Source organism: Cervus elaphus, chromosome 22 (assembly GCF_910594005.1).
Source record: "Cervus elaphus chromosome 22, mCerEla1.1, whole genome shotgun sequence".
NCBI classification, from domain to species: domain Eukaryota; kingdom Metazoa; phylum Chordata; class Mammalia; order Artiodactyla; family Cervidae; genus Cervus; species Cervus elaphus.
The window spans coordinates 70612307-70683121 of NC_057836.1; positions in this window are offsets into that span (position 1 = coordinate 70612307).

Consider the following 70815-nt stretch of genomic DNA (forward strand, 5'->3'; position numbering starts at 1 on the left):
TGGGTCTCCTATCAAGTTTCACGAGGAGTCAGGCATCGTCTCCTTTGGAGGCACTGATCTCCGCGTACCTCTGGAGTTTTCAAAGGATTTGAGGCCTCCTGTCGCGATGAGGTGGGGAACTAGGTCTTTCTCTGCGGTCTCCACAGGGGATTAAGACACCCTTTCGTCTTGGGAGATGCAAGACGAGCCTGCATTCCAGTCACTGCAGGGATATCCGGCCTTATTTCGAGTCAGGGCATCGCGGTGTCCATTCCACTTGAGGCCGCAAACTCAGGGTCCCTCTCACATACCTAGAGCTGAGAGAAGCCTCCTCTTGAGGTGCTTGTGGTAAGGTGGTATTCCTCTGGAGACGAATCCAGGGACTAACCTCTCTTTTCGAGTTGATTTTTGGTCCACAGAGTTCTTTCGTGTTGCTACAGTGACCTCAGGATCCCTCTATCCTTGAAACAGTGTTCTTGGGGTTTCTCTGGAGTGCCATCAAGGAAATCAAGGCTCCTTTCATGTGTGATGTGCAACACGGAATTGCTCTGCACACAGTACAGGGAAATCGGGCCTCATCTCGCATCGAGGGGGAAGTCTCATGGTTTTTCTCGAGTTGCGGCGGGAACCTGGGGTATATTCTCGAGTTACGACGGGGATGGCCCTTCCACCCACGTGTTTGTTCAGCCACGTCAGGACTCCTGCCTAGTTGCGAGGGACAACTCGGGATTCTCCTCGAGGCTTGGCAGGGCAATTGGAACGCCTCTCCAGCTGAGGCGGGAGACCAGCGTCCCTTTCCACGTGCCACAAGAATCCTGGGACTCCTATCAAGTTTCCACGAGGAGTCAGGCATCGTCTCCTTTGGAGGAACTGATCTCCGCGTAACTCTGGAGTTTTCAAAGGATGTGAGGCCTCCGGTCGCGATGAGGTGGGGAACTAGGTCTTTCTCTGTGGTCTCCACAGGGGATTCAGACATCCTTTCATCTTGGGAGATGCAAGACGAGCCTGCCTTCAAGTCACTGCAGGGATATCCAGCCTTATTTCGCGTCAGGGCATCGCGGTGTCCATTCCACTTGAGGCCGCAAACTCAGGGTCCCTCTCACATACCTAGAGCTGAGAGAATCCTCCTCTTGAGGTGCTTGTGGTAAGGTGGTATTCCTCTGGAGTCGAAGCCAGGGACTAACCTCTCATCTCGAGTTGATTTTTGGTCCACGGAGCTCTTTCGTGTTGCTACAGTGACCTCAGGATCCCTCTAGCCTTGAAACAGTGTTCTTGGGGTTTCTCTGGAGTGCCATCAAGGAAATCAAGGCTCCTTTCATGTGTGATGTGCAACACGGAATTGCTCTGCACGCAGTGCAGGGGAATCGGGCCTCATCTCGCGGCGAGGGGGAAGTCTCATGGTTTTTCTCGAGTTGCGGCGGGAACCCGGGGTATATTCTCGAGTTACGACGGGGATGGCCCTTTCACACACGTGTTTCTTCAGCGACGTCAGGACTCCTGCCTAGTTGCGAGGGACAACTCGGGATTCTCCTCGAGGCTTTGCAGGGCAATTGGGACGCCTCTCCAGCTGAGACGGGAGACCAAGGGTCCCTTTCCACGTGCCACAGGAATCCTGGGTCTCCTATCAAGTTTCACGAGGAGTCAGGCATCGTCTCCTTTGGAGGCACTGATCTCCGCATACCTCTGGAGTTTTCAAAGGATTTGAGGCCTCCTGTCGCGATGAGGTGGGGAACTAGGTCTTTCTTTGTGGTCTCCACAGGGGATTCAGACACCCTTTCGTCTTGGGAGATGCAAGACGAGCCTGCATTCAAGTCACTGCACGGATAGCCAGCCTTATTTCGCGTCAGGGCATCGCGGTGTCCATTCCACTTGAGGCCGCAAACTCAGGGTCCCTCTCACATACCTAGAGCTGAGAGAAGCCTCCTCTTGAGGTGCTTGTGGTAAGGTGGTATTCCTCTGGAGTCGAAGCCAGGGACTAACCTCTCATCTCGAGTTGATTTTTGGCCCACGGAGCTCTTTCGTGTTGCTACAGTGACCTCAGGATCCCTCTAGCCTTGAAACAGTGTTCTTGGGGTTTCTCTGGAGTGCCATCAAGGAAATCAAGGCTCCTTTCATGTGTGATGTGCAACACGGAATTGCTCTGCACGCAGTGCAGGGGAATCGGGCCTCATCTCGCGGCGAGGGGGAAGTCTCATGGTTTTTCTCGAGTTGCGGCGGGAACCTGGGGTATATTCTCGAGTTACGACGGGGATGGCCCTTCCACCCAAGTGTTTCTTCAGCGACGTCAGGACTCCTGCCTAGTTGCGAGGGACAACTCTGGATTCTCCTCGAGGCTTGGCAGGGCAATTGGGACGCCTCTCCAGCTGAGGTGGGAGACCAAGTGTCCCTTTCCAAGTGCCACAGGAATCCTGGGACTCCTATCAAGTTTCACGAGGAGTCAGGCATCGTCTCCTTTGGAGGCACTGATCTCCGCGTACCTCTGGAGTTTTCAAAGGATGTGAGGCTATCGGTCGCGATGAGGTGGGGAATTAAGTCTTTCTCTGTGCTTTCCACAGGGGATTCAGACATCCTTTCGTCCTGGGAGATGCAAGACGAGCCTGCAATGAAGTCACTGCAGGGATATCCGGCCTTATTTCGAGTCAGGGCATCGCGGTGTCCATTCCACTTGAGGCCGCAAACTCAGGGTCCCTCTCACATACCGAGACCTGAGAGAAGCCTCCTCTTGAGGTGCTTGTGGTAAGGTGGTATTCCTCTGGAGACGAATCCAGGGACTAACCTCTCTTTTTGAGTTGATTTTTGGTCCACAGAGTTCTTTCGTGTTGCTACAGTTACCTCAGGATCCCTCTATCCTTGAAACAGTGTTCTTGGGGTTTCTCTGGAGTGCCATCAAGGAAATCAAGGCTCCTTTCATGTGTGATGTGCAAGACGGAATTGCTCTGCACGCAGTACAGGGGAATCGGGCCTCATCTCGCATCGAGGGGGAAGTCTCATGGTTTTTCTCGAGTTGCGGCGGGAACCTGGGGTATATTCTCGAGTTCCGACGGGGATGGCCCTTCCACCCACGTGTTTGTTCAGCCACGTCAGGACTCCTGCCTAGTTGCGAGGGACAACTCGGGATTCTCCTCGAGGCTTGGCAGGGCAATTGGAACGCCTCTCCAGCTGAGGCGGGAGACCAAGGGTCCCTTTCCACGTGCCACAAGAATCCTGGGACTCCTATCAAGTTTCACGAGGAGTCAGGCATCGTCTCCTTTAGAGGCACTGATCTCCGCATACCTCTGGAGTTTTCAAAGGATTTGAGGCCGCCTGTCGCGATGAGGTGGGGAACTAGGTCTTTCTCTGTGGTCTCCACAGGGGATTCAGACACCCTTTCGTCTTGGGAGATGCAAGACGAGCCTGCATTCCAGTCACTGCAGGGATATCCGGCCTTATTTCGAGTCAGGGCATCGCGGTGTCCATTCCACTTGAGGCCGCAAACTCAGTGTCCCTCTCACATACCTAGAGCTGAGAGAAGCCTCCTCTTGAGGTGCTTGTGGTAATGTGCTATTCCTCAGGAGTCGAAGCCAGGGACTAACCTCTCATCTCGTGTTGATTCTTGGTCCACGGAGCTCTTTCGTGTTGCTACAGTGACCTCAGGATCCCTCTAGCCTTGAAACAGTGTTCTAGGGGTTTCTCTGGAGTGCCATCAAGGAAATCAAGGCTCCTTTCATGTGTGATGTGCAACACGGAATTGCTCTGCACGCAGTGCAGGGGAATCGGGCCTCATCTCGCGGCGAGGGGGAAGTCTCATGGTTTGTCTCGAGTTGCGGCGGGAACCTGGGGTATATTCTCGAGTTACGACGGGGATGGCCCTTCCACCCACGTGTTTCTTCAGCGACGTCAGGTCTCCTGCCTAGTTGCGAGGGACAACTCGGGATTCTCCTCGAGGCTTTGCAGGGCAATTGGGACGCCTCTAAAGCTGAGACGGGAGACCAAGTGTCCCTTTCCACGTGCCACAGGAATCCTGGGTCTCCTATCAAGTTTCACGAGGAGTCAGGCATCGTCTCCTTTGGAGGCACTGATCTCCGCATACCTCTGGAGTTTTCAAAGGATTTGAGGCCTCCTGTCGCGATGAGGTGGGGAACTAGGTCTTTCTCTGTGGTCTCAACAGGGGATTCAGACACCCTTTCGTCTTGGGAGATGCAAGACGAGCCTGCATTCAAGTCACTGCAGGGATATCCGGCCTTATTTCGAGTCAGGGCATCGCGGTGTCCATTCCACTTGAGGCCACAAATTCAGGGTTCCTCTTACATACCTAGAGCTAAGAGAAGCCTCCTCTTGAGGTGCTTGTGGTAAGGTGGTATTCCTCTGGAGTCGAAGCCCGGGACTAACCTCTCATCTCGAGTTGATTTTTGCTCCACGGAGCTCTTTCGTGTTGCTACAGTGACCTCAGGATCCCTCTAGCCTTGAAACAGTGTTCTTGGGGTTTCTCTGGAGTGCCATGAAGGGAATCAAGGCTCCTTTCTTGTGTGATATGCAACACAGAATTGCTCTGCACGCAGTGCAGGGGAATCGGGCCTCATCTCGCGGCGAGGGGGAAGTCTCATGGTTTTTCTCGAGTTGCGGCGGGAACCTGGGGTATATTCTCGAGTTACGACGGGGATGGCCCTTCCACACACGTGTTTGTTCAGCCTCGTCAGGACTCTTGCCTAGTTGCGAGACACAACTCGGGATTCTCCTCGAGGCTTGGCAAGGCAATTGGGACGCCTCTCCAGCTGAGGCGGGAGACCAAGGGTCCCTTTCCACGTGCCACAGGAATCCTGGGACTCCTATCAAGTTTCACGAGGAGTCAGGCATCGTCTCCTTTGGAGGCACTGATCTCCGCGTACCTCTGGAGTTTTCAAAGGATGTGAGGCCTCCGGTCGCGATGAGGTGGGGAACTAGGTCTTTCTCTGTGGTCTCCACAGGGGATTCAGACATCCTTTCATCTTGGGAGATGCAAGACGAGCCTGCATTCAAGTCACTGCAGGGATATCCGGCCTTATTTTGCGTCAGGGCATCGCGGTGTCCATTCCACTTGAGGCCGCAAACTCAGGGTCCCTCTCACATACCTAGAGCTGAGAGAAGCCTCCTCTTGAGGTGCTTGTGGTAAGGTGGTATTCCTCTGGAGTCGAAGCCAGGGACTAACCTCTCATCTCGAGTTGATTTTTGGCCCACGGAGCTCTTTCGTGTTGCTACAGTGACCTCAGGATCCCTCTAGCCTTGAAACAGTGTTCTTGGGGTTTCTCTGGAGTGCCATGAAGGAAATCAAGGCTCCTTTCATGTGTGATGTGCAACACGGAATTGCTCTGCACGCAGTGCAGGGGAATCGGGCCTCATCTCGCGGCGAGGGGGAAGTCTCATGGTTTTTCTCGAGTTGCGGCGGGAACCTGGGGTATATTCTCGAGTTACGACGGGGATGGCCCTTCCACCCACGTGTTTCTTCAGCGACGTCAGGACTCCTGCCTAGTTGCGAGGGACAACTCTGGATTCTCCTCGAGGCTTGGCAGGGCAATTGGGACGCCTCTCCAGCTGAGGCGGGAGACCATGAGTCCCTTTCCAAGTGCCACAGGAAACCTGGGACTCCTATCAAGTTTCACGAGAAGTCAGGCGTCGTCTCCTTTTGAGGCACTGATCTCCGCGTACCTCTGGAGTTTTCAAAGGATGTGAGGCTATCGGTCGTGATGAGGTGGGGAACTCAGTCTTTCTCTGTGCTTTCCACAGGGGATTCAGACATCCTTTCGTATTGGGAGATGCAAGACGAGCCTGCATTGAAGTCACTGCAGGGATATCCGGCCTTATTTCGAGTCAGGGCATCGCGGTGTCCATTCCACTTGAGGCCGCAAACTCAGGGTCCCTCTCACATACCGAGACCTGAGAGAAGTCTCCTCTTGAGGTGCTTGTGGTAAGGTGGTATTCCTCTGGAGACGAATCCAGGGACTAACCTCTCTTTTCGAGTTGATTTTTGGTCCACAGAGTTTTTTCGTGTTGCTACAGTGACCTCAGGATCCCTCTAGCCTTGAAACAGTGTTCTTGGGGTTTCTCTGGAGTGCCATCAAGGAAATCAAGGCTCCTTTCATGTGTAATGTGCAAGACGGAATTGCTCTGCACACAGTACAGGGGAATCGGGCCTCATCTCGCATCGAGGGGGAAGTCTCATGGTTTTTCTCGAGTTGCGGCGGGAACCTGGGGTATATTCTCGAGTTACGACGGGGATGGCCCTTCCACCCACGTGTTTCTTCAGCGACGCCAGGACTCCTGCCTAGCTGCGAGGGACAACTCGGGATTCTCCTCGAGGCTTTGCAGGGCAATTGGGACGCCTCTCCAGCTGAGTCGGGAGACCAAGTGTCCCTTTCCACGTGCCACAGGAATCCTGGGTCTCCTATCAAGTTTCACGAGGAGTCAGGCATCGTCTCCTTTGGAGGCACTGATCTCCGCATCCCTCTGGAGTTTTCAAAGGATTTGAGGCCTCCTGTCGCGATGAGGTGGGGAACTAGGTCTTTCTCTGTGGTCTCCACAGGGGATTCAGACACCCTTTCGTCTTGGGAGATGCAAGACGAGCCTGCATTCCAGTCACTGCAGGGATATCCGGCCTTATTTCGAGTCAGGGCATCTCGGTGTCCATTCCACTTGAGGCCACAAACTCAGGGTCCCTCTCACATACCTAGAGCTGAGAGAAGCCTCCTCTAGAGGTGCTTGTGGTAAGGTGGTATTCCTCTAGAGTCGAAGCCAGGGACTAACCTCTCATCTCGAGTTGATTTTTGGTCCACAGAGCTCTTTCATGTTGCTACAGTAACCTCAGGATCCCTCTAGCCTTGAAACAGTGTTCTTGGGGTTTCTCTGGAGTGCCATGAAGGAAATCAAGGCTCCTTTCATGTGTGATGTGCAACACAGAATTGCTCTGCACGCAGTGCAGGGGAATCGGGCCTCATCTCGCGGCGAGGGGGAAGTCTCATGGTTTTTCTCGAGTTGCGGCGGGAACCTGGGGTATATTCTCGAGTTACGACGGGGATGGCCCTTCCACACACGTGTTTGTTCAGCCACGTCAGGACTCTTGCCTAGTTGCGATACACAACTCGGGATTCTCCTCGAGGCTTGGCAAGGCAATTGGGACGCCTCTCCAGCTGAGGCGGGAGACCAAGGGTCCCTTTCCACGTGCCACAGGAATCCTGGGACTCCTATCAAGTTTCACGAGGAGTCAGGCATCGTCTCCTTTGGAGGCACTGATCTCCGCGTACCTCAGGAGTTTTCAAAGGATGTGAGGCCTCCGGTCGCGATGAGGTGGGGAACTAGGTCTTTCTCTGTGGTCTCCACAGGGGATTCAGACATCCTTTCATCTTGGGAGATGCAAGACGAGCCTGCCTTCAAGTCACTGCAGGGATATCCAGCCTTATTTCGCGTCAGGGCATCGCGGTGTCCATTCCACTTGAGGCCGCAAACTCAGGGTCCCTCTCACATACCTAGAGCTGAGAGAATCCTCCTCTTGAGGTGCTTGTGGTAAGGTGGTATTCCTCTGGAGTCGAAGACAGGGACTAACCTCTCATCTCGAGTTGATTTTTGGTCCACGGAGCTCTTTCGTGTTGCTACAGTGACCTCAGGATCCCTCTAGCCTTGAAACAGTGTTCTTGGGGTTTCTCTGGAGTGCCATCAAGGAAATCAAGGCTCCTTTCATGTGTGATGTGCAACACGGAATTGCTCTGCACGCAGTGCAGGGGAATCGGGCCTCATCTCGCGGCGAGGGGGAAGTCTCATGGTTTTTCTCGAGTTGCGGCGGGAACCTGGGGTATATTCTCGAGTTACGACGGGGATGGCCCTTCCACACACGTGTTTCTTCAGCGACGTCAGGACTCCTGCCTAGTTGCGAGGGACAACTCGGGATTCTCCTCGAGGCTTTGCAGGGCAATTGGGACGCCTCTCCAGCTGAGACGGGAGACCAAGGGTCCCTTTCCACGTGCCACAGGAATCCTGGGTCTCCTATCAAGTTTCACGAGGAGTCAGGCATCGTCTCCTTTGGAGGCACTGATCTCCGCATATCTCTGGAGTTTTCAAAGGATTTGAGGCCTCCTGTCGCGATGAGGTGGGGAACTAGGTCTTTCTTTGTGGTCTCCACAGGGGATTCAGACACCCTCTCGTCTTGGGAGATGCAAGACGAGCCTGCATTCAAGTCACTGCACGGATAGCCAGCCTTATTTCGCGTCAGGGCATCGCGGTGTCCATTCCACTTGAGGCCGCAAACTCAGGGTCCCTCTCACATACCTAGAGCTGAGAGAAGCCTCCTCTTGAGGTGCTTGTGGTAAGGTGGTATTCCTCTGGAGTCGAAGCCAGGGACTAACCTCTCATCTCGAGTTGATTTTTGGCCCACGGAGCTCTTTCGTGTTGCTACAGTGACCTCAGGATCCCTCTAGCCTTGAAACAGTGTTCTTGGGGTTTCTCTGGAGTGCCATCAAGGAAATCAAGGCTCCTTTCATGTGTGATGTGCAACACGGAATTGCTCTGCACGCAGTGCAGGGGAATCGGGCCTCATCTCGCGGCGAGGGGGAAGTCTCATGGTTTTTCTCGAGTTGCGGCGGGAACCTGGGGTATATTCTCGAGTTACGACGGGGATGGCCCTTCCACCCAAGTGTTTCTTCAGCGACGTCAGGACTCCTGCCTAGTTGCGAGGGACAACTCTGGATTCTCCTCGAGGCTTGGCAGGGCAATTGGGACGCCTCTCCAGCTGAGGTGGGACACCAAGTGTCCCTTTCCAAGTGCCACAGGAATCCTGGGACTCCTATCAAGTTTCACGAGGAGTCAGGCATCGTCTCCTTTGGAGGCACTGATCTCCGCGTACCTCTGGAGTTTTCAAAGGATGTGAGGCTATCGGTCGCGATGAGGTGGGGAATTAAGTCTTTCTCTGTGCTTTCCACAGGGGATTCAGACATCCTTTCGTCCTGGGAGATGCAAGACGAGCCTGCATTGAAGTCACTGCAGGGATATCCGGCCTTATTTCGAGTCAGGGCATCGCGGTGTCCATTCCACTTGAGGCCGCAAACTCAGGGTCCCTCTCACATACCGAGACCTGAGAGAAGCCTCCTCTTGAGGTGCTTGTGGTAAGGTGGTATTCCTCTGGAGACGAATCCAGGGACTAACCTCTCTTTTTGAGTTGATTTTTGGTCCACAGAGTTCTTTCGTGTTGCTACAGTTACCTCAGGATCCCTCTATCCTTGAAACAGTGTTCTTGGGGTTTCTCTGGAGTGCCATCAAGGAAATCAAGGCTCCTTTCATGTGTGATGTGCAAGACGGAATTGCTCTGCACGCAGTACAGGGGAATCGGGCCTCATCTCGCATCGAGGGGGAAGTCTCATGGTTTTTCTCGAGTTGCGGCGGGAACCTGGGGTATATTCTCGTGTTACGACGGGGATGGCCCTTCCACCCACGTGTTTGTTCAGCCACGTCAGGACTCCTGCCTAGTTGCGAGGGACAACTCGGGATTCTCCTCGAGGCTTGGCAGGGCAATTGGAACGCCTCTCCAGCTGAGGCGGGAGACCAAGGGTCCCTTTCCACGTGCCACAAGAATCCTGGGACTCCTATCAAGTTTCACGAGGAGTCAGGCATCGTCTCCTTTGGAGGCACTGATCTCCGCGTACCTCTGGAGTTTTCAAAGGATGTGAGGCCTCCGGTCGCGATGAGGTGGGGAACTAGGTCTTTCTCTGTGGTCTCCACAGGGGATTCAGACATCCTTTCTTCTTGGGAGATGCAAGACGAGCCTGCATTGAAGTCACTGCAGGGATATCCGGCCTTATTTCGAGTCAGGGCATCGCGGTGTCCATTCCTCTTGAGGCCGCAAACTCAGGATCCCTCTCACATACCTAGAGCTGAGAGAAGCCTCCTCTTGAGGTGCTTGTGGTAAGGTGGTATTCCTCAGGAGTGGAAGCCAGGGACTAACCTCTCATCTCGTGTGGATTCTTGGTCCACGGGGCTCTTTCGTGTTGCTACAGTGACCTCAGGATCCCTCTAGCCTTGAAACAGTGTTCTTGGGTTTTCTCTGGAGTGCCATCAAGGAAATCAAGGCTCCTTTCATGTGTGATGTGCAACACGGAATTGCTCTGCACACAGTGCAGGGGAATCGGGCCTCATCTCGCGGCGAGGGGGAAGTCTCATGGTTTTTCTCGAGTTGCGGCGGGAACCTGGGGTATATTCTCGAGTTACGACGGGGATGGCCCTTCCACACACGTGTTTCTTCAGCGACGTCAGGACTCCTGCCTAGTTGCGAGGGACAACTCGGGATTCTCCTCGAGGCTTTGCAGGGCAATTGGGACGCCTCTCCAGCTGAGACGGGAGACCAAGGGTCCCTTTCCACGTGCCACAGGAATCCTGGGTCTCCTATCAAGTTTCACGAGGAGTCAGGCATCGTCTCCTTTGGAGGCACTGATCTCCGCGTACCTCTGGAGTTTTCAAAGGATTTGAGGCCTCCTGTCGCGATGAGGTGGGGAACTAGGTCTTTCTCTGCGGTCTCCACAGGGGATTAAGACACCCTTTCGTCTTGGGAGATGCAAGACGAGCCTGCATTCCAGTCACTGCAGGGATATCCGGCCTTATTTCGAGTCAGGGCATCGCGGTGTCCATTCCACTTGAGGCCGCAAACTCAGGGTCCCTCTCACATACCTAGAGCTGAGAGAAGCCTCCTCTTGAGGTGCTTGTGGTAAGGTGGTATTCCTCTGGAGACGAATCCAGGGACTAACCTCTCTTTTCGAGTTGATTTTTGGTCCACAGAGTTCTTTCGTGTTGCTACAGTGACCTCAGGATCCCTCTATCCTTGAAACAGTGTTCTTGGGGTTTCTCTGGAGTGCCATCAAGGAAATCAAGGCTCCTTTCATGTGTGATGTGCAACACGGAATTGCTCTGCACACAGTACAGGGAAATCGGGCCTCATCTCGCATCGAGGGGGAAGTCTCATGGTTTTTCTCGAGTTGCGGCGGGAACCTGGGGTATATTCTCGAGTTACGACGGGGATGGCCCTTCCACCCACGTGTTTGTTCAGCCACGTCAGGACTCCTGCCTAGTTGCGAGGGACAACTCGGGATTCTCCTCGAGGCTTGGCAGGGCAATTGGAACGCCTCTCCAGCTGAGGCGGGAGACCAGCGTCCCTTTCCACGTGCCACAAGAATCCTGGGACTCCTATCAAGTTTCCACGAGGAGTCAGGCATCGTCTCCTTTGGAGGAACTGATCTCCGCGTAACTCTGGAGTTTTCAAAGGATGTGAGGCCTCCGGTCGCGATGAGGTGGGGAACTAGGTCTTTCTCTGTGGTCTCCACAGGGGATTCAGACATCCTTTCGTCTTGGGAGATGCAAGACGAGCCTGCATTCAAGTCACTGCAGGGATATCCGGCCTTATTTCGAGTCAGGGCATCGCGGTGTCCATTCCACTTGAGGCCGCAAACTCAGGATCCCTCTCACATACCTAGAGCTGAGAGAAGCCTCCTCTTGAGGTGCTTGTGGTAAGGTGGTATTCCTCAGGAGTCGAAGCCAGGGACTAACCTCTCATCTCGTGTTGATTCTTGGTCCACGGAGCTCTTTCGTGTTGCTACAGTGACCTCAGGATCCCTCTAGCCTTGAAACAGTGTTCTTGGGGTTTCTCTGGAGTGCCATCAAGGAAATCAAGGCTCCTTTCATGTGTGATGTGCAACACGGAATTGCTCTGCACGCAGTGCAGGGGAATCGGGCCTCATCTCGCGGCGAGGGGGAAGTCTCATGGTTTTTCTCGAGTTGCGGCGGGAACCTGGGGTATATTCTCGAGTTACGACGGGGATGGCCCTTCCACCCACGTGTTTCTTCAGCGACGCCAGGACTCCTGCCTAGCTGCGAGGGACAACTCGGGATTCTCCTCGAGGCTTTGCAGGGCAATTGGGACGCCTCTCCAGCTGAGTCGGGAGACCAAGTGTCCCTTTCCACGTGCCACAGGAATCCTGGGTCTCCTATCAAGTTTCACGAGGAGTCAGGCATCGTCTCCTTTGGAGGCACTGATCTCCGCATCCCTCTGGAGTTTTCAAAGGATTTGAGGCCTCCTGTCGCGATGAGGTGGGGAACTAGGTCTTTCTCTGTGGTCTCCACAGGGGATTCAGACACCCTTTCGTCTTGGGAGATGCAAGACGAGCCTGCATTCCAGTCACTGCAGGGATATCCGGCCTTATTTCGAGTCAGGGCATCTCGGTGTCCATTCCACTTGAGGCCACAAACTCAGGGTCCCTCTCACATACCTAGAGCTGAGAGAAGCCTCCTCTAGAGGTGCTTGTGGTAAGGTGGTATTCCTCTGGAGTCGAAGCCAGGGACTAACCTCTCATCTCGAGTTGATTTTTGGTCCACAGAGCTCTTTCATGTTGCTACAGTGACCTCAGGATCCCTCTAGCCTTGAAACAGTGTTCTTGGGGTTTCTCTGGAGTGCCATGAAGGAAATCAAGGCTCCTTTCATGTGTGATGTGCAACACAGAATTGCTCTGCACGCAGTGCAGGGGAATCGGGCCTCATCTCGCGGCGAGGGGGAAGTCTCATGGTTTTTCTCGAGTTGCGGCGGGAACCTGGGGTATATTCTCGAGTTACGACGGGGATGGCCCTTCCACACACGTGTTTGTTCAGCCACGTCAGGACTCTTGCCTAGTTGCGATACACAACTCGGGATTCTCCTCGAGGCTTGGCAAGGCAATTGGGACGCCTCTCCAGCTGAGGCGGGAGACCAAGGGTCCCTTTCCACGTGCCACAGGAATCCTGGGACTCCTATCAAGTTTCAAGAGGAGTCAGGCATCGTCTCCTTTGGAGGCACTGATCTCCGCGTACCTCAGGAGTTTTCAAAGGATGTGAGGCCTCCGGTCGCGATGAGGTGGGGAACTAGGTCTTTCTCTGTGGTCTCCACAGGGGATTCAGACATCCTTTCATCTTGGGAGATGCAAGACGAGCCTGCCTTCAAGTCACTGCAGGGATATCCAGCCTTATTTCGCGTCAGGGCATCGCGGTGTCCATTCCACTTGAGGCCGCAAACTCAGGGTCCCTCTCACATACCTAGAGCTGAGAGAATCCTCCTCTTGAGGTGCTTGTGGTAAGGTGGTATTCCTCTGGAGTCGAAGCCAGGGACTAACCTCTCATCTCGAGTTGATTTTTGGTCCACGGAGCTCTTTCGTGTTGCTACAGTGACCTCAGGATCCCTCTAGCCTTGAAACAGTGTTCTTGGGGTTTCTCTGGAGTGCCATCAAGGAAATCAAGGCTCCTTTCATGTGTGATGTGCAACACGGAATTGCTCTGCACGCAGTGCAGGGGAATCGGGCCTCATCTCGCGGCAAGGGGGAAGTCTCATGGTTTTTCTCGAGTTGCGGCGGGAACCTGGGGTATATTCTCGAGTTACGACGGGGATGGCCCTTTCACACACGTGTTTCTTCAGCGACGTCAGGACTCCTGCCTAGTTGCGAGGGACAACTCGGGATTCTCCTCGAGGCTTTGCAGGGCAATTGGGACGCCTCTCCAGCTGAGACGGGAGACCAAGGGTCCCTTTCCACGTGCCACAGGAATCCTGGGTCTCCTATCAAGTTTCACGAGGAGTCAGGCATCGTCTCCTTTGGAGGCACTGATCTCCGCATACCTCTGGAGTTTTCAAAGGATTTGAGGCCTCCTGTCGCGATGAGGTGGGGAACTAGGTCTTTCTTTGTGGTCTCCACAGGGGATTCAGACACCCTTTCGTCTTGGGAGATGCAAGACGAGCCTGCATTCAAGTCACTGCACGGATAGCCAGCCTTATTTCGCGTCAGGGCATCGCGGTGTCCATTCCACTTGAGGCCGCAAACTCAGGGTCCCTCTCACATACCTAGAGCTGAGAGAAGCCTCCTCTTGAGGTGCTTGTGGTAAGGTGGTATTCCTCTGGAGTCGAAGCCAGGGGACTAACCTCTCATCTCGAGTTGATTTTTGGCCCACGGAGCTCTTTCGTGTTGCTACAGTGACCTCAGGATCCCTCTAGCCTTGAAACAGTGTTCTTGGGGTTTCTCTGGAGTGCCATCAAGGAAATCAAGGCTCCTTTCATGTGTGATGTGCAACACGGAATTGCTCTGCACGCAGTGCAGGGGAATCGGGCCTCATCTCGCGGCGAGGGGGAAGTCTCATGGTTTTTCTCGAGTTGCGGCGGGAACCTGGGGTATATTCTCGAGTTACGACGGGGATGGCCCTTCCACCCAAGTGTTTCTTCAGCGACGTCAGGACTCCTGCCTAGTTGCGAGGGACAACTCTGGATTCTCCTCGAGGCTTGGCAGGGCAATTGGGACGCCTCTCCAGCTGAGGTGGGACACCAAGTGTCCCTTTCCAAGTGCCACAGGAATCCTGGGACTCCTATCAAGTTTCACGAGGAGTCAGGCATCGTCTCCTTTGGAGGCACTGATCTCCGCGTACCTCTGGAGTTTTCAAAGGATGTGAGGCTATCGGTCGCGATGAGGTGGGGAATTAAGTCTTTCTCTGTGCTTTCCACAGGGGATTCAGACATCCTTTCGTCCTGGGAGATGCAAGACGAGCCTGCATTGAAGTCACTGCAGGGATATCCGGCCTTATTTCGAGTCAGGGCATCGCGGTGTCCATTCCACTTGAGGCCGCAAACTCAGGGTCCCTCTCACATACCGAGACCTGAGAGAAGCCTCCTCTTGAGGTGCTTGTGGTAAGGTGGTATTCCTCTGGAGACGAATCCAGGGACTAACCTCTCTTTTTGAGTTGATTTTTGGTCCACAGAGTTCTTTCGTGTTGCTACAGTTACCTCAGGATCCCTCTATCCTTGAAACAGTGTTCTTGGGGTTTCTCTGGAGTGCCATCAAGGAAATCAAGGCTCCTTTCATGTGTGATGTGCAAGACGGAATTGCTCTGCACGCAGTACAGGGGAATCGGGCCTCATCTCGCATCGAGGGGGAAGTCTCATGGTTTTTCTCGAGTTGCGGCGGGAACCTGGGGTATATTCTCGTGTTACGACGGGGATGGCCCTTCCACCCACGTGTTTGTTCAGCCACGTCAGGACTCCTGCCTAGTTGCGAGGGACAACTCGGGATTCTCCTCGAGGCTTGGCAGGGCAATTGGAACGCCTCTCCAGCTGAGGCGGGAGACCAAGGGTCCCTTTCCACGTGCCACAAGAATCCTGGGACTCCTATCAAGTTTCACGAGGAGTCAGGCATCGTCTCCTTTGGAGGCACTGATCTCCGCGTACCTCTGGAGTTTTCAAAGGATGTGAGGCCTCCGGTCGCGATGAGGTGGGGAACTAGGTCTTTCTCTGTGGTCTCCACAGGGGATTCAGACATCCTTTCTTCTTGGGAGATGCAAGACGAGCCTGCATTGAAGTCACTGCAGGGATATCCGGCCTTATTTCGAGTCAGGGCATCGCGGTGTCCATTCCTCTTGAGGCCGCAAACTCAGGATCCCTCTCACATACCTAGAGCTGAGAGAAGCCTCCTCTTGAGGTGCTTGTGGTAAGGTGGTATTCCTCAGGAGTGGAAGCCAGGGACTAACCTCTCATCTCGTGTGGATTCTTGGTCCACGGGGCTCTTTCGTGTTGCTACAGTGACCTCAGGATCCCTCTAGCCTTGAAACAGTGTTCTTGGGTTTTCTCTGGAGTGCCATCAAGGAAATCAAGGCTCCTTTCATGTGTGATGTGCAACACGGAATTGCTCTGCACACAGTGCAGGGGAATCGGGCCTCATCTCGCGGCGAGGGGGAAGTCTCATGGTTTTTCTCGAGTTGCGGCGGGAACCTGGGGTATATTCTCGAGTTACGACGGGGATGGCCCTTCCACACACGTGTTTCTTCAGCGACGTCAGGACTCCTGCCTAGTTGCGAGGGACAACTCGGGATTCTCCTCGAGGCTTTGCAGGGCAATTGGGACGCCTCTCCAGCTGAGACGGGAGACCAAGGGTCCCTTTCCACGTGCCACAGGAATCCTGGGTCTCCTATCAAGTTTCACGAGGAGTCAGGCATCGTCTCCTTTGGAGGCACTGATCTCCGCGTACCTCTGGAGTTTTCAAAGGATTTGAGGCCTCCTGTCGCGATGAGGTGGGGAACTAGGTCTTTCTCTGCGGTCTCCACAGGGGATTAAGACACCCTTTCGTCTTGGGAGATGCAAGACGAGCCTGCATTCCAGTCACTGCAGGGATATCCGGCCTTATTTCGAGTCAGGGCATCGCGGTGTCCATTCCACTTGAGGCCGCAAACTCAGGGTCCCTCTCACATACCTAGAGCTGAGAGAAGCCTCCTCTTGAGGTGCTTGTGGTAAGGTGGTATTCCTCTGGAGACGAATCCAGGGACTAACCTCTCTTTTCGAGTTGATTTTTGGTCCACAGAGTTCTTTCGTGTTGCTACAGTGACCTCAGGATCCCTCTATCCTTGAAACAGTGTTCTTGGGGTTTCTCTGGAGTGCCATCAAGGAAATCAAGGCTCCTTTCATGTGTGATGTGCAACACGGAATTGCTCTGCACACAGTACAGGGAAATCGGGCCTCATCTCGCATCGAGGGGGAAGTCTCATGGTTTTTCTCGAGTTGCGGCGGGAACCTGGGGTATATTCTCGAGTTACGACGGGGATGGCCCTTCCACCCACGTGTTTGTTCAGCCACGTCAGGACTCCTGCCTAGTTGCGAGGGACAACTCGGGATTCTCCTCGAGGCTTGGCAGGGCAATTGGAACGCCTCTCCAGCTGAGGCGGGAGACCAGCGTCCCTTTCCACGTGCCACAAGAATCCTGGGACTCCTATCAAGTTTCCACGAGGAGTCAGGCATCGTCTCCTTTGGAGGAACTGATCTCCGCGTAACTCTGGAGTTTTCAAAGGATGTGAGGCCTCCGGTCGCGATGAGGTGGGGAACTAGGTCTTTCTCTGTGGTCTCCACAGGGGATTCAGACATCCTTTCATCTTGGGAGATGCAAGACGAGCCTGCCTTCAAGTCACTGCAGGGATATCCAGCCTTATTTCGCGTCAGGGCATCGCGGTGTCCATTCCACTTGAGGCCGCAAACTCAGGGTCCCTCTCACATACCTAGAGCTGAGAGAATCCTCCTCTTGAGGTGCTTGTGGTAAGGTGGTATTCCTCTGGAGTCGAAGCCAGGGACTAACCTCTCATCTCGAGTTGATTTTTGGTCCACGGAGCTCTTTCGTGTTGCTACAGTGACCTCAGGATCCCTCTAGCCTTGAAACAGTGTTCTTGGGGTTTCTCTGGAGTGCCATCAAGGAAATCAAGGCTCCTTTCATGTGTGATGTGCAACACGGAATTGCTCTGCACGCAGTGCAGGGGAATCGGGCCTCATCTCGCGGCGAGGGGGAAGTCTCATGGTTTTTCTCGAGTTGCGGCGGGAACCTGGGGTATATTCTCGAGTTACGACGGGGATGGCCCTTTCACACACGTGTTTCTTCAGCGACGTCAGGACTCCTGCCTAGTTGCGAGGGACAACTCGGGATTCTCCTCGAGGCTTTGCAGGGCAATTGGGACGCCTCTCCAGCTGAGACGGGAGACCAAGGGTCCCTTTCCACGTGCCACAGGAATCCTGGGTCTCCTATCAAGTTTCACGAGGAGTCAGGCATCGTCTCCTTTGGAGGCACTGATCTCCGCATACCTCTGGAGTTTTCAAAGGATTTGAGGCCTCCTGTCGCGATGAGGTGGGGAACTAGGTCTTTCTTTGTGGTCTCCACAGGGGATTCAGACACCCTTTCGTCTTGGGAGATGCAAGACGAGCCTGCATTCAAGTCACTGCACGGATAGCCAGCCTTATTTCGCGTCAGGGCATCGCGGTGTCCATTCCACTTGAGGCCGCAAACTCAGGGTCCCTCTCACATACCTAGAGCTGAGAGAAGCCTCCTCTTGAGGTGCTTGTGGTAAGGTGGTATTCCTCTGGAGTCGAAGCCAGGGACTAACCTCTCATCTCGAGTTGATTTTTGGCCCACGGAGCTCTTTCGTGTTGCTACAGTGACCTCAGGATCCCTCTAGCCTTGAAACAGTGTTCTTGGGGTTTCTCTGGAGTGCCATCAAGGAAATCAAGGCTCCTTTCATGTGTGATGTGCAACACGGAATTGCTCTGCACGCAGTGCAGGGGAATCGGGCCTCATCTCGCGGCGAGGGGGAAGTCTCATGGTTTTTCTCGAGTTGCGGCGGGAACCTGGGGTATATTCTCGAGTTACGACGGGGATGGCCCTTCCACCCAAGTGTTTCTTCAGCGACGTCAGGACTCCTGCCTAGTTGCGAGGGACAACTCTGGATTCTCCTCGAGGCTTGGCAGGGCAATTGGGACGCCTCTCCAGCTGAGGTGGGAGACCAAGTGTCCCTTTCCAAGTGCCACAGGAATCCTGGGACTCCTATCAAGTTTCACGAGGAGTCAGGCATCGTCTCCTTTGGAGGCACTGATCTCCGCGTACCTCTGGAGTTTTCAAAGGATGTGAGGCTATCGGTCGCGATGAGGTGGGGAATTAAGTCTTTCTCTGTGCTTTCCACAGGGGATTCAGACATCCTTTCGTCCTGGGAGATGCAAGACGAGCCTGCAATGAAGTCACTGCAGGGATATCCGGCCTTATTTCGAGTCAGGGCATCGCGGTGTCCATTCCACTTGAGGCCGCAAACTCAGGGTCCCTCTCACATACCGAGACCTGAGAGAAGCCTCCTCTTGAGGTGCTTGTGGTAAGGTGGTATTCCTCTGGAGACGAATCCAGGGACTAACCTCTCTTTTTGAGTTGATTTTTGGTCCACAGAGTTCTTTCGTGTTGCTACAGTTACCTCAGGATCCCTCTATCCTTGAAACAGTGTTCTTGGGGTTTCTCTGGAGTGCCATCAAGGAAATCAAGGCTCCTTTCATGTGTGATGTGCAAGACGGAATTGCTCTGCACGCAGTACAGGGGAATCGGGCCTCATCTCGCATCGAGGGGGAAGTCTCATGGTTTTTCTCGAGTTGCGGCGGGAACCTGGGGTATATTCTCGAGTTCCGACGGGGATGGCCCTTCCACCCACGTGTTTGTTCAGCCACGTCAGGACTCCTGCCTAGTTGCGAGGGACAACTCGGGATTCTCCTCGAGGCTTGGCAGGGCAATTGGAACGCCTCTCCAGCTGAGGCGGGAGACCAAGGGTCCCTTTCCACGTGCCACAAGAATCCTGGGACTCCTATCAAGTTTCACGAGGAGTCAGGCATCGTCTCCTTTGGAGGCACTGATCTCCGCGTACCTCTGGAGTTTTCAAACGATGTGAGGCCTCCGGTCGCGATGAGGTGGGGAACTAGGTCTTTCTCTGTGGTCTCCACAGGGGATTCAGACATCCTTTCTTCTTGGGAGATGCAAGACGAGCCTGCATTGAAGTCACTGCAGGGATATCCGGCCTTATTTCGAGTCAGGGCATCGCGGTGTCCATTCCTCTTGAGGCCGCAAACTCAGGATCCCTCTCACATACCTAGAGCTGAGAGAAGCCTCCTCTTGAGGTGCTTGTGGTAAGGTGGTATTCCTCAGGAGTCGAAGCCAGGGACTAACCTCTCATCTCGTGTGGATTCTTGGTCCACGGGGCTCTTTCATGTTGCTACAGTGACCTCAGGATCCCTCTAGCCTTGAAACAGTGTTCTTGGGGTTTCTCTGGAGTGCCATCAAGGAAATCAAGGCTCCTTTCATGTGTGATGTGCAACACGGAATTGCTCTGCACACAGTGCAGGGGAATCGGGCCTCATCTCGCGGCGAGGGGGAAGTCTCATGGTTTTTCTCGAGTTGCGGCGGGAACCTGGGATATATTCTCGAGTTACGACGGGGATGGCCCTTCCACACACGTGTTTCTTCAGGGACGTCAGGACTCCTGCCTAGTTGCGAGGGACAACTCGGGATTTTCCTCGAGGCTTTGCAGGGCAATTGGGACGCCTCTCCAGCTGAGACGGGAGACCAAGGGTCCCTTTCCACGTTCCACAGGAATCCTGGGTCTCCTATCAAGTTTCACGAGGAGTCAGGCATCGTCTCCTTTGGAGGCACTGATCTCCGCGTACCTCTGGAGTTTTCAAAGGATTTGAGGCCTCCTGTCGCGATGAGGTGGGGAACTAGGTCTTTCTCTGCGGTCTCCACAGGGGATTAAGACACCCTTTCGTCTTGGGAGATGCAAGACGAGCCTGCATTCCAGTCACTGCAGGGATATCCAGCCTTATTTCGAGTCAGGGCATCGCGGTGTCCATTCCACTTGAGGCCGCAAACTCAGGGTCCCTCTCACATACCTAGAGCTGAGAGAAGCCTCCTCTTGAGGTGCTTGTGGTAAGGTGGTATTCCTCTGGAGTCGAAGCCAGGGACTAACGTCTCATCTCGTGTTGATTTTTGGTCCACGGAGCTCTTTCGTGTTGCTACAGTCACCTCAGGATCCCTCTAGCCTTGAAACAGTGTTCTTGGGGTTTCTCTGGAGTGCCATGAAGGAAATCAAGGCTCCTTTCATGTGTGATGTGCAACACAGAATTACTCTGCACGCAGTGCAGGGGAATCGGGCCTCATCTCGCGGCGAGGGGGAAGTCTCATGGTTTTTCTCGAGTTGCGGCGGGAACCTGGGGTATATTCTCGAGTTACGACGGGGATGGCCCTTCCACACACATGTTTGTTCAGCCACATCAGGACTCTTGCCTAGTTGCGAGACACAACTCAGGATTCTCCTCGAGGCTTGGCAAGGCAATTGGGACGCCTCTCCAGCTGAGACGGGAGACCAAGGGTCCCTTTCCACGTGCCACAGGAATCCTGGGACTCCTATCAAGTTTCACGAGGAGTCAGGCATCGTCTCCTTTGGAGGCACTGATCTCCGCGTACCTCTGGAGTTTTCAAAGGATGTGAGGCCTCCGGTCGCGATGAGGTGGGGAACTAGGTCTTTCTCTGTGGTCTCCACAGGGGATTCAGACATCCTTTCATCTTGGGAGATGCAAGACGAGCCTGCATTCAAGTCACTGCAGGGATATCCAGCCTTATTTCGCGTCAGGGCATCGCGGTGTCCATTCCACTTGAGGCCGCAAACTCAGGGTCCCTCTCACATACCTAGAGCTGAGAGAAGCCTCCTCTTGAGGTGCTTGTGGTAAGGTGGTATTCCTCTGGAGTCGAAGCCAGGGACTAACCTCTCATCTCGAGTTGATTTTTGGCCCACGGAGCTCTTTCGTGTTGCTACAGTGACCTCAGGATCCCTCTAGCCTTGAAACAGTGTTCTTGGGGTTTCTCTGGAGTGCCATCAAGGAAATCAAGGCTCCTTTCATGTGTGATGTGCAACACGGAATTGCTCTGCACGCAGTGCAGGGGAATCGGGCCTCATCTCGCGGCGAGGGGGAAGTCTCATGGTTTTTCTCGAGTTGCGGCGGGAACCTGGGGTATATTCTCGAGTTACGACGGGGATGGCCCTTCCACCCACGTGTTTCTTCAGCGACGTCAGGACTCCTGCCTATTTGCGAGGGACAACTCTGGATTCTCCTCGAGGCTTGGCAGGGCAATTGGGACGCCTCTCCAGCTGAGGTGGGAGACCAAGTGTCCCTTTCCAAGTGCCACAGGAATCCTGGGACTCCTATCAAGTTTCACGAGAAGTCAGGCATCGTCTCCTTTGGAGGCACTGATCTCCACGTACCTCTGGAGTTTTCAAAGGATGTGAGGCTATCGGTCGCGATGAGGTGGGGAATTAAGTCTTTCTCTGTGATTTCCACAGGGGATTCAGACATCCTTTTGTCCTGGGAGATGCAAGACGAGCCTGCATTGAAGTCACTGCAGGGATATCCGGCCTTATTTCGAGTCAGGGCATCGCGGTGTCCATTCCACTTGAGGCCGCAAACTCAGGGTCCCTCTCACATACCGAGACCTGAGAGAAGCCTCCTCTTGAGGTGCTTGTGGTAAGGTGGTATTCCTCTGGAGACGAATCCAGGGACTAACCTCTCTTTTTGAGTTGATTTTTGGTCCACAGAGTTCTTTCGTGTTGCTACAGTTACCTCAGGATCCCTCTATCCTTGAAACAGTGTTCTTGGGGTTTCTCTGGAGTGCCATCAAGGAAATCAAGGCTCCTTTCATGTGTGATGTGCAAGACGGAATTGCTCTGCACGCAGTACAGGGGAATCGGGCCTCATCTCGCATCGAGGGGGAAGTCTCATGGTTTTTCTCGAGTTGCGGCGGGAACCTGGGGTATATTCTCGAGTTCCGACGGGGATGGCCCTTCCACCCACGTGTTTGTTCAGCCACGTCAGGACTCCTGCCTAGTTGCGAGGGACAACTCGGGATTCTCCTCGAGGCTTGGCAGGGCAATTGGAACGCCTCTCCAGCTGAGGCGGGAGACCAAGGGTCCCTTTCCACGTGCCACAAGAATCCTGGGACTCCTATCAAGTTTCACGAGGAGTCAGGCATCGTCTCCTTTGGAGGCACTGATCTCCGCGTACCTCTGGAGTTTTCAAAGGATGTGAGGCCTCCGGTCGCGATGAGGTGGGGAGCTAGGTCTTTCTCTGTGGTCTCCACAGGGGATTCAGACATCCTTTCTTCTTGGGAGATGCAAGACGAGCCTGCATTGAAGTCACTGCAGGGATATCCGGCCTTATTTCGAGTCAGGGCATCGCGGTGTCCATTCCTCTTGAGGCCGCAAACTCAGGATCCCTCTCACATACCTAGAGCTGAGAGAAGCCTCCTCTTGAGGTGCTTGTGGTAAGGTGGTATTCCTCAGGAGTCGAAGCCAGGGACTAACCTCTCATCTCGTGTGGATTCTTGGTCCACGGGGCTCTTTCGTGTTGCTACAGTGACCTCAGGATCCCTCTAGCCTTGAAACAGTGTTCTTGGGGTTTCTCTGGAGTGCCATCAAGGAAATCAAGGCTCCTTTCATGTGTGATGTGCAACACGGAATTGCTCTGCACGCAGTGCAGGGGAATCGGGCCTCATCTCGCGGCGAGGGGGAAGTCTCATGGTTTTTCTCGAGTTGCGGCGGGAACCTGGGGTATATTCTCGAGTTACGACGGGGATGGCCCTTCCACACACGTGTTTCTTCAGCGACGTCAGGACTCCTGCCTAGTTGCGAGGGACAACTCGGGATTCTCCTCGAGGCTTTGCAGGGCAATTGGGACGCCTCTCCAGCTGAGACGGGAGACCAAGGGTCCCTTTCCACGTGCCACAGGAATCCTGGGTCTCCTATCAAGTTTCACGAGGAGTCAGGCATCGTCTCCTTTGGAGGCACTGATCTCCGCATCCCTCTGGAGTTTTCAAAGGATTTGAGGCCTCCTGTCGCGATGAGTTGGGGAACTAGGTCTTTCTCTGTGGTCTCCACAGGGGATTCAGACACCCTTTCGTCTTGGGAGATGCAAGACGAGCCTGCATTCCAGTCACTGCAGGGATATCCGGCCTTATTTCGAGTCAGGGCATCGCGGTGTCCATTCCACTTGAGGCCACAAACTCAGGGTCCCTCTCACATACCTAGAGCTGAGAGAAGCCTCCTCTTGAGGTGCTTGTGGTAAGGTGGTATTCCTCTGGAGTCGAAGCCAGGGACTAACCTCTCATCTCGAGTTGATTTTTGGTCCACGGAGCTCTTTCGTGTTGCTACAGTGACCTCAGGATCCCTCTAGCCTTGAAACAGTGTTCTTGGGGTTTCTCTGGAGTGCCATCAAGGAAATCAAGGCTCCTTTCATGTGTGATGTGCAACACGGAATTGCTCTGCACGCAGTGCAGGGGAATCGGGCCTCATCTCGCGGCGAGGGGGAAGTCTCATGGTTTTTCTCGAGTTGCGGCGGGAACCTGGGGTATATTCTCGAGTTACGACGGGGATGGCCCTTCCACACACGTGTTTGTTCAGCGACGTCAGGACTCCTGCCTAGTTGCGAGGAACAACTCGGGATTCTCCTCGAGGCTTTGTAGGGCAATTGGGACGCCTCTCCAGCTGAGACGGGAGACCAAGGGTCCCTTTCCACGTGCCACAGGAATCCTGGGTCTCCTATCAAGTTTCACGAGGAGTCAGGCATCGTCTCCTTTGGAGGCACTGATCTCCGCATACCTCTGGAGTTTTCAAAGGATTTGAGGCCTCCTGTCGTGATGAGGTGGGGAACTAGGTCTTTCTTTGTGGTCTCCACAGGGAATTCAGACACCCTTTCGTCTTGGGAGATGCAAGACGAGCCTGCATTCAAGTCACTGCAGGGATATCCAGCCTTATTTCGCGTCAGGGCATCGCGGTGTCCATTCCACTTGAGGCCGCAAACTCAGGGTCCCTCTCACATACCTAGAGCTGAGAGAAGCCTCCTCTTGAGGTGCTTGTGGTAAGGTGGTATTCCTCTGGAGTCGAAGCCAGGGACTAACCTCTCATCTCGAGTTGATTTTTGGCCCACGGAGCTCTTTCGTGTTGCTACAGTGACCTCAGGATCCCTCTAGCCTTGAAACAGTGTTCTTGGGGTTTCTCTGGAGTGCCATCAAGTAAATCAAGGCTCCTTTCATGTGTGATGTGCAACACGGAATTGCTCTGCACGCAGTGCAGGGGAATCGGGCCTCATCTCGCGGCGAGGGGGAAGTCTCATGGTTTTTCTCGAGTTGCGGCGGGAACCTGGGGTATATTCTCGAGTTACGACGGGGATGGCCCTTCCACCCACGTGTTTCTTCAGCGACGACAGGACTCCTGCCTATTTGCGAGGGGCAACTCTGGATTCTCCTCGAGGCTTGGCAGGGCAATTGGGACGCCTCTCCAGCTGAGGTGGGAGACCAAGTGTCCCTTTCCAAGTGCCACAGGAATCCTGGGACTCCTATCAAGTTTCACGAGGAGTCAGGCATCGTCTCCTTTGGAGGCACTGATCTCCACGTACCTCTGGAGTTTTCAAAGGATGTGAGGCTATCGGTCGCGATGAGGTGGGGAATTAAGTCTTTCTCTGTGATTTCCACAGGGGATTCAGACATCCTTTTGTCCTGGGAGATGCAAGACGAGCCTGCATTGAAGTCACTGCAGGGATATCCGGCCTTATTTCGAGTCAGGGCATCGCGGTGTCCATTCCACTTGAGGCCGCAAACTCAGAGTCCCTCTCACATACCGAGACCTGAGAGAAGCCTCCTCTTGAGGTGCTTGTGGTAAGGTGGTATTCCTCAGGAGTCGAAGCCAGGGACTAACCTCTCATCTTGTGTGGATTCTTGGTCCACGGGGCTCTTTCGTGTTGCTACAGTGACCTCAGGATCCCTCTAGCCTTGAAACAGTGTTCTTGGGGTTTCTCTGGAGTGCCATCAAGGAAATCAAGGCTCCTTTCATGTGTGATGTGCAACACGGAATTGCTCTGCACGCAGTGCAGGGGAATCGGGCCTCATCTCGCGGCGAGGGGGAAGTCTCATGGTTTTTCTCGAGTTGCGGCGGGAACCTGGGTTATATTCTCGAGTTATGACGGGGATGGCCCTTCCACACACGTGTTTCTTCAGCGACGTCAGGACTCCTGCCTAGTTGCGAGGGACAACTCGGGATTCTCCTCGAGGCTTTGCAGGGCAATTGGGACGCCTCTCCAGCTGAGACGGGAGACCACGGGTCCCTTTCCACGTGCCACAGGAATCCTGGGTCTCCTATCAAGTTTCACGAGGAGTCAGGCATCGTCTCCTTTGGAGGCACTGATCTCCGCGTACCTCTGGAGTTTTCAAAGGATTTGAGGCCTCCTGTCGCGATGAGGTGGGGAACTAGGTCTTTCTCTGCAGTCTCCACAGGGGATTAAGACACCCTTTCGTCTTGGGAGATGCAAGACGAGCCTGCATTCCAGTCACTGCAGGGATATCCGGCCTTATTTCGAGTCAGGGCATCGCGGTGTCCATTCCACTTGAGGCCGCAAACTCAGGGTCCCTCTCACATACCTAGAGCTGAGAGAAGCCTCCTCTTGAGGTGCTTGTGGTAAGGTGGTATTCCTCTGGAGTCGAAGCCAGGGACTAACGTCTCATCTCGTGTTGATTTTTGGTCCACGGAGCTCTTTCGTGTTGCTACAGTCACCTCAGGATCCCTCTAGCCTTGAAACAGTGTTCTTGGGGTTTCTCTGGAGTGCCATGAAGGAAATCAAGGCTCCTTTCATGTGTGATGTGCAACACAGAATTGCTCTGCACGCAGTGCAGGGGAATCGGGCCTCATCTCGCGGCGAGGGGGAAGTCTCATGGTTTTTCTCGAGTTGCGGCGGGAACCTGGGGTATATTCTCGAGTTACGACGGGGATGGCCCTTCCACACACATGTTTGTTCAGCCACATCAGGACTCTTGCCTAGTTGCGAGACACAACTCAGGATTCTCCTCGAGGCTTGGCAAGGCAATTGGGACGCCTCTCCAGCTGAGACGGGAGACCAAGGGTCCCTTTCCACGTGCCACAGGAATCCTGGGACTCCTATCAAGTTTCACGAGGAGTCAGGCATCGTCTCCTTTGGAGGCACTGATCTCCGCGTACCTCTGGAGTTTTCAAAGGATGTGAGGCCTCCGGTCGCGATGAGGTGGGGAACTAGGTCTTTCTCTGTGGTCTCCACAGGGGATTCAGACATCCTTTCATCTTGGGAGATGCAAGACGAGCCTGCATTCAAGTCACTGCAGGGATATCCAGCCTTATTTCGCGTCAGGGCATCGCGGTGTCCACTCCACTTGAGGCCGCAAACTCAGGGTCCCTCTCACATACCTAGAGCTGAGAGAAGCCTCCTCTTGAGGTGCTTGTGGTAAGGTGGTATTCCTCTGGAGTCGAAGCCAGGGACTAACCTCTCATCTCGAGTTGATTTTTGGCCCACGGAGCTCTTTCGTGTTGCTACAGTGACCTCAGGATCCCTCTAGCCTTGAAACAGTGTTCTTGGGGTTTCTCTGGAGTGCCATCAAGGAAATCAAGGCTCCTTTCATGTGTGATGTGCAACACGGAATTGCTCTGCACGCAGTGCAGGGGAATCGGGCCTCATCTCGCGGCGAGGGGGAAGTCTCATGGTTTTTCTCGAGTTGCGGCGGGAACCTGGGGTATATTCTCGAGTTACGACGGGGATGGCCCTTCCACCCACGTGTTTCTTCAGCGACGTCAGGACTCCTGCCTATTTGCGAGGGACAACTCTGGATTCTCCTCGAGGCTTGGCAGGGCAATTGGGACGCCTCTCCAGCTGAGGTGGGAGACCAAGTGTCCCTTTCCAAGTGCCACAGGAATCCTGGGACTCCTATCAAGTTTCACGAGAAGTCAGGCATCGTCTCCTTTGGAGGCACTGATCTCCACGTACCTCTGGAGTTTTCAAAGGATGTGAGGCTATCGGTCGCGATGAGGTGGGGAATTAAGTCTTTCTCTGTGATTTCCACAGGGGATTCAGACATCCTTTTGTCCTGGGAGATGCAAGACGAGCCTGCATTGAAGTCACTGCAGGGATATCCGGCCTTATTTCGAGTCAGGGCATCGCGGTGTCCATTCCACTTGAGGCCGCAAACTCAGGGTCCCTCTCACATACCGAGACCTGAGAGAAGCCTCCTCTTGAGGTGCTTGTGGTAAGGTGGTATTCCTCTGGAGACGAATCCAGGGACTAACCTCTCTTTTTGAGTTGATTTTTGGTCCACAGAGTTCTTTCGTGTTGCTACAGTTACCTCAGGATCCCTCTATCCTTGAAACAGTGTTCTTGGGGTTTCTCTGGAGTGCCATCAAGGAAATCAAGGCTCCTTTCATGTGTGATGTGCAAGACGGAATTGCTCTGCACGCAGTACAGGGGAATCGGGCCTCATCTCGCATCGAGGGGGAAGTCTCATGGTTTTTCTCGAGTTGCGGCGGGAACCTGGGGTATATTCTCGAGTTACGACGGGGATGGCCCTTCCACCCACGTGTTTGTTCAGCCACGTCAGGACTCCTGCCTAGTTGCGAGGGACAACTCGGGATTCTCCTCGAGGCTTGGCAGGGCAATTGGAACGCCTCTCCAGCTGAGGCGGGAGACCAAGGGTCCCTTTCCACGTGCCACAAGAATCCTGGGACTCCTATCAAGTTTCACGAGGAGTCAGGCATCGTCTCCTTTGGAGGCACTGATCTCCGCGTACCTCTGGAGTTTTCAAAGGATGTGAGGCCTCCGGTCGCGATGAGGTGGGGAGCTAGGTCTTTCTCTGTGGTCTCCACAGGGGATTCAGACATCCTTTCTTCTTGGGAGATGCAAGACGAGCCTGCATTGAAGTCACTGCAGGGATATCCGGCCTTATTTCGAGTCAGGGCATCGCGGTGTCCATTCCTCTTGAGGCCGCAAACTCAGGATCCCTCTCACATACCTAGAGCTGAGAGAAGCCTCCTCTTGAGGTGCTTGTGGTAAGGTGGTATTCCTCAGGAGTCGAAGCCAGGGACTAACCTCTCATCTCGTGTGGATTCTTGGTCCACGGGGCTCTTTCGTGTTGCTACAGTGACCTCAGGATCCCTCTAGCCTTGAAACAGTGTTCTTGGGGTTTCTCTGGAGTGCCATCAAGGAAATCAAGGCTCCTTTCATGTGTGATGTGCAACACGGAATTGCTCTGCACGCAGTGCAGGGGAATCGAGCCTCATCTCGCGGCGAGGGGGAAGTCTCATGGTTTTTCTCGAGTTGCGGCGGGAACCTGGGGTATATTCTCGAGTTACGACGGGGATGGCCCTTCCACACACGTGTTTCTTCAGCGACGTCAGGACTCCTGCCTAGTTGCGAGGGACAACTCGGGATTCTCCTCGAGGCTTTGCAGGGCAATTGGGACGCCTCTCCAGCTGAGACGGGAGACCAAGGGTCCCTTTCCACGTGCCACAGGAATCCTGGGTATCCTATCAAGTTTCACGAGGAGTCAGGCATCGTCTCCTTTGGAGGCACTGATCTCCGCATCCCTCTGGAGTTTTCAAAGGATTTGAGGCCTCCTGTCGCGATGAGGTGGGGAACTAGGTCTTTCTCTGTGGTCTCCACAGGGGATTCAGACACCCTTTCGTCTTGGGAGATGCAAGGCGAGCCTGCATTCCAGTCACTGCAGGGATATCCGGCCTTATTTCGAGTCAGGGCATCACGGTGTCCATTCCACTTGAGGCCACAAACTCAGGGTCCCTCTCACATACCTAGAGCTGAGAGAAGCCTCCTCTTGAGGTGCTTGTGGTAAGGTGGTATTCCTCTGGAGTCGAAGCCAGGGACTAACCTCTCATCTCGAGTTGATTTTTGGTCCACAGAGCTCTTTCATGTTGCTACAGTGACCTCAGGATCCCTCTAGCCTTGAAACAGTGTTCTTGGGGTTTCTCTGGAGTGCCATGAAGGAAATCAAGGCTCCTTTCATGTGTGATGTGCCACACAGAATTGCTCTGCACGCAGTGCAGGGGAATCGGGCCTCATCTCGCGGCGAGGGGGAAGTCTCATGGTTTTTCTCGAGTTGCGGCGGGAACCTGGGGTATATTCTCGAGTTATGACGGGGATGGCCCTTCCACACACGTGTTTGTTCAGCCACGTCAGGACTCTTGCCTAGTTGCGAGACACAACTCGGGATTCTCCTCGAGGCTTGGCAAGGCAATTGGGACGCCTCTCCAGCTGAGGCGGGAGACCAAGGGTCCCTTTCCACGAGCCACAGGAATCCTGGGACTCCTATCAAGTTTCACGAGGAGTCAGGCATCGTCTCCTTTGGAGGCACTGATCTCCGCGTACCTCTGGAGTTTTCAAAGGATGTGAGGCCTCCGGTCGCGATGAGGTGGGGAACTAGGTCTTTCTCTGTGGTCTCCACAGGGGATTCAGACATCCTTTCATCTTGGGAGATGCAAGACGAGCCTGCCTTCAAGTCACTGCAGGGATATCCAGCCTTATTTCGCGTCAGGGCATCGCGGTGTCCATTCCACTTGAGGCCGCAAACTCAGGGTCCCTCTCACATACCTAGAGCTGAGAGAAGCCTCCTCTTGAGGTGCTTGTGGTAAGGTGGTATTCCTCTGGAGTCGAAGCCAGGGACTAACCTCTCATCTCGAGTTGATTTTTGGTCCACGGAGCTCTTTCGTGTTGCTACAGTGACCTCAGGATCCCTCTAGCCTTGAAACAGTGTTCTTGGGGTTTCTCTGGAGTGCCATCAAGGAAATCAAGGCTCCTTTCATGTGTGATGTGCAACACGGAATTGCTCTGCACGCAGTGCAGGGGAATCGGGCCTCATCTCGCGGCGAGGGGGAAGTCTCATGGTTTTTCTCGAGTTGCGGCGGGAACCTGGGGTATATTCTCGAGTTACGACGGGGATGGCCCTTCCACACACGTGTTTCTTCAGCGACGTCAGGACTCCTGCCTAGTTGCGAGGAACAACTCGGGATTCTCCTCGAGGCTTTGTAGGGCAATTGGGACGCCTCTCCAGCTGAGACGGGAGACCAAGGGTCCCTTTCCACGTGCCACAGGAATCCTGGGTCTCCTATCAAGTTTCACGAGGAGTCAGGCATCGTCTCCTTTGGAGGCACTGATCTCCGCATACCTCTGGAGTTTTCAAAGGATTTGAGGCCTCCTGTCGTGATGAGGTGGGGAACTAGGTCTTTCTTTGTGGTCTCCACAGGGAATTCAGACACCCTTTCGTCTTGGGAGATGCAAGACGAGCCTGCATTCAAGTCACTGCAGGGATATCCAGCCTTATTTCGCGTCAGGGCATCGCGGTGTCCATTCCACTTGAGGCTGCAAACTCAGGGTCCCTCTCACATACCTAGAGCTGAGAGAAGCCTCCTCTTGAGGTGCTTGTGGTAAGGTGGTATTCCTCTGGAGTCGAAGCCAGGGACTAACCTCTCATCTCGAGTTGATTTTTGGCCCACGGAGCTCTTTCGTGTTGCTACAGTGACCTCAGGATCCCTCTAGCCTTGAAACAGTGTTCTTGGGGTTTCTCTGGAGTGCCATCAAGTAAATCAAGGCTCCTTTCATGTGTGATGTGCAACACGGAATTGCTCTGCACGCAGTGCAGGGGAATCGGGCCTCATCTCGCGGCGAGGGGGAAGTCTCATGGTTTTTCTCGAGTTGCGGCGGGAACCTGGGGTATATTCTCGAGTTACGACGGGGATGGCCCTTCCACCCACGTGTTTCTTCAGCGACGACAGGACTCCTGCCTATTTGCGAGGGGCAACTCTGGATTCTCCTCGAGGCTTGGCAGGGCAATTGGGACGCCTCTCCAGCTGAGGTGGGAGACCAAGTGTCCCTTTCCAAGTGCCACAGGAATCCTGGGACTCCTATCAAGTTTCACGAGGAGTCAGGCATCGTCTCCTTTGGAGGCACTGATCTCCACGTACCTCTGGAGTTTTCAAAGGATGTGAGGCTATCGGTCGCGATGAGGTGGGGAATTAAGTCTTTCTCTGTGATTTCCACAGGGGATTCAGACATCCTTTTGTCCTGGGAGATGCAAGACGAGCCTGCATTGAAGTCACTGCAGGGATATCCGGCCTTATTTCGAGTCAGGGCATCGCGGTGTCCATTCCACTTGAGGCCGCAAACTCAGAGTCCCTCTCACATACCGAGACCTGAGAGAAGCCTCCTCTTGAGGTGCTTGTGGTAAGGTGGTATTCCTCAGGAGTCGAAGCCAGGGACTAACCTCTCATCTTGTGTGGATTCTTGGTCCACGGGGCTCTTTCGTGTTGCTACAGTGACCTCAGGATCCCTCTAGCCTTGAAACAGTGTTCTTGGGGTTTCTCTGGAGTGCCATCAAGGAAATCAAGGCTCCTTTCATGTGTGATGTGCAACACGGAATTGCTCTGCACGCAGTGCAGGGGAATCGGGCCTCATCTCGCGGCGAGGGGGAAGTCTCATGGTTTTTCTCGAGTTGCGGCGGGAACCTGGGGTATATTCTCGAGTTATGACGGGGATGGCCCTTCCACACACGTGTTTCTTCAGCGACGTCAGGACTCCTGCCTAGTTGCGAGGGACAACTCGGGATTCTCCTCGAGGCTTTGCAGGGCAATTGGGACGCCTCTCCAGCTGAGACGGGAGACCAAGGGTCCCTTTCCACGTGCCACAGGAATCCTGGGTCTCCTATCAAGTTTCACGAGGAGTCAGGCATCGTCTCCTTTGGAGGCACTGATCTCCGCGTACCTCTGGAGTTTTCAAAGGATTTGAGGCCTCCTGTCGCGATGAGGTGGGGAACTAGGTCTTTCTCTGCAGTCTCCACAGGGGATTAAGACACCCTTTCGTCTTGGGAGATGCAAGACGAGCCTGCATTCCAGTCACTGCAGGGATATCCGGCCTTATTTCGAGTCAGGGCATCGCGGTGTCCATTCCACTTTAGGCCGCAAACTCAGGGTCCCTCTCACATACCTAGAGCTGAGAGAAGCCTCCTCTTGAGGTGCTTGTGGTAAGGTGGTATTCCTCTGGAGTCGAAGCCAGGGACTAACGTCTCATCTCGTGTTGATTTTTGGTCCACGGAGCTCTTTCGTGTTGCTACAGTCACCTCAGGATCCCTCTAGCCTTGAAACAGTGTTCTTGGGGTTTCTCTGGAGTGCCATGAAGGAAATCAAGGCTCCTTTCATGTGTGATGTGCAACACAGAATTGCTCTGCACGCAGTGCAGGGGAATCGGGCCTCATCTCGCGGCGAGGGGGAAGTCTCATGGTTTTTCTCGAGTTGCGGCGGGAACCTGGGGTATATTCTCGAGTTACGACGGGGATGGCCCTTCCACACACGTGTTTGTTCAGCCACGTCAGGACTCTTGCCTAGTTGCGAGACACAACTCGGGATTCTCCTCGAGGCTTGGCAAGGCAATTGGGACGCCTCTCCAGCTGAGGCGGGAGACCAAGGGTCCCTTTCCACGTGCCACAGGAATCCTGGGACTCCTATCAAGTTTCACGAGGAGTCAGGCATCGTCTCCTTTGGAGGCACTGATCTCCGCGTACCTCTGGAGTTTTCAAAGGATGTGAGGCCTCCGGTCGCGATGAGGTGGGGAACTAGGTCTTTCTCTGTGGTCTCCACAGGGGATTCAGACATCCTTTCATCTTGGGAGATGCAAGACGAGCCTGCATTCAAGTCACTGCAGGGATATCCAGCCTTATTTCGCGTCAGGGCATCGCGGTGTCCACTCCACTTGAGGCCGCAAACTCAGGGTCCCTCTCACATACCTAGAGCTGAGAGAAGCCTCCTCTTGAGGTGCTTGTGGTAAGGTGGTATTCCTCTGGAGTCGAAGCCAGGGACTAACCTCTCATCTCGAGTTGATTTTTGGCCCACGGAGCTCTTTCGTGTTGCTACAGTGACCTCAGGATCCCTTTAGCCTTGAAACAGTGTTCTTGGGGTTTCTTTGGAGTGCCATCAAGGAAATCAAGGCTCCTTTCATGTGTGATGTGCAACACGGAATTGCTCTGCACGCAGTGCAGGGGAATCGGGCCTCATCTCGCGGCGAGGGGGAAGTCTCATGGTTTTTCTCGAGTTGCAGCGGAACCTGGGGTATATTCTCGAGTTACGACGGGGATGGCCCTTCCACCCACGTGTTTCTTCAGCGACGTCAGGACTCCTGCCTAGTTGCAAGGGATAACTCGGGATTCTCCTCGAGGCTTGGCACGGCAATTTAAACGCCTCTCCAGCTGAGGCGGGAGACCAAGGGTCCCTTTCCACGTGCCACAAGAATCCTGGGACTCCTATCAAGTTTCCCGAGGAGTCAGGCATCGTCTCCTTTGGAGGCACTGATCTCCGCGTACCTCTGGAGTTTTCAAAGGATGTGAGGCCTCCGGTCGCGATGAGGTGGGGAACTAGGTCTTTCTCTGTGGTCTCCACAGGGGATTCAGACATCCTTTCTTCTTGGGAGATGCAAGACGAGCCTGCATTGAAGTCACTGCAGGGATATCCGGCCTTATTTCGAGTCAGGGCATCGCGGTGTCCATTCCTCTTGAGGCCGCAAACTCAGGATCCCTCTCACATACCTAGAGCTGAGAGAAGCCTCCTCTTGAGGTGCTTGTGGTAAGGTGGTATTCCTCAGGAGTCGAAGCCAGGGACTAACCTCTCATCTCGTGTGGATTCTTGGTCCACGGGGCTCTTTCGTGTTGCTACAGTGACCTCAGGATCCCTCTAGCCTTGAAACAGTGTTCTTGGGGTTTCTCTGGAGTGCCATCAAGGAAATCAAGGCTCCTTTCATGTGTGATGTGCAACACGGAATTGCTCTGCACGCAGTGCAGGGGAATCGGGCCTCATCTCGCGGCGAGGGGGAAGTCTCATGGTTTTTCTCGAGTTGCGGCGGGAACCTGGGGTATATTCTCGAGTTACGACGGGGATGGCCCTTCCACACACGTGTTTCTTCAGCGACGTCAGGACTCCTGCCTAGTTGCGAGGGACAACTCGGGATTCTCCTCGAGGCTTTGCAGGGCAATTGGGACGCCTCTCCAGCTGAGACGGGAGACCAAGGGTCCCTTTCCACGTGCCACAGGAATCCTGGGTATCCTATCAAGTTTCACGAGGAGTCAGGCATCGTCTCCTTTGGAGGCACTGATCTCCGCATCCCTCTGGAGTTTTCAAAGGATTTGAGGCCTCCTGTCGCGATGAGGTGGGGAACTAGGTCTTTCTCTGTGGTCTCCACAGGGGATTCAGACACCCTTTCGTCTTGGGAGATGCAAGGCGAGCCTGCATTCCAGTCACTGCAGGGATATCCGGCCTTATTTCGAGTCAGGGCATCACGGTGTCCATTCCACTTGAGGCCACAAACTCAGGGTCCCTCTCACATACCTAGAGCTGAGAGAAGCCTCCTCTTGAGGTGCTTGTGGTAAGGTGGTATTCCTCTGGAGTCGAAGCCAGGGACTAACCTCTCATCTCGAGTTGATTTTTGGTCCACAGAGCTCTTTCATGTTGCTACAGTGACCTCAGGATCCCTCTAGCCTTGAAACAGTGTTCTTGGGGTTTCTCTGGAGTGCCATGAAGGAAATCAAGGCTCCTTTCATGTGTGATGTGCCACACAGAATTGCTCTGCACGCAGTGCAGGGGAATCGGGCCTCATCTCGCGGCGAGGGGGAAGTCTCATGGTTTTTCTCGAGTTGCGGCGGGAACCTGGGGTATATTCTCGAGTTATGACGGGGATGGCCCTTCCACACACGTGTTTGTTCAGCCACGTCAGGACTCTTGCCTAGTTGCGAGACACAACTCGGGATTCTCCTCGAGGCTTGGCAAGGCAATTGGGACGCCTCTCCAGCTGAGGCGGGAGACCAAGGGTCCCTTTCCACGAGCCACAGGAATCCTGGGACTCCTATCAAGTTTCACGAGGAGTCAGGCATCGTCTCCTTTGGAGGCACTGATCTCCGCGTACCTCTGGAGTTTTCAAAGGATGTGAGGCCTCCGGTCGCGATGAGGTGGGGAACTAGGTCTTTCTCTGTGGTCTCCACAGGGGATTCAGACATCCTTTCATCTTGGGAGATGCAAGACGAGCCTGCCTTCAAGTCACTGCAGGGATATCCAGCCTTATTTCGCGTCAGGGCATCGCGGTGTCCATTCCACTTGAGGCCGCAAACTCAGGGTCCCTCTCACATACCTAGAGCTGAGAGAAGCCTCCTCTTGAGGTGCTTGTGGTAAGGTGGTATTCCTCTGGAGTCGAAGCCAGGGACTAACCTCTCATCTCGAGTTGATTTTTGGTCCACGGAGCTCTTTCGTGTTGCTACAGTGACCTCAGGATCCCTCTAGCCTTGAAACAGTGTTCTTGGGGTTTCTCTGGAGTGCCATCAAGGAAATCAAGGCTCCTTTCATGTGTGATGTGCAACACGGAATTGCTCTGCACGCAGTGCAGGGGAATCGGGCCTCATCTCGCGGCGAGGGGGAAGTCTCATGGTTTTTCTCGAGTTGCGGCGGGAACCTGGGGTATATTCTCGAGTTACGACGGGGATGGCCCTTCCACACACGTGTTTCTTCAGCGACGTCAGGACTCCTGCCTAGTTGCGAGGGACAACTCGGGATTCTCCTCGAGGCTTTGTAGGGCAATTGGGACGCCTCTCCAGCTGAGACGGGAGACCAAGGGTCCCTTTCCACGTGCCACAGGAATCCTGGGTCTCCTATCAAGTTTCACGAGGAGTCAGGCATCGTCTCCTTTGGAGGCACTGATCTCCGCATACCTCTGGAGTTTTCAAAGGATTTGAGGCCTCCTGTCGTGATGAGGTGGGGAACTAGGTCTTTCTTTGTGGTCTCCACAGGGAATTCAGACACCCTTTCGTCTTGGGAGATGCAAGACGAGCCTGCATTCAAGTCACTGCAGGGATATCCAGCCTTATTTCGCGTCAGGGCATCGCGGTGTCCATTCCACTTGAGGCTGCAAACTCAGGGTCCCTCTCACATACCTAGAGCTGAGAGAAGCCTCCTCTTGAGGTGCTTGTGGTAAGGTGGTATTCCTCTGGAGTCGAAGCCAGGGACTAACCTCTCATCTCGAGTTGATTTTTGGCCCACGGAGCTCTTTCGTGTTGCTACAGTGACCTCAGGATCCCTCTAGCCTTGAAACAGTGTTCTTGGGGTTTCTCTGGAGTGCCATCAAGTAAATCAAGGCTCCTTTCATGTGTGATGTGCAACACGGAATTGCTCTGCACGCAGTGCAGGGGAATCGGGCCTCATCTCGCGGCGAGGGGGAAGTCTCATGGTTTTTCTCGAGTTGCGGCGGGAACCTGGGGTATATTCTCGAGTTACGACGGGGATGGCCCTTCCACCCACGTGTTTCTTCAGCGACGACAGGACTCCTGCCTATTTGCGAGGGGCAACTCTGGATTCTCCTCGAGGCTTGGCAGGGCAATTGGGACGCCTCTCCAGCTGAGGTGGGAGACCAAGTGTCCCTTTCCAAGTGCCACAGGAATCCTGGGACTCCTATCAAGTTTCACGAGGAGTCAGGCATCGTCTCCTTTGGAGGCACTGATCTCCACGTACCTCTGGAGTTTTCAAAGGATGTGAGGCTATCGGTCGCGATGAGGTGGGGAATTAAGTCTTTCTCTGTGATTTCCACAGGGGATTCAGACATCCTTTTGTCCTGGGAGATGCAAGACGAGCCTGCATTGAAGTCACTGCAGGGATATCCGGCCTTATTTCGAGTCAGGGCATCGCGGTGTCCATTCCACTTGAGGCCGCAAACTCAGAGTCCCTCTCACATACCGAGACCTGAGAGAAGCCTCCTCTTGAGGTGCTTGTGGTAAGGTGGTATTCCTCAGGAGTCGAAGCCAGGGACTAACCTCTCATCTTGTGTGGATTCTTGGTCCACGGGGCTCTTTCGTGTTGCTACAGTGACCTCAGGATCCCTCTAGCCTTGAAACAGTGTTCTTGGGGTTTCTCTGGAGTGCCATCAAGGAAATCAAGGCTCCTTTCATGTGTGATGTGCAACACGGAATTGCTCTGCACGCAGTGCAGGGGAATCGGGCCTCATCTCGCGGCGAGGGGGAAGTCTCATGGTTTTTCTCGAGTTGCGGCGGGAACCTGGGGTATATTCTCGAGTTATGACGGGGATGGCCCTTCCACACACGTGTTTCTTCAGCGACGTCAGGACTCCTGCCTAGTTGCGAGGGACAACTCGGGATTCTCCTCGAGGCTTTGCAGGGCAATTGGGACGCCTCTCCAGCTGAGACGGGAGACCAAGGGTCCCTTTCCACGTGCCACAGGAATCCTGGGTCTCCTATCAAGTTTCACGAGGAGTCAGGCATCGTCTCCTTTGGAGGCACTGATCTCCGCGTACCTCTGGAGTTTTCAAAGGATTTGAGGCCTCCTGTCGCGATGAGGTGGGGAACTAGGTCTTTCTCTGCAGTCTCCACAGGGGATTAAGACACCCTTTCGTCTTGGGAGATGCAAGACGAGCCTGCATTCCAGTCACTGCAGGGATATCCGGCCTTATTTCGAGTCAGGGCATCGCGGTGTCCATTCCACTTTAGGCCGCAAACTCAGGGTCCCTCTCACATACCTAGAGCTGAGAGAAGCCTCCTCTTGAGGTGCTTGTGGTAAGGTGGTATTCCTCTGGAGTCGAAGCCAGGGACTAACGTCTCATCTCGTGTTGATTTTTGGTCCACGGAGCTCTTTCGTGTTGCTACAGTCACCTCAGGATCCCTCTAGCCTTGAAACAGTGTTCTTGGGGTTTCTCTGGAGTGCCATGAAGGAAATCAAGGCTCCTTTCATGTGTGATGTGCAACACAGAATTGCTCTGCACGCAGTGCAGGGGAATCGGGCCTCATCTCGCGGCGAGGGGGAAGTCTCATGGTTTTTCTCGAGTTGCGGCGGGAACCTGGGGTATATTCTCGAGTTACGACGGGGATGGCCCTTCCACACACGTGTTTGTTCAGCCACGTCAGGACTCTTGCCTAGTTGCGAGACACAACTCGGGATTCTCCTCGAGGCTTGGCAAGGCAATTGGGACGCCTCTCCAGCTGAGGCGGGAGACCAAGGGTCCCTTTCCACGTGCCACAGGAATCCTGGGACTCCTATCAAGTTTCACGAGGAGTCAGGCATCGTCTCCTTTGGAGGCACTGATCTCCGCGTACCTCTGGAGTTTTCAAAGGATATGAGGCCTCCGGTCGCGATGAGGTGGGGAACTAGGTCTTTCTCTGTGGTCTCCACAGGGGATTCAGACATCCTTTCATCTTGGGAGATGCAAGACGAGCCTGCATTCAAGTCACTGCAGGGATATCCAGCCTTATTTCGCGTCAGGGCATCGCGGTGTCCACTCCACTTGAGGCCGCAAACTCAGGGTCCCTCTCACATACCTAGAGCTGAGAGAAGCCTCCTCTTGAGGTGCTTGTGGTAAGGTGGTATTCCTCTGGAGTCGAAGCCAGGGACTAACCTCTCATCTCGAGTTGATTTTTGGCCCACGGAGCTCTTTCGTGTTGCTACAGTGACCTCAGGATCCCTTTAGCCTTGAAACAGTGTTCTTGGGGTTTCTTTGGAGTGCCATCAAGGAAATCAAGGCTCCTTTCATGTGTGATGTGCAACACGGAATTGCTCTGCACGCAGTGCAGGGGAATCGGGCCTCATCTCGCGGCGAGGGGGAAGTCTCATGGTTTTTCTCGAGTTGCAGCGGAACCTGGGGTATATTCTCGAGTTACGACGGGGATGGCCCTTCCACCCACGTGTTTCTTCAGCGACGTCAGGACTCCTGCCTAGTTGCAAGGGATAACTCGGGATTCTCCTCGAGGCTTGGCACGGCAATTGGAACGCCTCTCCAGCTGAGGCGGGAGACCAAGGGTCCCTTTCCACGTGCCACAAGAATCCTGGGACTCCTATCAAGTTTCCCGAGGAGTCAGGCATCGTCTCCTTTGGAGGCACTGATCTCCGCGTACCTCTGGAGTTTTCAAAGGATGTGAGGCCTCCGGTCGCGATGAGGTGGGGATCTAGGTCTTTCTCTGTGGTCTCCACAGGGGATTCAGACATCCTTTCTTCTTGGGAGATGCAAGACGAGCCTGCATTGAAGTCACTGCAGGGATATCCGGCCTTATTTCGAGTCAGGGCATCGCGGTGTCCATTCCACTTGAGGCCGCAAACTCAGGGTCCCTCTCACATACCTAGAGCTGAGAGAAGCCTCCTCTTGAGGTGCTTGTGGTAAGGTGGTATTCCTCAGGAGTCGAAGCCAGGGACTAACCTCTCATCTCGTGTGGATTCTTGGTCCACGGGGCTCTTTCGTGTTGCTACAGTGACGTCAGGATCCCTCTAGCCTTGAAACAGTGTTCTTGGGGTTTCTCTGGAGTGCCATCAAGGAAATCAAGGCTCCTTTCATGTGTGATGTGCAACACGGAATTGCTCTGCACGCAGTGCAGGGGAATCGGGCCTCATCTCGCGGCGAGGGGGAAGTCTCATGGTTTTTCTCGAGTTGCGGCGGGAACCTGGGGTATATTCTCGAGTTACGACGGGGATGGCCCTTCCACACACGTGTTTCTTCAGCGACGTCAGGACTCCTGCCTAGTTGCGAGGGACAACTCGGGATTCTCCTCGAGGCTTTGCAGGGCAATTGGGACGCCTCTCCAGCTGTTACGGGAGACCAAGGGTCCCTTTCCACGTGCCACAGAAATCCTGGGTCTCCTATCAAGTTTCACGAGGAGTCAGGCATCGTCTCCTTTGGAGGCACTGATCTCCGCGTACCTCTGGAGTTTTCAAAGGATTTGAGGCCTCCTGTCGCGATGAGGTGGGGAACTAGGTCTTTCTCTGCGGTCTCCACAGGGGATTAAGACACCCTTTCGTCTTGGGAGATGCAAGACGAGCCTGCATTCCAGTCACTGCAGGGATATTCGGCCTTATTTCGAGTCAGGGCATCGCGGTGTCCATTCCACTTGAGGCCGCAAACTCAGGGTCCCTCTCACATACCTAGAGCTGAGAGAAGCCTCCTCTTGAGGTGCTTGTGGTAAAGTGGTATTCCTCTGGAGTCGAAGCCAGGGACTAACGTCTCATCTCGTGTTGATTTTTGGTCCACGGAGCTCTTTCATGTTGCTACAGTGACCTCAGGATCCCTCTAGCCTTGAAACAGTGTTCTTGGGGTTTCTCTGGAGTGCCATGAAGGAAATCAAGGCTCCTTTCATGTGTGATGTGCAACACAGAATTGCTCTGCACGCAGTGCAGGGGAATCGGGCCTCATCTCGCGGCGAGGGGGAAGTCTCATGGTTTTTCTCGAGTTGCGGCGGGAACCTGGGGTATATTCTCGAGTTACGACGGGGCTGGCCCTTCCACACACATGTTTGTTCAGCCACGTCAGGACTCTTGCCTAGTTGCGAGACACAACTCAGGATTCTCCTCGAGGCTTGGCAAGGCAATTGGGACGCCTCTCCAGCTGAGGCGGGAGACCAAGGGTCCCTTTCCACGTGCCACAGGAATCCTGGGACTCCTATCAAGTTTCACGAGGAGTCAGGCATCGTCTCCTTTGGAGGCACTGATCTCCGCGTACCTCTGGAGTTTTCAAAGGATGTGAGGCCTCCGGTCGCGATGAGGTGGGGAACTAGGTCTTTCTCTGTGGTCTCCACAGGGGATTCAGACATCCTTTCATCTTGGGAGATGCAAGACGAGCCTGCATTCAAGTCACTGCAGGGATATCCAGCCTTATTTCGCGTCAGGGCATCGCGGTGTCCACTCCACTTGAGGCCGCAAACTCAGGGTCCCTCTCACATACCTAGAGCTGAGAGAAGCCTCCTCTTGAGGTGCTTGTGGTAAGGTGGTATTCCTCTGGAGTCGAAGCCAGGGACTAACCTCTCATCTCGAGTTGATTTTTGGTCCACGGAGCTCTTTCGTGTTGCTACAGTGACCTCAGGATCCCTCTATCCTTGAAACAGTGTTCTTGGGGTTTCTCTGGAGTGCCATCAAGGAAATCAAGGCTCCTTTCATGTGTGATGTGCAAGACGGAATTGCTCTGCACGCAGTGCAGGGGAATCGGGCCTCATCTCGCGGCGAGGGGGAAGTCTCATGGTTTTTCTCGAGTTGCGGCGGGAACCTGGGGTATATTCTCGAGTTACGACGGTGATGGCCCTTCCACACACGTGTTTGTTCAGCCACGTCAGGACTCTTGCCTAGTTGCAAAACACAACTCGGGATTCTCCTCGAGGCTTGGCAAGGCAATTGGGACGCCTCTCCCGCTGAGGCGGGAGACTAAGGGTCCCTTTCCACGTGCCACAGGAATCCTGGGACTCCTATCAAGTTTCACGAGGAGTCAGGCATCGTCTCCTTTGGAGGCACTAATCTCCGCGTACCTCTGGAGTTTTCAAAGGATGTGAGGCCTCCGGTCACGATGAGGTGGGGAACTAGGTCTTTCTCTGTGGTCTCCACAGTGGATTCAGACATCCTTTCATCTTGGGAGATGCAAGACGAGCCTGCATTCAAGTCACTGCAGGGATATCCAGCTTTATTTCGCGTCAGGGCATCGCGGTGTCCATTCCACTTGAGGCCGCAAACTCAGGGTCCCTCTCACATACCTAGAGCTGAGAGAAGCCTCCTCTTGAGGTGCTTGTGGTAAGGTGGTATTTCTCAGGAGTCGAAGCCAGGGACTAACCTCTCATCTCGTGTTGATTCTTGGTCCACGGAGCTCTTTCGTGTTGCTACAGTGACCTCAGGATCCCTCTAGCCTTGAAACAGTGTTCTTGGGGTTTCTCTGGAGTGCCATTAAGGAAATCAAGGCTCCTTTCATGTGTGATGTGCAACACGGAATTGCTCTGCATGCAGTGCAGGGGAATCGGGCCTCATCTCGCGGCGAGGGGGAAGTCTCATGGTTTTTCTCGAGTTGCGGCGGGAACCTGGGGTATATTCTCGAGTTACGACGGGGATGGCACTTCCACACACGTGTGTGTTCAGCGACGTCAGGACTCCTGCCTAGTTGCGAGGGACAACTCGGGATTCTCCTCGAGGCTTTGCAGGGCAATTGGGACGCCTCTCCAGCTGAGACGGGAGACCAAGGTTCCCTTTCCACGTGCCACAGGAATCCTGTGTCTCCTATCAAGTTTCACGAGGAGTCAGGCATCGTCTCCTTTGGAGGCACTGATCTCCGCATACCTCTGGAGTTTTCAAAGGATTTGAGGCCTCCTGTCGCGATGAGGTGGGGAACTAGGTCTTTCTCTGTGGTCTCCACAGGGGATTCAGACACCCTTTCGTCTTGGGAGATGCAAGACGAGCCTGCATTCCAGTCACTGCAGGGATATCTGGCCTTATTTCGAGTCAGGGCATCGCGGTGTCCATTCCACTTGAGGCCGCAAACTCAGGGTCCCTCTCACATACCTAGAGCTGAGAGAAGCCTCCTCTTGAGGTGCTTGTGGTAAGGTGGTATTCCTCTGGAGTCGAAGCCAGGGACTAACCTCTCATCTCGAGTTGATTTTTGGTCCACGGAGCTCTTTCGTGTTGCTACAGTGACCTCAGGATCCCTCTAGCCTTGAAACAGTGTTCTTGGGGTTTCTCTGGAGTGCCATCAAGGAAATCAAGGCTCCTTTCATGTGTGATGTGCAACACGGAATTGCTCTGCACGCAGTGCAGGGGAATCGGGCCTCATCTCGCGGCGAGGGGGAAGTCTCATGGTTTTTCTCGAGTTGCGGCGGGAACCTGGGGTATATTCTCGAGTTACGACGGGGATGGCCCTTCCACCCACGTGTTTCTTCAGCGACGTCAGGACTCCTGCCTAGTTGCGAGGGACAACTCTGGATTCTCCTCGAGGCTTGGCAGGGCAATTGGGACGCCTCTCCAGCTGAGGCGGGAGACCAAGTGTCCCTTTCCAAGTGCCACAGGAATCCTGGGACTCCTATCAAGTTTCACGAGGAGTCAGGCATCGTCTCCTTTGGAGGCACTGATCTCCGCGTACCTCTGGAGTTTTCAAAGGATGTGAGGCTATCGGTCGCGATGAGGTGGGGAACTAAGTCTTTCTCTGTGCTTTCCACAGGGGATTCAGACATCCTTTCGTCCTGGGAGATGCAAGACGAGCCTGCATTGAAGTCACTGCAGGGATATCCGGCCTTATTTCGAGTCAGGGCATCGCGGTGTCCATTCCACTTGAGGCCGCAAACTCAGGGTCCCTCTCACATACCTAGAGCTGAGAGAAGCCTCCTCTTGAGGTGCTTGTGGTAAGGTGGTATTCCTCTGGAGACGAATCCAGGGACTAACCTCTCTTTTCGAGTTGATTTTTGGTCCACAGAGTTCTTTCGTGTTGCTACAGTGACCTCAGGATCCCTCTATCCTTGAAACAGTGTTCTTGGGGTTTCTCTGGAGTGCCATCAAGGAAATCAAGGCTCCTTTCATGTGTGATGTGCAAGACGGAATTGCTCTGCACGCAGTACAGGGGAATCGGGCCTCATCTCGCATCGAGGGGGAAGTCTCATGGTTTTTCTCGAGTTGCGGCGGGAACCTGGGGTATATTCTCGAGTTACGACGGGGATGGCCCTTCCACCCACGTGTTTCTTCAGCGACGTCAGGACTCCTGCCTAGTTGCGAGGGACAACTCTGGATTCTCCTCGAGGCTTGGCAGGGCAATTGGATCGCCTCTCCAGCTGAGGCGGGAGACCAAGGGTCCCTTTCCACGTGCCACAAGAATCCTGGGACTCCTATCAAGTTTCACGAGGAGTCAGGCATCGTCTCCTTTGGAGGCACCGATCTCCGCGTACCTCTGGAGTTTTCAAAGGATGTGAGGCCTCCGGTCGCGATGAGGTGGGGAACTAGGTCTTTCTCTGTGGTCTCCACAGGGGATTCAGACATCCTTTCGTCTTGGGAGATGCAAGACGAGCCTGCATTCCAGTCACTGCAGGGATATCCGGCCTTATTTCGAGTCAGGGCATCGCGGTGTCCATTCCACTTGAGGCCGCAAACTCAGGGTCCCTCTCACATACCTAGAGCTGAGAGAAGCCTCCTCTTGAGGTGCTTGTGGTAAGGTGGTATTCCTCTGGAGTCGAAGCCAGGGACTAACGTCTCATCTCGTGTTGATTTTTGGTCCACGGAGCTCTTTCGTGTTGCTACAGTCACCTCAGGATCCCTCTAGCCTTGAAACAGTGTTCTTGGGGTTTCTCTGGAGTGCCATGAAGGAAATCAAGGCTCCTTTCATGTGTGATGTGCAACACAGAATTGCTCTGCACGCAGTGCAGGGGAATCGGGCCTCATCTCGCGGCGAGGGGGAAGTCTCATGGTTTTTCTCGAGTTGCGGCGGGAACCTGGGGTATATTCTCGAGTTACGACGGGGATGGCCCTTCCACACACATGTTTGTTCAGCCACGTCAGGACTCTTGCCTAGTTGCGAGACACAACTCAGGATTCTCCTCGAGGCTTGGCAAGGCAATTGGGACGCCTCTCCAGCTGAGGCGGGAGACCAAGGGTCCCTTTCCACGTGCCACAGGAATCCTGGGACTCCTATCAAGTTTCACGAGGAGTCAGGCATCGTCTCCTTTGGAGGCACTGATCTCCGCGTACCTCTGGAGTTTTCAAAGGATGTGAGGCCTCCGGTCGCGATGAGGTGGGGAACTAGGTCTTTCTCTGTGGTCTCCACAGGGGATTCAGACATCCTTTCATCTTGGGAGATGCAAGACGAGCCTGCATTCAAGTCACTGCAGGGATATCCAGCCTTATTTCGCGTCAGGGCATCGCGGTGTCCACTCCACTTGAGGCCGCAAACTCAGGGTCCCTCTCACATACCTAGAGCTGAGAGAAGCCTCCTCTTGAGGTGCTTGTGGTAAGGTGGTATTCCTCTGGAGTCGAAGCCAGGCACTAACCTCTCATCTCGAGTTGATTTTTGGCCCACGGAGCTCTTTCGTGTTGCTACAGTGACCTCAGGATCCCTCTAGCCTTGAAACAGTGTTCTTGGGGTTTCTCTGGAGTGCCATCAAGGAAATCAAGGCTCCTTTCATGTGTGATGTGCAAGACGGAATTGCTCTGCACGCAGTGCAGGGGAATCGGCCCTCATCTCGCGGCGAGGGGGAAGTCTCAGGGTTTTTCTCGAGTTGCGGCGGGAACCTGGGGTATATTCTCGAGTTACGACGGGGATGGCCCTTCCACACACGTGTGTGTTCAGCCATGTCAGGACTCCTGCCTAGTTGCGAGGGACAACTCGGGATTCTCCTCGAGGCTTTGCAGGGCAATTGGGACGCCTCTCCAGCTGAGACGGGAGACCAAGGGTCCGTTTCCACGTGCCACAGGAATCCTGGGTCTCCTATCAAGTTTCACGAGGAGTCAGGCATCGTCTCCTTTGGAGGCACTGATCTCCGCATACCTCTGGAGTTTTCAAAGGATTTGAGGCCTCCTGTCGCGATGAGGTGGGGAACTAGGTCTTTCTCTGTGGTCTCCACAGGGGATTCAGACACCCTTTCGTCTTGGGAGATGCAAGACGAGCCTGCATTCCAGTCACTGCAGGGATATCCGGCCTTATTTCGAGTCAGGGCATCGCGGTGTCCATTCCACTTCAGTCCGCAAACTCAGGGTCCCTCTCACATACCTAGAGCTGAGAGAAGCCTCCTCTTGAGGTGCTTGTGGTAAGGTGGTATTCCTCTGGAGTTGAAGCCAGGGACTAACCTCTCATCTCGAGTTGATTTTTGGTCCACGGAGCTCTTTCGTGTTGCTACAGTGACCTCAGGATCCCTCTATCCTTGAAACAGTGTTCTTGGGGTTTCTCTGGAGTGCCATCAAGGAAATCAAGGCTCCTTTCATGTGTGATGTGCAACACAGAATTGCTCTGCACGCAGTGCAGGGGAATCGGGCCTCATCTCGCGGCGAGGGGGAAGTCTCATGGTTTTTCTCGAGTTGCGGCGGGAACCTGGGGTATATTCTCGAGTTACGACGGGGATGGCCCTTCCACCCACGTGTTTCTTCAGCGACGTCAGGACTCCTGCCTAGTTGCGAGGGACAACTCTGGATTCTCCTCGAGGCTTGGCAGGGCAATTGGGACGCCTCTCCAGCTGAGGCGGGAGACCAAGTGTCCCTTTCCAAGTGCCACAGGAATCCTGGGACTCCTATCAAGTTTCACGAGGAGTCAGGCATCGTCTCCTTTGGAGGCACTGATCTCCGCGTACCTCTCGAGTTTTCAAAGGATGTGAGGCTATCGGTCGCGATGAGGTGGGGAACTAAGTCTTTCTCTGTGCTTTCCACAGGGGATTCAGACATCCTTTCGTCCTGGGAGATGCAAGACGAGCCTGCATTGAAGTCACTGCAGGGATATCCGGCCTTATTTCGAGTCAGGGCATCGCGGTGTCCATTCCACTTGAGGCCGCAAACTCAGGGTCCCTCTCACATACCTAGAGCTGAGAGAAGCCTCCTCTTGAGGTGCTTGTGGTAAGGTGGTATTCCTCTGGAGACGAATCCAGGGACTAACCTCTCTTTTCGAGTTGATTTTTGGTCCACAGAGTTCTTTCGTGTTGCTACAGTGACCTCAGGATCCCTCTATCCTTGAAACAGTGTTCTTGGGGTTTCTCTGGAGTGCCATCAAGGAAATCAAGGCTCCTTTCATGTGTGATGTGCAACACGGAATTGCTCTGCACGCAGTACAGGGGAATCGGGCCTCATCTCGCATCGAGGGGGAAGTCTCATGGTTTTTCTCGAGTTGCGGCGGGAACCTGGGGTATATTCTCGAGTTACGATGGGGATGGCCCTTCCACCCACGTGTTTGTTCAGCCACGTCAGGACTCCTGCCTAGTTGCGAGGGACAACTCGGGATTCTCCTCGAGGCTTGGCAGGGCAATTGAAACGCCTCTCCAGCTGAGGCGGGAGACCAAGGGTCCCTTTCCACGTGCCACAGGAATCCTGGGACTCCTATCAAGTTTCACGAGGAGTCAGGCATCGTCTCCTTTGGAGGCACTGATCTCCGCGTACCTCTGGAGTTTTCAAAGGATGTGAGGCCTCCGGTCGCGATGAGGTGGGGAACTAGGTCTTTCTCTGTGGTCTCCACAGGGGATTCAGACACCCTTTCGTCTTGGGAGATGCAAGACGAGCCTGCATTGAAGTCACTGCAGGGATATCCGGCCTTATTTCGAGTCAGGGCATCGCAGTGTCCATTCCACTTGAGGCCGCAAACTCAGGATCCCTCTCACATACCTAGAGCTGAGAGAAGCCTCCTCTTGAGGTGCTTGTGGTAAGGTGGTATTCCTCAGGAGTCGAAGCCAGGGACTAACCTCTCATCTCGTGTGGATTCTTGGTCCACGGGGCTCTTTTGTGTTGCTACAGTGACCTCAGGATCCCTCTAGCCTTGAAACAGTGTTCTTGGGGTTTCTCTGGAGTGCCATCAAGGAAATCAAGGCTCCTTTCATGTGTGATGTGCAACACGGAATTGCTCTGCACGCAGTGCAGGGGAATCGGGCCTCATCTCGCGGCGAGGGGGAAGTCTCATGGTTTTTCTCGAGTTGCGGCGGGAACCTGGGGTATATTCTCGAGTTACGACGGGGATGGCCCTTCCACCCACGTGTTTCTTCAGCGACGTCAGGACTCCACCTAGTTGCGAGGGACAACTCGGGATTATCCTCGAGGCTTTGCAGGGCAATTGGGACGCCTCTCCAGCTGTTACGGGAGACCAAGGGTCCCTTTCCACGTGCCACAGGAATCCTGGGTCTCCTATCAAGTTTCACGAGGAGTCAGGCATCGTCTCCTTTGGAGGCACTGATCTCCGCGTACCTCTGGAGTTTTCAAAGGATTTGAGGCCTCCTGTCGCGATGAGGTGGGGAACTAGGTCTTTCTCTGCGGTCTCCACAGGGGATTAAGACACCCTTTCGTCTTGGGAGATGCAAGACGAGCCTGCATTCCAGTCACTGCAGGGATATCCGGCCTTATTTCGAGTCAGGGCATCGCGGTGTCCATTCCACTTGAGGCCGCAAACTCAGGGTCCCTCTCACATACCTAGAGCTGAGAGAAGCCTCCTCTTGAGGTGCTTGTGGTAAGGTGGTATTCCTCTGGAGTCGAAGCCAGGGACTAACGTCTCATCTCGTGTTGATTTTTGGTCCACGGAGCTCTTTCGTGTTGCTACAGTCACCTCAGGATCCCTCTAGCCTTGAAACAGTGTTCTTGGGGTTTCTCTGGAGTGCCATGAAGGAAATCAAGGCTCCTTTCATGTGTGATGTGCAACACAGAATTGCTCTGCACGCAGTGCAGGGGAATCGGGCCTCATCTCGCGGCGAGGGGGAAGTCTCATGGTTTTTCTCGAGTTGCGGCGGGAACCTGGGGTATATTCTCGAGTTACGACGGGGATGGCCCTTCCACACACATGTTTGTTCAGCCACGTCAGGACTCTTGCCTAGTTGCGAGACACAACTCAGGATTCTCCTCGAGGCTTGGCAAGGCAATTGGGACGCCTCTCCAGCTGAGGCGGGAGACCAAGGGTCCCTTTCCACGTGCCACAGGAATCCTGGGACTCCTATCAAGTTTCACGAGGAGTCAGGCATCGTCTCCTTTGGAGGCACTGATCTCCGCGTACCTCTGGAGTTTTCAAAGGATGTGAGGCCTCCGGTCGCGATGAGGTGGGGAACTAGGTCTTTCTCTGTGGTCTCCACAGGGGATTCAGACATCCTTTCATCTTGGGAGATGCAAGACGAGCCTGCATTCAAGTCACTGCAGGGATATCCAGCCTTATTTCGCGTCAGGGCATCGCGGTGTCCACTCCACTTGAGGCCGCAAACTCAGGGTCCCTCTCACATACCTAGAGCTGAGAGAAGCCTCCTCTTGAGGTGCTTGTGGTAAGGTGGTATTCCTCTGGAGTCGAAGCCAGGGACTAACCTCTCATCTCGAGTTGATTTTTGGCCCACGGAGCTCTTTCGTGTTGCTACAGTGACCTCAGGATCCCTCTAGCCTTGAAACAGTGTTCTTGGGGTTTCTCTGGAGTGCCATCAAGGAAATCAAGGCTCCTTTCATGTGTGATGTGCAACACGGAATTGCTCTGCACGCAATGCAGGGGAATCGGCCCTCATCTCGCGGCGAGGGGGAAGTCTCAGGGTTTTTCTCAAGTTGCGGCGGGAACCTGGGGTATATTCTCGAGTTACGACGGGGATGGCCCTTCCACACACGTGTGTGTTCAGCCATGTCAGGATTCCTGCCTAGTTGCGAGGGACAACTCGGGATTCTCCTCGAGGCTTTGCAGGGCAATTGGGACGCCTCTCCAGCTGAGACGGGAGACCAAGGGTCCCTTTCCACGTGCCACAGGAATCCTGGGTCTCCTATCAAGTTTCACGAGGAGTCAGGCATCGTCTCCTTTGGAGGCACTGATCTCCGCATACCTCTGGAGTTTTCAAAGGATTTGAGGCCTCCTGTCGCGATGAGGTGGGGAACTAGGTCTTTCTCTGTGGTCTCCACAGGGGATTCAGACAACCTTTCGTCTTGGGAGATGCAAGACGAGCCTGCATTCCAGTCACTGCAGGGATATCCGGCCTTATTTCGAGTCAGGGCATCGCGGTGTCCATTCCACTTGAGTCCGCAAACTCAGGGTCCCTCTCACATACCTAGAGCTGAGAGAAGCCTCCTCTTGAGGTGCTTGTGGTAAGGTGGTATTCCTCTGGAGTCGAAGCCAGGGACTAACCTCTCATCTCGAGTTGATTTTTGGTCCACGGAGCTCTTTCGTGTTGCTACAGTGACCTCAGGATCCCTCTAGCCTTGAAACAGTGTTCTTGGGGTTTCTCTGGAGTGCCATGAAGGAAATCAAGGCTCCTTTCATGTGTGATGTGCAACACAGAATTGCTCTGCACGCAGTGCAGGGGAATCGGGCCTCATCTCGCGGCGATGGGGAAGTCTCATGGTTTTTCTCGAGTTGCGGCGGGAACCTGGGGTATATTCTCGAGTTACGACGGGGATGGCACTTCCACACACGTGTTTGTTCAGCCACGTCAGGACTCTTGCCTAGTTGCGAAACACAACTCGGGATTCTCCTCGAGGCTTGGCAAGGCAATTGGGACGCCTCTCCCGCTGAGGCGGGAGACTAAGGGTCCCTTTCCACGTGCCACAGGAATCCTGGGACTCCTATCAAGTTTCACGAGGAGTCAGGCATCGTCTCCTTTGGAGGCACTGATCTCCGCGTACCTCTGGAGTTTTCAAAGGATGTGAGGCCTCCGGTCGCGATAAGGTGGGGAACTAGGTCTTTCTCTGTGGTCTCCACAGGGGATTCAGACATCCTTTCATCTTGGGAGATGCAAGACGAGCCTGCATTCAAGTCACTGCAGGGATATCCAGCTTTATTTCGCGTCAGGGCATCGCGGTGTCCATTCCACTTGAGGCCGCAAACTCAGGGTCCCTCTCACATACCTAGAGCTGAGAGAAGCCTCCTCTTGAGGTGCTTGTGGTAAGGTGGTATTTCTCAGGAGTCGAAGCCAGGGACTAACCTCTCATCTCGTGTTGATTCTTGGTCCACGGAGCTCTTTCGTGTTGCTACAGTGACCTCAGGATCCCTCTAGCCTTGAAACAGTGTTCTTGGGGTTTCTCTGGAGTGCCATCAAGGAAATCAAGGCTCCTTTCATGTGTGATGTGCAACACGGAATTGCTCTGCATGCAGTGCAGGGGAATCAAGCCTCATCTCGCGGCGAGGGGGAAGTCTCATGGTTTTTCTCGAGTTGCGGCGGGAACCTGGGGTATATTCTCGAGTTACGACGGGGATGGCCCTTCCACACACATGTTTGTTCAGCCACGTCAGGACTCTTGCCTAGTTGCGAGACACAACTCAGGATTCTCCTCGAGGCTTGGCAAGGCAATTGGGACGCCTCTCCAGCTGAGGCGGGAGACCAAGGGTCCCTTTCCACGTGCCACACGAATCCTGGGACTCCTATCAAGTTTCACGAGGAGTCAGGCATCGTCTCCTTTGGAGGCACTGATCTCCGCGTACCTCTGGAGTTTTCAAAGGATGTGAGGCCTCCGGTCGCGATGAGGTGGGGAACTAGGTCTTTCTCTGTGGTCTCCACAGGGGATTCAGACATCCTTTCATCTTGGGAGATGCAAGACGAGCCTGCCTTCAAGTCACTGCAGGGATATCCAGCCTTATTTCGCGTAAGGGCATCACGGTGTCCACTCCACTTGAGGCCGCAAACTCAGGGTCCCTCTCACATACCTAGAGCTGAGAGAAGCCTCCTCTTGAGGTGCTTGTGGTAAGGTGGTATTCCTCTGGAGTCGAAGCCAGGGACTAACCTCTCATCTCGAGTTGATTTTTGGCCCACGGAGCTCTTTCGTGTTGCTACAGTGACCTCAGGATCCCTCTAGCCTTGAAACAGTGTTCTTGGGGTTTCTCTGGAGTGCCATCAAGGAAATCAAGGCTCCTTTCATGTGTGATGTGCAACACGGAATTGCTCTGCACGCAGTGCAGGGGAATCGGCCCTCATCTCGCGGCGAGGGGGAAGTCTCAGGGTTTTTCTCAAGTTGCGGCGGGAACCTGGGGTATATTCTCGAGTTACGACGGGGATGGCCCTTCCACACACGTGTGTGTTCAGCCATGTCAGGACTCCTGCCTAGTTGCGAGGGACAACTCGGGATTCTCCTCGAGGCTTTGCAGGGCAATTGGGACGCCTCTCCAGCTGAGACGGGAGACCAAGGGTCCCTTCCACGTGCCACAGGAATCCTGGGTCTCCTATCAAGTTTCACGAGGAGTCAGGCATCGTCTCCTTTGGAGGCACTGTTCTCCGCATACCTCTGGAGTTTTCAAAGGATTTGAGGCCTCCTGTCGCGATGAGGTGGGGAACTAGGTCTTTCTCTGTGGTCTCCACAGGGGATTCAGACACCCTTTCGTCTTGGGAGATGCAAGACGAGCCTGCATTCCAGTCACTGCAGGGATATCCGGCCTTATTTCGAGTCAGGGCATCGCGGTGTCCATTCCACTTGAGTCCGCAAACTCAGGGTCCCTCTCACATACCTAGAGCTGAGAGAAGCCTCCTCTTGAGGTGCTTGTGGTAAGGTGGTATTCCTCTGGAGTCGAAGCCAGGGACTAACCTCTCATCTCGAGTTGATTTTTGGCCCACGGAGCTCTTTCGTGTTGCTACAGTGACCTCAGGATCCCTCTAGCCTTGAAACAGTGTTCTTGGGGTTTCTCTGGAGTGCCATCAAGGAAATCAAGGCTCCTTTCATGTGTGATGTGCAACACGGAATTGCTCTGCACGCAGTGCAGGGGAATCGGGCCTCATCTCGCGGCGAGGGGGAAGTCTCATGGTTTTTCTCGAGTTGCGGCGGGAACCTGGGGTATATTCTCGAGTTACGACGGGGATGGCCCTTCCACACACGTGTTTGTTCAGCCACGTCAGGACTCTTGCCTAGTTGCGAAACACAACTCGGGATTCTCCTCGAGGCTTGGCAAGGCAATTGGGACGCCTCTCCCGCTGAGGCGGGAGACTAAGGGTCCCTTTCCACGTGCCACAGGAATCCTGGGACTCCTATCAAGTTTCACGAGGAGTCAGGCATCGTCTCCTTTGGAGGCACTGATCTCCGCGTACCTCTGGAGTTTTCAAAGGATGTGAGGCCTCCGGTCGCGATGAGGTGGGGAACTAGGTCTTTCTCTGTGGTCTCCACAGGGGATTCAGACATCCTTTCTTCTTGGGAGATGCAAGACGAGCCTGCATTGAAGTCACTGCAGGGATATCCGGCCTTATTTCGAGTCAGGGCATCGCGGTGTCCATTCCTCTTGAGGCCGCAAACTCAGGATCCCTCTCACATACCTAGAGCTGAGAGAAGCCTCCTCTTGAGGTGCTTGTGGTAAGGTGGTATTCCTCAGGAGTCGAAGCCAGGGACTAACCTCTCATCTTGTGTGGATTCTTGGTCCACGGGGCTCTTTCGTGTTGCTACAGTGACCTCAGGATCCCTCTAGCCTTGAAACAGTGTTCTTGGGGTTTCTCTGGAGTGCCATCAAGGAAATCAAGGCTCCTTTCATGTGTGATGTGCAACACGGAATTGCTCTGCACGCAGTGCAGGGGAATCGGGCCTCATCTCGCGGCGAGGGGGAAGTCTCATGGTTTTTCTCGAGTTGCGGCGGGAACCTGGGGTATATTCTCGAGTTATGACGGGGATGGCCCTTCCACACACGTGTTTCTTCAGCGACGTCAGGACTCCTGCCTAGTTGCGAGGGACAACTCGGGATTATCCTCGAGGCTTTGCAGGGCAATTGGGACGCCTCTCCAGCTGAGACGGGAGACCAAGGGTCCCTTTCCACGTGCCACAGGAATCCTGGGTCTCCTATCAAGTTTCACGAGGAGTCAGGCATCGTCTCTTTTGGAGGCACTGATCTCCGCGTACCTCTGGAGTTTTCAAAGGATTTGAGGCCTCCTGTCGCGATGAGGTGGGGAACTAGGTCTTTCTCTGCGGTCTCCACAGGGGATTAAGCCACCCTTTCGTCTTGGGAGATGCAAGACGAGCCTGCATTCCAGTCACTGCAGGGATATCCGGCCTTATTTCGAGTCAGGGCATCGCGGTGTCCATTCCACTTGAGGCCGCAAACTCAGGGTCCCTCTCACATACCTAGAGCTGAGAGAAGCCTCCTCTTGAGGTGCTTGTGGTAAGGTGGTATTCCTCTGGAGTCGAAGCCAGGGACTAACGTCTCATCTCGTGTTGATTTTTGGTCCACGGAGCTCTTTCGTGTTGCTACAGTCACCTCAGGATCCCTCTAGCCTTGAAACAGTGTTCTTGGGGTTTCTCTGGAGTGCCATGAAGGAAATCAAGGCTCCTTTCATGTGTGATGTGCAACACAGAATTGCTCTGCACGCAGTGCAGGGGAATCGGGCCTCATCTCGCGGCGAGGGGGAAGTCTCATGGTTTTTCTCGAGTTGCGGCGGGAACCTGGGGTATATTCTCGAGTTACGACGGGGCTGGCCCTTCCACACACATGTTTGTTCAGCCACGTCAGGACTCTTGCCTAGTTGCGAGACACAACTCAGGATTCTCCTCGAGGCTTGGCAAGGCAATTGGGACGCCTCTCCAGCTGAGGCGGGAGACCAAGGGTCCCTTTCCACGTGCCACAGGAATCCTGGGACTCCTATCAAGTTTCACGAGGAGTCAGGCATCGTCTCCTTTGGAGGCACTGATCTCCGCGTTCCTCTGGAGTTTTCAAAGGATGTGAGGCCTCCGGTCGCGATGAGGTGGGGAACTAGGTCTTTCTCTGTGGTCTCCACAGGGGATTCAGACATCCTTTCATCTTGGGAGATGCAAGACGAGCCTGCATTCAAGTCACTGCAGGGATATCCAGCCTTATTTCGCGTCAGGGCATCGCGGTGTCCACTCCACTTGAGGCCGCAAACTCAGGGTCCCTCTCACATACCTAGAGATGAGAGAAGCCTCCTCTTGAGGTGCTTGTGGTAAGGTGGTATTCCTCTGGAGTCGAAGCCAGGGACTAACCTCTCATCTCGAGTTGATTTTTGGCCCACGGAGCTCTTTCGTGTTGCTACAGTGACCTCAGGATCCCTCTAGCCTTGAAACAGTGTTCTTGGGGTTTCTTTGGAGTGCCATCAAGGAAATCAAGGCTCCTTTCATGTGTGATGTGCAACACGGAATTGCTCTGCACGCAGTGCAGGGGAATCGGGCCTCATCTCGCGGCGAGGGGGAAGTCTCATGGTTTTTCTCGAGTTGCAGCGGAACCTGGGGTATATTCTCGAGTTACGACGGGGATGGCCCTTCCACCCACGTGTTTCTTCAGCGACCTCAGGACTCCTGCCTAGTTGCGAGGGACAACTCTGGATTCTCCTCGAGGCTTGGCAGGGCAATTGGGACGCCTCTCCAGCTGAGGCGGGAGACCAAGTGTCCCTTTCCAAGTGCCACAGGAATCCTGGGACTCCTATCAAGTTTCACGAGGAGTCAGGCATCGTCTCCTTTGGAGGCACTGATCTCCGCGTACCTCTGGAGTTTTCAAAGGATGTGAGGCTATCGGTCGCGATGAGGTGGGGAACTAAGTCTTTCTCTGTGCTTTCCACAGGGGATTCAGACATCCTTTCGTCCTGGGAGATGCAAGACGAGCCTGCATTGAAGTCACTGCAGGGATATCCGGCCTTATTTCGAGTCAGGGCATCGCGGTGTCCATTCCACTTGAGGCCGCAAACTCAGGGTCCCTCTCACATACCTAGAGCTGAGAGAAGCCTCCTCTTGAGGTGCTTGTGGTAAGGTGGTATTCCTCTGGAGACGAATCCAGGGACTAACCTCTCTTTTCGAGTTGATTTTTGGTCCACAGAGTTCTTTCGTGTTGCTACAGTGACCTCAGGATCCCTCTATCCTTGAAACAGTGTTCTTGGGGTTTCTCTGGAGTGCCATCAAGGAAATCAAGGCTCCTTTCATGTGTGATGTGCAAGACGGAATTGCTCTGCACGCAGTACAGGGGAATCGGGCCTCATCTCGCATCGAGGGGGAAGTCTCATGGTTTTTCTCGAGTTGCGGCGGGAACCTGGGGTATATTCTCGAGTTACGACGGGGATGGCCCTTCCACCCACGTGTTTGTTCAGCCACGTCAGGACTCCTGCCTAGTTGCGAGGGACAACTCGGGATTCTCCTCGAGGCTTGGCAGGGCAATTGGAACGCCTCTCCAGCTGAGGCGGGAGACCAAGGGTCCCTTTCCACGTGCCACAAGAATCCTGGGACTCCTATCAAGTTTCCCGAGGAGTCAGGCATCGTCTCCTTTGGAGGCACTGATCTCCGCGTACCTCTGGAGTTTTCAAAGGATGTGAGGCCTCCGGTCGCGATGAGGTGGGGAACTAGGTCTTTCTCTGTGGTCTCCACAGGGGATTCAGACATCCTTTCTTCTTGGGAGATGCAAGACGAGCCTGCATTGAAGTCACTGCAGGGATATCCGGCCTTATTTCGAGTCAGGGCATCGCGGTGTCCATTCCACTTGAGGCCGCAAACTCAGGGTCCCTCTCACATACCTAGAGCTGAGAGAAGCCTCCTCTTGAGGTGCTTGTGGTAAGGTGGTATTCCTCAGGAGTCGAAGCCAGGGACTAACCTCTCATCTCGTGTGGATTCTTGGTCCACGGGGCTCTTTCGTGTTGCTACAGTGACGTCAGGATCCCTCTAGCCTTGAAACAGTGTTCTTGGGGTTTCTCTGGAGTGCCATCAAGGAAATCAAGGCTCCTTTCATGTGTGATGTGCAACACGGAATTTCTCTGCACGCAGTGCAGGGGAATCGGGCCTCATCTCGCGGCGATGGGGAAGTCTCATGGTTTTTCTCGAGTTGCGGCGGGAACCTGGGGTATATTCTCGAGTTACGACGGGGATGGCCCTTCCACACACGTGTTTCTTCAGCGACGTCAGGACTCCTGCCTAGTTGCGAGGGACAACTCGGGATTCTCCTCGAGGCTTTGCAGGGCAATTGGGACGCCTCTCCAGCTGTTACGGGAGACCAAGGGTCCCTTTCCACGTGCCACAGAAATCCTGGGTCTCCTATCAAGTTTCACGAGGAGTCAGGCATCGTCTCCTTTGGAGGCACTGATCTCCGCGTACCTCTGGAGTTTTCAAAGGATTTGAGGCCTCCTGTCGCGATGAGGTGGGGAACTAGGTCTTTCTCTGCGGTCTCCACAGGGGATTAAGACACCCTTTCGTCTTGGGAGATGCAAGACGAGCCTGCATTCCAGTCACTGCAGGGATATTCGGCCTTATTTCGAGTCAGGGCATCGCGGTGTCCATTCCACTTGAGGCCGCAAACTCAGGGTCCCTCTCACATACCTAGAGCTGAGAGAAGCCTCCTCTTGAGGTGCTTGTGGTAAAGTGGTATTCCTCTGGAGTCGAAGCCAGGGACTAACGTCTCATCTCGTGTTGATTTTTGGTCCACGGAGCTCTTTCATGTTGCTACAGTTACCTCAGGATCCCTCTAGCCTTGAAACAGTGTTCTTGGGGTTTCTCTGGAGTGCCATGAAGGAAATCAAGGCTCCTTTCATGTGTGATGTGCAACACAGAATTGCTCTGCACGCAGTGCAGGGGAATCGGGCCTCATCTCGCGGCGAGGGGGAAGTCTCATGGTTTTTCTCGAGTTGCGGCGGGAACCTGGGGTATATTCTCGAGTTACGACGGGGCTGGCCCTTCCACACACATGTTTGTTCAGCCACGTCAGGACTCTTGCCTAGTTGCGAGACACAACTCAGGATTCTCCTCGAGGCTTGGCAAGGCAATTGGGACGCCTCTCCAGCTGAGGCGGGAGACCAAGGGTCCCTTTCCACGTGCCACAGGAATCCTGGGACTCCTATCAAGTTTCACGAGGAGTCAGGCATCGTCTCCTTTGGAGGCACTGATCTCCGCGTACCTCTGGAGTTTTCAAAGGATGTGAGGCCTCCGGTCGCGATGAGGTGGGGAACTAGGTCTTTCTCTGTGGTCTCCACAGGGGATTCAGACATCCTTTCATCTTGGGAGATGCAAGACGAGCCTGCATTCAAGTCACTGCAGGGATATCCAGCCTTATTTCGCGTCAGGGCATCGCGGTGTCCACTCCACTTGAGGCCGCAAACTCAGGGTCCCTCTCACATACCTAGAGCTGAGAGAAGCCTCCTCTTGAGGTGCTTGTGGTAAGGTGGTATTCCTCTGGAGTCGAAGCCAGGGACTAACCTCTCATCTCGAGTTGATTTTTGGCCCACGGAGCTCTTTCGTGTTGCTACAGTGACCTCAGGATCCCTCTATCCTTGAAACAGTGTTCTTGGGGTTTCTCTGGAGTGCCATCAAGGAAATCAAGGCTCCTTTCATGTGTGATGTGCAACACGGAATTGCTCTGCACGCAGTGCAGGGGAATCGGCCCTCATCTCGCGGCGAGGGGGAAGTCTCAGGGTTTTTCTCGAGTTGCGGCGGGAACATGGGGTATATTCTCGAGTTACGACGGGGATGGCCCTTCCACACACGTGTGTGTTCAGCCATGTCAGGACTCCTGCCTAGTTGCGAGGGACAACTCGGGATTCTCCTCGAGGCTTTGCAGGGCAATTGGGACGCCTCTCCAGCTGAGACGGGAGACCAAGGGTCCCTTTCCACGTGCCACAGGAATCCTGGGTCTCCTATCAAGTTTCACGAGGAGTCAGGCATCGTCTCCTTTGGAGGCATCGATCTCCGCATACCTCTGGAGTTTTCAAAGGATTTGAGGCCTCCTGTCGCGATGAGGTGGGGAACTAGGTCTTTCTCTGTGGTCTCCACAGGGGATTCAGACACCCTTTCGTCTTGGGAGATGCAAGACGAGCCTGCATTCCAGTCACTGCAGGGATATCCGGCCTTATTTCGAGTCAGGGCATCGCGGTGTCCATTCCACTTGAGTCCGCAAACTCAGGGTCCCTCTCACATACCTAGAGCTGAGAGAAGCCTCCTCTTGAGGTGCTTGTGGTAAGGTGGTATTCCTCTGGAGTCGAAGCCAGGGACTAACCTCTCATCTCGAGTTGATTTTTGGTCCACGGAGCTCTTTCGTGTTGCTACAGTGACCTCAGGATCCCTCTATCCTTGAAACAGTGTTCTTGGGGTTTCTCTGGAGTGCCATCAAGGAAATCAAGGCTCCTTTCATGTGTGATGTGCAACACAGAATTGCTCTGCACGCAGTGCAGGGGAATCGAGCCTCATCTCGCGGCGAGGGGGAAGTCTCATGGTTTTTCTCGAGTTGCGGCGGGAACCTGGGGTATATTCTCGAGTTACGACGGGGATGGCCCTTCCACACACGTGTTTGTTCAGCCACGTCAGGACTCTTGCCTAGTTGCAAAACACAACTCGGGATTCTCCTCGAGGCTTGGCAAGGCAATTGGGACGCCTCTCCCGCTGAGGCGGGAGACTAAGGGTCCCTTTCCACGTGCCACAGGAATCCTGGGACTCCTATCAAGTTTCACGAGGAGTCAGGCATCGTCTCCTTTGGAGGCACTGATCTCCGCGTACCTCTGGAGTTTTCAAAGGATGTGAGGCCTCCGGTCGCGATGAGGTGGGGAACTAGCTCTTTCTCTGTGGTCTCCACAGGGGATTCAGACATCCTTTCATCTTGGGAGATGCAAGACGAGCCTGCATTCAAGTCACTGTAGGGATATCCAGCTTTATTTCGCGTCAGGGCATCGCGGTGTCCATTCCACTTGAGGCCGCAAACTCAGGGTCCCTCTCACATACCTAGAGCTGAGAGAAGCCTCCTCTTGAGGTGCTTGTGGTAAGGTGGTATTTCTCAGGAGTCGAAGCCAGGGACTAACCTCTCATCTCGTGTTGATTCTTGGTCCACGGAGCTCTTTCGTGTTGCTACAGTGACCTCAGGATCCCTCTAGCCTTGAAACAGTGTTCTTGGGGTTTCTCTGGAGTGCCATTAAGGAAATCAAGGCTCCTTTCATGTGTGATGTGCAACACGGAATTGCTCTGCATGCAGTGCAGGGGAATCGGGCCTCATCTCGCGGCGAGGGGGAAGTCTCATGGTTTTTCTCGAGTTGCGGCGGGAACCTGGGGTATATTCTCGAGTTACGACGGGGATGGCACTTCCACACACGTGTGTGTTCAGCGACGTCAGGACTCCTGCCTAGTTGCGAGGGACAACTCGGGATTCTCCTCGAGGCTTTGCAGGGCAATTGGGACGCCTCTCCAGCTGAGACGGGAGACCAAGGTTCCCTTTCCACGTGCCACAGGAATCCTGGGTCTCCTATCAAGTTTCACGAGGAGTCAGGCATCGTCTCCTTTGGAGGCACTGATCTCCGCATACCTCTGGAGTTTTCAAAGGATTTGAGGCCTCCTGTCGCGATGAGGTGGGGAACTAGGTCTTTCTCTGTGGTCTCCACAGGGGATTCAGACACCCTTTCGTCTTGGGAGATGCAAGACGAGCCTGCATTCCAGTCACTGCAGGGATATCTGGCCTTATTTCGAGTCAGGGCATCGCGGTGTCCATTCCACTTGAGGCCGCAAACTCAGGGTCCCTCTCACATACCTAGAGCTGAGAGAAGCCTCCTCTTGAGGTGCTTGTGGTAAGGTGGTATTACTCTGGAGTCGAAGCCAGGGACTAACCTCTCATCTCGAGTTGATTTTTGGTCCACGGAGCTCTTTCGTGTTGCTACAGTGACCTCAGGATCCCTCTAGCCTTGAAACAGTGTTCTTGGGGTTTCTCTGGAGTGCCATGAAGGAAATCAAGGCTCCTTTCATGTGTGATGTGCAACACGGAATTGCTCTGCACGCAGTGCAGGGGAATCGGGCCTCATCTCGCGGCGAGGGGGAAGTCTCATGGTTTTTCTCGAGTTGCGGCGGGAACCTGGGGTATATTCTCGAGTTACGACGGGGATGGCCCTTCCACCCACGTGTTTCTTCAGCGACGTCAGGACTCCTGCCTAGTTGCGAGGGACAACTCTGGATTCTCCTCGAGGCTTGGCAGGGCAATTGGGACGCCTCTCCAGCTGAGGCGGGAGACCAAGTGTCCCTTTCCAAGTGCCACAGGAATCCTGGGACTCCTATCAAGTTTCACGAGGAGTCAGGCATCGTCTCCTTTGGAGGCACTGATCTCCGCGTACCTCTGGAGTTTTCAAAGGATGTGAGGCTATCGGTCGCGATGAGGTGGGGAACTAAGTCTTTCTCTGTGCTTTCCACAGGGGATTCAGACATCCTTTCGTCCTGGGAGATGCAAGACGAGCCTGCATTGAAGTCACTGCAGGGATATCCGGCCTTATTTCGAGTCAGGGCATCGCGGTGTCCATTCCACTTGAGGCCGCAAACTCAGGGTCCCTCTCACATACCTAGAGCTGAGAGAAGCCTCCTCTTGAGGTGCTTGTGGTAAGGTGGTATTCCTCTGGAGACGAATCCAGGGACTAACCTCTCTTTTCGAGTTGATTTTTGGTCCACAGAGTTCTTTCGTGTTGCTACAGTGACCTCAGGATCCCTCTATCCTTGAAAAAGTGTTCTTGGGGTTTCTCTGGAGTGCCATCAAGGAAATCAAGGCTCCTTTCATGTGTGATGTGCAAGACGGAATTGCTCTGCACGCAGTACAGGGGAATCGGGCCTCATCTCGCATCGAGGGGGAAGTCTCATGGTTTTTCTCGAGTTGCGGCGGGAACCTGGGGTATATTCTCGAGTTACGACGGGGATGGCCCTTCCACCCACGTGTTTCTTCAGCGACGTCAGGACTCCTGCCTAGTTGCGAGGGACAACTCTGGATTCTCCTCGAGGCTTGGCAGGGCAATTGGAACGCCTCTCCAGCTGAGGCGGGAGACCAAGGGTCCCTTTCCATGTGCCACAAGAATCCTGGGACTCCTATCAAGTTTCACGAGGAGTCAGGCATCGTCTCCTTTGGAGGCACTGATCTCCGCGTACCTCTGGAGTTTTCAAAGGATGTGAGGCCTCCGGTCGCGATGAGGTGGGGAACTAGGTCTTTCTCTGTGGTCTCCACAGGGGATTCAGACATCCTTTCTTCTTGGGAGATGCAAGACGAGCCTGCATTGAAGTCACTGCAGGGATATCCGGCCTTATTTCGAGTCAGGGCATCGCGGTGTCCATTCCACTTGAGGCCGCAAACTCAGGATCCCTCTCACATACCTAGAGCTGAGAGAAGCCTCCTCTTGAGGTGCTTGTGGTAAGGTGGTATTCCTCAGGAGTCGAAGCCAGGGACTAACCTCTCATCTCGTGTGGATTCTTGGTCCACGGGGCTCTTTCGTGTTGCTACAGTGACCTCAGGATCCCTCTAGCCTTGAAACAGTGTTCTTGGGGTTTCTCTGGAGTGCCATGAAGGAAATCAAGGCTCCTTTCATGTGTGATGTGCAACACAGAATTGCTCTGCACGCAGTGCAGGGGAATCGGGCCTCATCTCGCGGCGAGGGGGAAGTCTCATGGTTTTTCTCGAGTTGCGGCGGGAACCTGGGGTATATTCTCGAGTTACGACGTGGATGGCCCTTCCACACACATGTTTGTTCAGCCACGTCAGGACTCTTGCCTAGTTGCGAGACACAACTCAGGATTCTCCTCGAGGCTTTGCAAGGCAATTGGGACGCCTCTCCAGCTGAGGCGGGAGACCAAGGGTCCCTTTCCACGTGCCACAGGAATCCTGGGACTCCTATCAAGTTTCACGAGGAGTCAGGCATCGTCTCCTTTGGAGGCACTGATCTCCGCGTACCTCTGGAGTTTTCAAAGGATGTGAGGCCTCCGGTCGCGATGAGGTGGGGAACTAGGTCTTTCTCTGTGGTCTCCACAGGGGATTCAGACATCCTTTCATCTTGGGAGATGCAAGACGAGCCTGCATTCAAGTCACTGCAGGGATATCCAGCCTTATTTCGCGTCAGGGCATCGCGGTGTCCACTCCACTTGAGGCCGCAAACTCAGGGTCCCTCTCACATACCTAGAGCTGAGAGAAGCCTCCTCTTGAGGTGCTTGTGGTAAGGTGGTATTCCTCTGGAGTCGAAGCCAGGGACTAACCTCTCATCTCGAGTTGATTTTTGGCCCACGGAGCTCTTTCGTGTTGCTACAGTGACCTCAGGATCCCTCTAGCCTTGAAACAGTGTTCTTGGGGTTTCTCTGGAGTGCCATCAAGGAAATCAAGGCTCCTTTCATGTGTGATGTGCAAGACGGAATTGCTCTGCACGCAGTGCAGGGGAATCGGCCCTCATCTCGCGGCGAGGGGGAAGTCTCAGGGTTTTTCTCGAGTTGCGGCGGGAACCTGGGGTATATTCTCGAGTTACGACGGGGATGGCCCTTCCACACACGTGTGTGTTCAGCCATGTCAGGACTCCTGCCTAGTTGCGAGGGACAACTCGGGATTCTCCTCGAGGCTTTGCAGGGCAATTGGGACGCCTCTCCAGCTGAGACGGGAGACCAAGGGTCCCTTTCCACGTGCCACAGGAATCCTGGGTCTCCTATCAAGTTTCACGAGGAGTCAGGCATCGTCTCCTTTGGAGGCACTGATCTCCGCATACCTCTGGAGTTTTCAAAGGATTTGAGGCCTCCTGTCGCGATGAGGTGGGGAACTAGGTCTTTCTCTGTGGTCTCCACAGGGGATTCAGACACCCTTTCGTCTTGGGAGATGCAAGACGAGCCTGCATTCCAGTCACTGCAGGGATATCCGGCCTTATTTCGAGTCAGGGCATCACGGTGTCCATTCCACTTGAGTCCGCAAACTCAGGGTCCCTCTCACATACCTAGAGCTGAGAGAAGCCTCCTCTTGAGGTGCTTGTGGTAAGGTGGTATTCCTCTGGAGTCGAAGCCAGGGACTAACCTCTCATCTCGAGTTGATTTTTGGCCCACGGAGCTCTTTCGTGTTGCTACAGTGACCTCAGGATCCCTCTATCCTTGAAACAGTGTTCTTGGGGTTTCTCTGGAGTGCCATCAAGGAAATCAAGGCTCCTTTCATGTGTGATGTGCAACACAGAATTGCTCTGCACGCAGTGCAGGGGAATCGGGCCTCATCTCGCGGCGAGGGGGAAGTCTCATGGTTTTTCTCGAGTTGCGGCGGGAACCTGGGGTATATTCTCGAGTTACGACGGGGATGGCCCTTCCACCCACGTGTTTCTTCAGCGACGTCAGGACTCCTGCCTAGTTGCGAGGGACAACTCTGGATTCTCCTCGAGGCTTGGCAGGGCAATTGGGACGCCTCTCCAGCTGAGGCGGGAGACCAAGTGTCCCTTTCCAAGTGCCACAGGAATCCTGGGACTCCTATCAAGTTTCACGAGGAGTCAGGCATCGTCTCCTTTGGAGGCACTGATCTCCGCGTACCTCTGGAGTTTTCAAAGGATGTGAGGCTATCGGTCGCAATGAGGTGGGGAACTAAGTCTTTCTCTGTGCTTTCCACAGGGGATTCAGACATCCTTTCGTCCTGGGAGATGCAAGACGAGCCTGCATTGAAGTCACTGCAGGGATATCCGGCCTTATTTCGAGTCAGGGCATCGCGGTGTCCATTCCACTTGAGGCCACAAACTCAGGATCCCTCTCACATACCTAGAGCTGAGAGAAGCCTCCTCTTGAGGTGCTTGTGGTAAGGTGGTATTCCTCTGGAGACGAATCCAGGGACTAACCTCTCTTTTCGAGTTGATTTTTGGTCCACAGAGTTCTTTCGTGTTGCTACAGTGACCTCAGGATCCCTCTATCCTTGAAACAGTGTTCTTGGGGTTTCTCTGGAGTGCCATCAAGGAAATCAAGGCTCCTTTCATGTGTGATGTGCAACACGGAATTGCTCTGCACGCAGTACAGGGGAATCGGGCCTCATCTCGCATCGAGGGGGAAGTCTCATGGTTTTTCTCGAGTTGCGGCGGGAACCTGGGGTATATTCTCGAGTTACGACGGGGATGGCCCTTCCACCCACGTGTTTGTTCAGCCACGTCAGGACTCCTGCCTAGTTGCGAGGGACAACTCGGGATTCTCCTCGAGGCTTGGCAGGGCAATTGAAACGCCTCTCCAGCTGAGGCGGGAGACCAAGGGTCCCTTTCCACGTGCCACAAGAATCCTGGGACTCCTATCAAGTTTCACGAGGAGTCAGGCATCGTCTCCTTTGGAGGCACTGATCTCCGCGTACCTCTGGAGTTTTCAAAGGATGTGAGGCCTCCGGTCGCGATGAGGTGGGGAACTAGGTCTTTCTCTGTGGTCTCCACAGGGGATTCAGACATCCTTTCTTCTTGGGAGATGCAAGACGAGCCTGCATTGAAGTCACTGCAGGGATATCCGGCCTTATTTCGAGTCAGGGCATCGCAGTGTCCATTCCACTTGAGGCCGCAAACTCAGGATCCCTCTCACATACCTAGAGCTGAGAGAAGCCTCCTCTTGAGGTGCTTGTGGTAAGGTGGTATTCCTCAGGAGTCGAAGCCAGGGACTAACCTCTCATCTCGTGTGGATTCTTGGTCCACGAGGCTCTTTCGTGTTGCTACAGTGACCTCAGGATCCCTCTAGCCTTGAAACAGTGTTCTTGGGGTTTCTCTGGAGTGCCATCAAGGAAATCAAGGCTCCTTTCATGTGTGATGTGCAACACGGAATTGCTCTGCACGCAGTGCAGGGGAATCGGGCCTCATCTCGCGGCGAGGGGGAAGTCTCATGGTTTTTCTCGAGTTGCGGCGGGAACCTGGGGTATATTCTCGAGTTACGACGGGGATGGCCCTTCCACCCACGTGTTTCTTCAGCGACGTCAGGACTCCACCTAGTTGCGAGGGACAACTCGGGATTATCCTCGAGGCTTTGCAGGGCAATTGGGACGCCTCTCCAGCTGTTACGGGAGACCAAGGGTCCCTTTCCACGTGCCACAGGAATCCTGGGTCTCCTATCAAGTTTCACGAGGAGTCAGGCATCGTCTCCTTTGGAGGCACTGATCTCCGCGTACCTCTGGAGTTTTCAAAGGATTTGAGGCCTCCTGTCGCGATGAGGTGGGGAACTAGGTCTTTCTCTGCGGTCTCCACAGGGGATTAAGACACCCTTTCGTCTTGGGAGATGCAAGACGAGCCTGCATTCCAGTCACTGCAGGGATATCCGGCCTTATTTCGAGTCAGGGCATCGCGGTGTCCATTCCACTTGAGGCCGCAAACTCAGGGTCCCTCTCACATACCTAGAGCTGAGAGAAGCCTCCTCTTGAGGTGCTTGTGGTAAGGTGGTATTCCTCTGGAGTCGAAGCCAGGGACTAACGTCTCATCTCGTGTTGATTTTTGGTCCACAGAGCTCTTTCGTGTTGCTACAGTCACCTCAGGATCCCTCTAGCCTTGAAACAGTGTTCTTGGGGTTTCTCTGGAGTGCCATGAAGGAAATCAAGGCTCCTTTCATGTGTGATGTGCAACACAGAATTGCTCTGCACGCAGTGCAGGGGAATCGGGCCTCATCTCGCGGCGAGGGGGAAGTCTCATGGTTTTTCTCGAGTTGCGGCGGGAACCTGGGGTATATTCTCGAGTTACGACGGGGATGGCCCTTCCACACACATGTTTGTTCAGCCACGTCAGGACTCTTGCCTAGTTGCGAGACACAACTCAGGATTCTCCTCGAGGCTTGGCAAGGCAATTGGGACGCCTCTCCAGCTGAGGCGGGAGACCAAGGGTCCCTTTCCACGTGCCACAGGAATCCTGGGACTCCTATCAAGTTTCACGAGGAGTCAGGCATCGTCTCCTTTGGAGGCACTGATCTCCGCGTACCTCTGGAGTTTTCAAAGGATGTGAGGCCTCCGGTCGCGATGAGGTGGGGAACTAGGTCTTTCTCTGTGGTCTCCACAGGGGATTCAGACATCCTTTCATCTTGGGAGATGCAAGACGAGCCTGCATTCAAGTCACTGCAGGGATATCCAGCCTTATTTCGCGTCAGGGCATCGCGGTGTCCACTCCACTTGAGGCCGCAAACTCAGGGTCCCTCTCACATACCTAGAGCTGAGAGAAGCCTCCTCTTGAGGTGCTTGTGGTAAGGTGGTATTCCTCTGGAGTCGAAGCCAGGGACTAACCTCTCATCTCGAGTTGATTTTTGGCCCACGGAGCTCTTTCGTGTTGCTACAGTGACCTCAGGATCCCTCTAGCCTTGAAACAGTGTTCTTGGGGTTTCTCTGGAGTGCCATCAAGGAAATCAAGGCTCCTTTCATGTGTGATGTGCAAGACGGAATTGCTCTGCACGCAGTGCAGGGGAATCGGCCCTCATCTCGCGGCGAGGGGGAAGTCTCAGGGTTTTTCTCGAGTTGCGGCGGGAACCTGGGGTATATTCTCGAGTTACGACGGGGATGGCCCTTCCACACACGTGTGTGTTCAGCCATGTCAGGACTCCTGCCTAGTTGCGAGGGACAACTCGGGATTCTCCTCGAGGCTTTGCAGGGCAATTGGGACGCCTCTCCAGCTGAGACGGGAGACCAAGGGTCCCTTTCCACGTGCCACAGGAATCCTGGGTCTCCTATCAAGTTTCACGAGGAGTCAGGCATCGTCTCCTTTGGAGGCACTGATCTCCGCATACCTCTGGAGTTTTCAAAGGATTTGAGGCCTCCTGTCGCGATGAGGTGGGGAACTAGGTCTTTCTCTGTGGTCTCCACAGGGGATTCAGACACCCTTTCGTCTTGGGAGATGCAAGACGAGCCTGCATTCCAGTCACTGCAGGGATATCCGGCCTTATTTCGAGTCAGGGCATCACGGTGTCCATTCCACTTGAGTCCGCAAACTCAGGGTCCCTCTCACATACCTAGAGCTGAGAGAAGCCTCCTCTTGAGGTGCTTGTGGTAAGGTGGTATTCCTCTGGAGTCGAAGCCAGGGACTAACCTCTCATCTCGAGTTGATTTTTGGTCCACGGAGCTCTTTCGTGTTGCTACAGTGACCTCAGGATCCCTCTATCCTTGAAACAGTGTTCTTGGGGTTTCTCTGGAGTGCCATCAAGGAAATCAAGGCTCCTTTCATGTGTGATGTGCAACACAGAATTGCTCTGCACGCAGTGCAGGGGAATCGGGCCTCATCTCGCGGCGAGGGGGAAGTCTCATGGTTTTTCTCGAGTTGCGGCGGGAACCTGGGGTATATTCTCGAGTTACGACGGGGATGGCCCTTCCACCCACGTGTTTCTTCAGCGACGTCAGGACTCCTGCCTAGTTGCGAGGGACAACTCTGGATTCTCCTCGAGGCTTGGCAGGGCAATTGGGACGCCTCTCCAGCTGAGGCGGGAGACCAAGTGTCCCTTTCCAAGTGCCACAGGAATCCTGGGACTCCTATCAAGTTTCACGAGGAGTCAGGCATCGTCTCCTTTGGAGGCACTGATCTCCGCGTACCTCTGGAGTTTTCAAAGGATGTGAGGCTATCGGTCGCAATGAGGTGGGGAACTAAGTCTTTCTCTGTGCTTTCCACAGGGGATTCAGACATCCTTTCGTCCTGGGAGATGCAAGACGAGCCTGCATTGAAGTCACTGCAGGGATATCCGGCCTTATTTCGAGTCAGGGCATCGCGGTGTCCATTCCACTTGAGGCCACAAACTCAGGATCCCTCTCACATACCTAGAGCTGAGAGAAGCCTCCTCTTGAGGTGCTTGTGGTAAGGTGGTATTCCTCTGGAGACGAATCCAGGGACTAACCTCTCTTTTCGAGTTGATTTTTGGTCCACAGAGTTCTTTCGTGTTGCTACAGTGACCTCAGGATCCCTCTATCCTTGAAACAGTGTTCTTGGGGTTTCTCTGGAGTGCCATCAAGGAAATCAAGGCTCCTTTCATGTGTGATGTGCAACACGGAATTGCTCTGCACGCAGTACAGGGGAATCGGGCCTCATCTCGCATCGAGGGGGAAGTCTCATGGTTTTTCTCGAGTTGCGGCGGGAACCTGGGGTATATTCTCGAGTTACGACGGGGATGGCCCTTCCACCCACGTGTTTGTTCAGCCACGTCAGGACTCCTGCCTAGTTGCGAGGGACAACTCGGGATTCTCCTCGAGGCTTGGCAGGGCAATTGAAACGCCTCTCCAGCTGAGGCGGGAGACCAAGGGTCCCTTTCCACGTGCCACAAGAATCCTGGGACTCCTATCAAGTTTCACGAGGAGTCAGGCATCGTCTCCTTTGGAGGCACTGATCTCCGCGTACCTCTGGAGTTTTCAAAGGATGTGAGGCCTCCGGTCGCGATGAGGTGGGGAACTAGGTCTTTCTCTGTGGTCTCCACAGGGGATTCAGACATCCTTTCTTCTTGGGAGATGCAAGACGAGCCTGCATTGAAGTCACTGCAGGGATATCCGGCCTTATTTCGAGTCAGGGCATCGCAGTGTCCATTCCACTTGAGGCCGCAAACTCAGGATCCCTCTCACATACCTAGAGCTGAGAGAAGCCTCCTCTTGAGGTGCTTGTGGTAAGGTGGTATTCCTCAGGAGTCGAAGCCAGGGACTAACCTCTCATCTCGTGTGGATTCTTGGTCCACGAGGCTCTTTCGTGTTGCTACAGTGACCTCAGGATCCCTCTAGCCTTGAAACAGTGTTCTTGGGGTTTCTCTGGAGTGCCATCAAGGAAATCAAGGCTCCTTTCATGTGTGATGTGCAACACGGAATTGCTCTGCACGCAGTGCAGGGGAATCGGGCCTCATCTCGCGGCGAGGGGGAAGTCTCATGGTTTTTCTCGAGTTGCGGCGGGAACCTGGGGTATATTCTCGAGTTACGACGGGGATGGCCCTTCCACCCACGTGTTTCTTCAGCGACGTCAGGACTCCACCTAGTTGCGAGGGACAACTCGGGATTATCCTCGAGGCTTTGCAGGGCAATTGGGACGCCTCTCCAGCTGTTACGGGAGACCAAGGGTCCCTTTCCACGTGCCACAGGAATCCTGGGTCTCCTATCAAGTTTCACGAGGAGTCAGGCATCGTCTCCTTTGGAGGCACTGATCTCCGCGTACCTCTGGAGTTTTCAAAGGATTTGAGGCCTCCTGTCGCGATGAGGTGGGGAACTAGGTCTTTCTCTGCGGTCTCCACAGGGGATTAAGACACCCTTTCGTCTTGGGAGATGCAAGACGAGCCTGCATTCCAGTCACTGCAGGGATATCCGGCCTTATTTCGAGTCAGGGCATCGCGGTGTCCATTCCACTTGAGGCCGCAAACTCAGGGTCCCTCTCACATACCTAGAGCTGAGAGAAGCCTCCTCTTGAGGTGCTTGTGGTAAGGTGGTATTCCTCTGGAGTCGAAGCCAGGGACTAACGTCTCATCTCGTGTTGATTTTTGGTCCACAGAGCTCTTTCGTGTTGCTACAGTCACCTCAGGATCCCTCTAGCCTTGAAACAGTGTTCTTGGGGTTTCTCTGGAGTGCCATGAAGGAAATCAAGGCTCCTTTCATGTGTGATGTGCAACACAGAATTGCTCTGCACGCAGTGCAGGGGAATCGGGCCTCATCTCGCGGCGAGGGGGAAGTCTCATGGTTTTTCTCGAGTTGCGGCGGGAACCTGGGGTATATTCTCGAGTTACGACGGGGATGGCCCTTCCACACACATGTTTGTTCAGCCACGTCAGGACTCTTGCCTAGTTGCGAGACACAACTCAGGATTCTCCTCGAGGCTTGGCAAGGCAATTGGGACGCCTCTCCAGCTGAGGCGGGAGACCAAGGGTCCCTTTCCACGTGCCACAGGAATCCTGGGACTCCTATCAAGTTTCACGAGGAGTCAGGCATCGTCTCCTTTGGAGGCACTGATCTCCGCGTACCTCTGGAGTTTTCAAAGGATGTGAGGCCTCCGGTCGCGATGAGGTGGGGAACTAGGTCTTTCTCTGTGGTCTCCACAGGGGATTCAGACATCCTTTCATCTTGGGAGATGCAAGACGAGCCTGCATTCAAGTCACTGCAGGGATATCCAGCCTTATTTCGCGTCAGGGCATCGCGGTGTCCACTCCACTTGAGGCCGCAAACTCAGGGTCCCTCTCACATACCTAGAGCTGAGAGAAGCCTCCTCTTGAGGTGCTTGTGGTAAGGTGGTATTCCTCTGGAGTCGAAGCCAGGGACTAACCTCTCATCTCGTGTTGATTCTTGGTCCACGGAGCTCTTTCGTGTTGCTACAGTGACCTCAGGATCCCTCTAGCCTTGAAACAGTGTTCTTGGGGTTTCTCTGGAGTGCCATCAAGGAAATCAAGGCTCCTTTCATGTGTGATGTGCAACACGGAATTGCTCTGCACGCAGTGCAGGGGAATCGGCCCTCATCTCGCGGCGAGGGGGAAGTCTCAGGGTTTTTCTCAAGTTGCGGCGGGAACCTGGGGTATATTCCCGAGTTACGACGGGGATGGCCCTTCCACACACGTGTGTGTTCAGCCATGTCAGGACTCCTGCCTAGTTGCGAGGGACAACTCGGGATTCTCCTCGAGGCTTTGCAGGGCAATTGGGACGCCTCTCCAGCTGAGACGGGAGACCAAGGGTCC